At 50.7% G+C, this 71,830-nt stretch overlaps 2 protein-coding genes across 7 annotated transcripts in view; both read right to left on the bottom strand.

Moving 5' to 3' along the window:
• Nucleotides 1–12,317, bottom strand: part of LOC144942923 (carotenoid-cleaving dioxygenase, mitochondrial-like) — a 23,307-nt gene extending 10,990 nt beyond the window's left edge. Inside the window, exons 1-4 of one of the 3 annotated variants that reach the window (XM_078869952.1) lie at nt 12,269–12,317; nt 2,669–2,741; nt 360–517; nt 20–231 (exon numbers count right to left, since the gene is read on the bottom strand). In XM_078869952.1, the coding sequence (XP_078726078.1) occupies nt 20–231; nt 360–517; nt 2,669–2,734 (436 nt within the window). In that variant the 5' untranslated portion in view covers nt 2,735–2,741; nt 12,269–12,317. Of the gene's footprint in view, nt 1–19; nt 232–359; nt 518–2,668; nt 2,742–4,045; nt 4,123–12,228 lie in introns of those variants that run through there. The other 2 variants (XM_078869953.1, XM_078869951.1) reach the window with 2 other exon arrangements.
• A 10,786-nt stretch (nt 12,318–23,103) lies between these two features.
• LOC144942922 (rho guanine nucleotide exchange factor 11-like) lies at nt 23,104–71,429 on the bottom strand. 4 transcript variants are annotated; one of them, XM_078869948.1, is made up of 42 exons: nt 71,127–71,429; nt 69,029–69,111; nt 66,710–66,763; nt 65,346–65,444; nt 64,479–64,528; nt 61,127–61,184; nt 60,675–60,862; nt 58,611–58,688; nt 57,350–57,469; nt 57,163–57,205; nt 55,399–55,463; nt 54,397–54,525; nt 53,561–53,653; nt 52,420–52,527; nt 51,782–51,874; nt 50,457–50,499; nt 49,743–49,839; nt 48,430–48,552; nt 47,327–47,350; nt 45,898–46,039; nt 45,485–45,590; nt 44,887–44,922; nt 43,700–43,885; nt 42,963–43,110; nt 42,085–42,272; nt 41,382–41,522; nt 40,786–40,865; nt 39,045–39,170; nt 38,210–38,327; nt 36,934–37,034; nt 34,841–34,918; nt 34,603–34,678; nt 33,930–34,100; nt 33,266–33,353; nt 32,716–32,832; nt 32,527–32,615; nt 31,392–31,595; nt 29,967–30,332; nt 28,615–28,886; nt 28,107–28,211; nt 27,690–27,762; nt 23,104–27,140 (listed from the first exon to the last, which is right to left on the bottom strand). In XM_078869948.1, the coding sequence occupies exons 1-41, from the start codon at nt 71,180–71,182 to the stop codon at nt 27,730–27,732; spliced, it is 4,575 nt and encodes a 1,524-aa protein (XP_078726074.1). In that variant the 5' UTR covers nt 71,183–71,429; the 3' UTR covers nt 23,104–27,140; nt 27,690–27,729. The 4 variants fall into 4 exon arrangements, with proteins under 4 accessions (XP_078726074.1, XP_078726073.1, XP_078726075.1 ...); XM_078869947.1 differs by having other exon boundaries at nt 23,104–27,762; XM_078869949.1 differs by having other exon boundaries at nt 23,104–27,762; nt 43,700–43,882.
• Nucleotides 71,430–71,830: the final 401 nt, after the last annotated feature.

Here is a 71,830-nt window from a genome sequence, read left to right as displayed (position 1 = left end):
GCCCACGCTCGCCACGCACCTGGGACCCTGAAGCAGGCGAAGAAGCGGTCGAAGAGCGTCTTGCAGGGGTCAGGAAAGGCCACGGTGCCGAACTCGGACACGACGATGCGCTGCCGGGCCTCGTTGAGGAGGTACGAGTCGCTGCGCAGGAAGCGGCTCGAGTAGGAGACGCGGCCGTCGTGCACGCGGAAACGGTGCATCAGCGCCATCCCGTCGAACCAGTGGTTGTAGCTGCGACGGGGAGACGCCGTCCCTCACACGTTAGTCTCCTGGTATTTTACGGTCAAACCACCACACATGACCAAGGGACAACGTATCATCACCCCGCCCACCCCGTTCACCCCACTCACCCCGCTCACCAGTCTGGCCCCACCTCGAAGCGACCAGGCCCGTTGCGGAGGAGGGAGCCGCTAAGCCAAGCAGGGATGCGCCCGGTCACCGTAGCCTCCACGGGGCCCTCCACCTCCTCCACAGAGCGCAGCAGCGGATACAGAGGCAGCAGATCCGCGTCCTCGGCCTAACAACAACAACCTTTCAAGAGCTGCCAATGCACGTGAAGCACGAGATGGTGGTCCTTGATGATGAAGAAAAGACGTCACGAAGCAGCTCTTAAAGAGCCGCTGGTTGCTGGACCCCCGGCCGAGAGGGACACGGCGAGAGGGACACGGCGAGAGGGACACGACGAGACACGCGGCGTAGTCTTCTGCCTCACGGTGGACGTCGAAGATCCCCGTGAGGTACTTCGAAACAAGAGTGGGGGGGGGGGGGGGGGGCGTGTGCCGAGTTCGCGGTTGGCTACGTAGGGTGCGAACGAAGTTCAACGTGCGTACACGCGGTCCGAATTTAACAATTCCATTCAACCACTCCACCCGGTAGGTGCCCCATTGGGAATTGCCACGAGGTCGCCGCTCCTGGCGGACTGACATCCGCATCGTCGAGGTCTACCAATGACAGTTTGTGACGTAGTGTCGTGCGCGTGTGTACGCGTCACAGTCGCACTCTTTCTTTCCTGCCTGTTGATTGACCAAATAGAAAATGTACAATCGGGTATGTTTACACAAAAATAAGTGGTTTTATATTTAAAACATTTTAAAGTTTAATTACGATAAAATCTATTTTAAACTATCTTAAAGTCCAATTACAGTTTAAGAAAAATATTTTCTCCGCTAAAACCCACGGAGAAACCAATATCAACCACAGGGGTGATTGTATTCCATTGTTTAACAATTTTACAAATAAAACTTAACTCTTCCGTTGATTGCAAGTGTAATTTGTTAATCATTGTAGAATAACAGTTGCAGTGATTTTATAATGCTGCGTCTTTTTATGTTTCACAGTCTAAGTTCATGCGAAACTGTTGGTATAGTCCCCCCCCCCCCCCCCCCTTTGGCCAACAGCTACGGTGAGCAATGTGGATCAAAGCGATTTGTGATATTTATACAGATTGCAGAATCATAATATTCATACTGCAGTTGGAATCCGATGAGCTATAAAGCTCTTTTTCACAAATGTCCAGTAGGGGCACGGGGTTAAGAACGTTACAACAACATGAAGTACAACAACACGACAGTAGTGCAAGCACAAGCAAGGTAAACAATCACCCAAACACATCTGCAGGATCGATACAAGTTCGGCCTTGGTGAGATTTGACATTCGGGCAGGCGCGGTTCGTGACCGCCACTGGGGGGCGTTGGGGCACCGCCCCACCAAACAGCTGGAGCTGAGAAATGATTTTAAAAAAATAAACTTCTCTATAAATTGTTTCGTTGTGTTTAACATTTTCATTTAAAATATGATTTCAGCATGAATTGCCTAATGAAGGTAACATTTTAAGTTGTTCGTATTATAAACTACAGTCCGATTTGTGCCATATGTAACCAACCGTGCTAATCGGAGGTGCTGGAGGTGGGGGTTTAGACAATAAACCAAAACACAGAAAGAAGTTCTAAGGAAATTACTTTTCAATCTAGGTTTGAAGTGCGCGCACACACACACTCATAACAAAGCCAATAAAAAAGAAATCGTCTTTGCATGACGGGGATAGCTGCCGCCGGGGGTGCCCCTTGCAGCAAAGCACCTCCGGTTGCAACTTCAGGAGAGGCGCAGTACAAGGAATGAGGGCAGGAGGAATGAGGGCAGGAGGAATGAGGGCAGGAGGAATGAGGGCAGGAGGAATGAGGGCAGGAGGAATGAGGGCAGGAGGAATGAGGGCAGGAGGAATGAGGGCAGGAGGAATGAGGGCAGGAGGAATGAGGGCAGGAGGAATGAGGGCAGGAGGAATGAGGGCGTGAGGAATGAAAGCGGGAGGAATGAGGGCGTGAGGAATGAGGGCGGGAGGAATGAGGGCATGAGGAATGCGGGCGGGAGGAATGAGGGCGTGAGGAATGCGGGCGGGAGGAATGAGGCCGGGAGGAGTGAGGGCGGGAGGAATGAGGGCGGGAGGAATGAGGGCGGGAGGAATGAGGGCGGGAGGAATGAGGGCGGGAGGAATGAGGGCGGGAGGAATGAGGCCGGGAGGAATGAGGCCGGGAGGAATGAGGCCGGGAGGAATGAGGCCGGGAGGAATGAGGCCGGGAGGAATGAGGCCGGGAGGAATGCGGGCGGGAGGAATGCGGGCGGGAGGAATGCGGGCGGGAGGAGGAATGAGGGCAGGTTCACCACGTCCTACCTTTTGGAGGTGTCGTGTTTGCGGCTCCCCGCCATCCCGTTGCTCGCTGATCATCGTCGGCTCCATTGTGTCCCTGGAGAGGGTCGGGTCAAGGTTTACACACAGACAGTGGTGGGGCAAGGTGCGTGTGTGTATGGGTACGTGGGGTGTGTGTCTGCGCGTGTCTGTGTGTGTGTGGAACGGCAGTGCAGCGGAGAGCATTGTGCTGCATGCCAAACCCGATAGCCACAGTTCGATTCCCGCTCACGGCCAACACAAGTGAAGATTATCCGAACCGGTCCTGGGCCTCCCCTAGGTCAACTCGGCTTCAGTGCGTAAATGCTGCATCGCCACCTCAGGAGACAAAGGCGGCCGGGCATGGTGCTGGCCACCCACCCCCTCGTGTGCCGTGCCGGCCTTCATAAGTGCTACTCGCTCGCCGCACTTTCCCCCGACAGCGTGTTTAGGTCTACGAAGGGGGATATTTGACTTTGTTTTGTCTGCAATTATGGGAGCGGTGGCACGCTCACGGGCCAACGTCGGTGGCAAATATTTGTAGCCCGGTCAGAATGCGTAAATACTGCGCCACTGTCCTGTTCAGTCGCTCGCTCTCGTCGAGAGAAAGGAAGAGCGGGCGAGCGAGCGAGCGAGGATGCATCCTCTCGGTAGGGGAGGGGGGAGCGAGGATGCATCCTCTCGGCAGGGGAGGGGAGGGGGGGAGCGAGGATGCATCCTCTCGGCAGGGGAGGGGAGGGGGGAGCGAGGATGCATTCTCTCGGCAGGGGAGGGGAGGGGGGGAGCGAGGATGCATCCTCTCGGCAGGGGAGGGGGGGAGCGAGGATGCATCCTCTCGGCAGGGGAGGGGAGGGGGGAGCGAGGATGCATCCTCTCGGTAGGGGAGGGGGGAGCGAGGATGCATCCTCTCGGTAGGGGAGGGGAGGGGGGAGCGAGGATGCATCCTCTCGGTAGGGGAGGGGAGGGGGGGAGCGAGGATGCATCCTCTCGGTAGGGGAGGGGAGGGGGGAGCGAGGATGCATCCTCTCGGTAGGGGAGGGGAGGGGGGGAGCGAGGATGCATCCTCTCGGCAGGGGAGGGGAGGGGGGAGCGAGGATGCATCCTCTCGGTAGGGGAGGGGGGAGCGAGGATGCATCCTCTCGGTAGGGGAGGGGAGGGGGGGAGCGAGGATGCATCCTCTCGGCAGGGGAGGGGAGGGGGGAGCGAGGATGCATCCTCTCGGCAGGGGAGGGGGGAGCGAGGATGCATCCTCTCGGCAGGGGAGGGGAGGGGGGAGCGAGGATGCATCCTCTCGGCAGGGGAGGGGAGGGGGGGAGCGAGGATGCATCCTCTCGGCAGGGGAGGGGAGGGGGGGGCGATGTTGCAACTCCGCGAGATCCCAACCGAGAAATTTGTCCGCAACCTTCAGCATCGAGGCGTTTCGCCAACAGCAGTTGCGTTGCCATTTCCTCAAAGCGACCAACGCTCTACCTTGTCCTCATCTGACCGCCTCTCATCTCGCCACGGCTCTGTTATTGGTCTACATTCCTAAATAATCTTAGCTCCGGCTACATCTATTAGTCCCTCCAGATCTTGCATCCATCATCACGATGGGATCGTACGATTCGAAAAGGCCGACGGGCTGAGCGTGGCAAATTTAGTTTTTTAATCATTGTCGTGACACAGCCGCACCTGGCGGTGTGCGGCCACAGACACTGTGGGTGCCCGGGGAAAGAGAAAGAAGTAGTGAAGCAAAAGCTTCGGCCCACAATCTGTTAAAGGGGCACCAGATTCTAAACCAATTTTGATTCTGCCCCTACCCCGCCCTACCCCGCCCTAACCCCCCACCCCCCCCCCCCCCCCCCAATTGGGCCGGCACCACCACAGACCACCACCACCACCAGCAGCAGCATCATCATCATCATCAAAAGGCCCTCTGCCCACAGTGGGCAGCCTTGCCAAGATCAGTGACAGAACTCCACGAATGGGGCCAACTCCAAGCAGCAGTGCGGTTTCTCTGCGGGGTGGAATGTCTCCCGTGCATCCCCAAGTCGAACCACTACCCCCCCACCCACCCCACTTGTGCGTCTTTGTTGCTTCGTGGGCTCCACTGCAGTTTCCAGCAAAGCAGCGATGATGACGATGATGGTCACTGGACGAGTCTCCTGTGGTCGCGGTGCATGGCACGTGCAGTCCAGCCCTACTAGCCCCAGTGGCGTAGCGAGGATATTTTGCGCCCGGGGACGAACTATAAAATTGGCGCCCCCCCCCCCCCCGTTTAATCACATTTCCTATTACATCAAATAAGGAATAACAATTTCAAATTGTAATGAAACATTGTATTTAAAGAAGCAAATTTATAGAAATGATATTACATGGCTCACTCAGTCACTGTCGTAGACTGGTTGATAAAGTCTACAATAGATACATTTTTCTTGATTTCACTGTCGCAAACTGGTCAATAACGTAATCAACATCTGTTTTTTCCAATGTTTCTCTTTCAACGCTAAGAAGAGCAAGATCGCTGAGACGATCTTGTCCCATTGAAGCACGCTAATACGACAAAATAAGTTTCAATTTACTGAACGACCGCTCACAGCTTGCAATTGAAACAGCTATTGATAATACAAATTTGCAGTGAAATTCGCAAATTCGGAAATATGTCGTCTCCATAAAACACAATAAAACCAAGAAAATCCAAAGGAGTTTCTGGTAAAACTTCATTCCGGTTACTGAGCAGCAGTTTGCAATCTAGTGGTCTAGCTAACACAGTAACACTCTCACTTAGTGTCCGCCAGCGAGCATGGCTCGGCTCTTAGGTCAGTTCAAATATAAGGTACGAGCGACGTACACGTGTAAGTGAGCCTTGTAGTAAATGCTGCTAAATGAAGGCCACGCTTTGTTGACGTGCGTGGGTTGCTCCGGCTGCTGCAGCCGCCTGGAGCGTGGTGGTCTCACTAATAAGAACTCAAAACAGGCCGTCGTAGTTTCCGCCACCAAGAAACAGGCCAGTGACTAAGGCTGAAAGACTGCCGCCTGTCTATTGTTTGGGACGTTCTTCCATCTAAGTTTTTAATAGGCGCGCGTACCAAAATGTAATTACATGACACGTAGGCTGTGTGTGGCGGGATATATAAACTTTTAGGTTGAGGTGTAGATTTGTGCAGTCATTTCAGGCTGCCGCGCCCGCCGCAATAAGTTATAATGTGACGTTGTAAGCCTCATTTGGGCGCCCCTTTACCTTGGCGCCCGGGGACACGTGTACCCCCCTGCCCCCCCCCTAGCTACGCCTCTGCCTAGCCCACCCACCCAACCCCAAGCGATATTACATAACACATCTAGATAGGAGAGATGTAGCACGCTATATATGTTGTTGTTTTTTTTTTATTTAAAACTTTAGTGACTGCAGGGATTCATATTTTTGGTTCTTTTGGTAAAGTCACGTAGAAGGGAAACAATCAAATAATAAAAATATAAAACAATAAAATTCTCACGACGTTTCGACTGCAACACAAGCAATCATCATCAGGTGTGAAAAAACACGGCAAGAAAATTAGAAAAAAGTGGCGGTTTGTTCTTAACGTCAGCACCACGGAGAGCGATTAGGAAGTTGTTCAGATGCACGAGTCCATCTATCTTCTTGGTTCTTTCGGTAAAGTCACGTAGAAGGGAAATAATAAAATAATAAAAGTAGAACATAATAAAATTTAATTCTCAGCGATGATTTTATTTTATTGCTTTATTTTTATTATTTTTCTCGCTGAGAATTTTATTTTATTATGTTTTGTTTTTATTATTTTAAAAAAATTCTCATTAAGAATTTTATTTTATTATGTTTTATTTGTATTATTTTATTATTTCCCTTCTACGTGACTTTACCGAAAGAACCAATAAGATGGATCCCTGCAGTCACGAAAGCTTTAAATCGAGTCCATCTATGTTGAACTTCCTTAGCACCGTACGTAGACAAAAAATGAGGTGCAGCAGTGCGGGATGAGAGTCGTGATGCGGACAAGTTGGAAACGACAGATTCATTGGATTGACGTCGATTCAAAAAATGATCCCAGGTTTGTTAAAATGTGAATAATTTGAGATATTAGAATGGCTTTTTTTTTTTTTCAAAAAACCCGAGGCCCGTTGAGCTCCTTGGGACGCGAAGCTTTAATTTGTTCTGTGTACGGACAGATACGAAGGTTGTTTATTTGCCGTCTGATGCTATGCCGTGATTTCTATTCTCCACAACCACGTGAATGATTACGTTGTGTTAATCCTACATACAATAGTCAGTAGTAGCGACTATTTACTGATTCTATACATCCCTACATACCCTACATACAGAGTCGGTAGTCTCTACTACACCACTCGACATACAGAGTCAGTAGTATCTACTACACCACTCAACATAGAGTCAAGTAGTATCTACTAGACCACCCTACATACAGAGTCAGTAGTATCTACTACACCACTCAACATAGAGTCAAGTAGTATCTACTAGACCACCCTACATACAGAGTCAGTAGTATCTACTACACCACTGGACATATAACAGAGTAGTCAGTAGTATTTGCACACATGGGGGGGGGGGGGCGGCATCAGTGGGGGTGAGGGGCACCTGACGCCCTCTGCGAGGCATCAACAGTCTGCATTAACCGCACACACGTGGCAAACAAGCTAACAACAAACATGCTTCTGAAAATAGTCGATCATTGATTAAATTATCCGGCGTCCAACATTAACCGTCTAAACCGGCAAAACCCGCGCTCCAAAGGCTGTAACCAGTCCGGAGATCTTCAAACACGCGTGTTGTGTTGACACGCGTGTTTGAAAATCAAGTCGACTCGACTCACAGTAATTTATAACAGTATTTTGTGTCCGTCTCTATGTTTATTTATGCCAATTTCATGTAGGAAACCCATTAAACACACACACAAAACATACACGCACCATTTAAACGGATATCATACAAGAATGCGATGGTGATTATGATGATGAGTGATTATTCGGCGGTTGTGAAAATCCGGGCCCCCTCCCCCGTCAAGCCACTGGATAATTAATGATCGACTGTTCATGCATTTTATTTTGAACGGAGTGGCCTCACCAGACACAGCAGGCCTTCCGCGTGGCCTTATTGTAATGTTTTAACATCTTATCACCCGCTTAATTGCAATAAAGGGTAAAACCCATTCTCACTTGTCATCGTTTCCCTTCCCCCACCCCCACCATACTGGCAACAACAAAAACCTGTCCCCATAGACACACACACACTACCTGTCCCCATAGACAACAACCGACATTCGCCACTTAGTGGCGGTGACGTCACCACGACGCTTGTGCCAGGCTATGTGCACGTTGAGGCCACGTGGAAGTGTCAAACGCCCGCTGGCAGGAGGCCACGGGGCAGACCCAGCAGGTGCCATGGGTCGACTGACTGAGATGACAGAGATGACTGGCTGATGCACCACCTGTGCCCCCCCCTACTGTGCCAACTTGCTGTGCTTTAGCCACCCGGCGCTCCGCTCGTTGTTGTGAGCGTCGCTCCTCTGCCCTCCGTTGTTGTCGGAGGGCGACTGCCTCCAACTGCCCAGCAGCGTCCTTAACGAGCCTCCTCCACAGAGGCCGATCGTGACACCGCTGGTACCAGTCATCGGCAAGTCCACTCAGCTCCACATCCTCCTATACCACATCACTCCATCTCTTCTCCAGCCCGTGCCGCGCCCGTTTAGCCCCCTCGATCTGGCCGAACAAAAGCTGTTTAGGCATGCGATGGCTGGGCATAGACACACACACACACACCGATTAATGTGAAACTTCGCTTCCTAGGAGGTCCGTCGAAGTGCCAACAAAAGTGCTCGCCGCACGCGTTCTGTCTGTACAGAGGGGGGGGGGGGGCTGGGGTCGCGTGGGTCTCGCCAGGTGCTCCGTGATGGGCTGCACGCGAGCAACAACAATTGTCCGATTGTCACAACTCAGGTGGTGGTCCAAGGCACCGACGCAAGGTCGACACGATGGGGTATCTGTTTTGTTTTACAGAATGAACATTAATCGCGATATCAGGGTCCCCCACAAACTCGTCCTATGATAGAGTCTGTTCGAAGTCGCCGTCGTGGTGTTTCGTCCGCTCCGCTGCCTGCATTCGGCACGCGACTCAAGTCGATTCGTTGCCCAGTTTGATCTCCTGCGGTTGTGACTCCACACGCAGCCTGCCGTGAGGTCTCATCCCAAACTATTTACATTTCGATCTTAAATTTGGAGCTTTTGTGACTGCAGGAATTACTCTTTTGTTCTTTCAGTAAAGTCACGTATAAAGATAAAAATAATAAATTAAATTATAGCATACGACGTTTCGATTGCAACACAAGCAATCATCATCAGGTATAAATGAAATGGCAACAAAAATCTAACCAGAAAACTATAGACAGACATATAAGCAGACAGATATCACCAAGATACATAGAGAGAGAGTAACACAGGCACAGAGAGGGAGATCGTCTCTGTGGCGAGGCCTTAAATAGACAGAGGGGGGCGGGGGCGGAGAGAGGGAGGGGTTAGAGAAAAAAATAACATGTCAATGAGTGCGGCGACGCGTGGTCAATTACGCAAGCTTGAACATTAGGAAAGAGGGAGAAAGAACACACTAAATTTTGATCTTTAGACGTGACTTTACCGAAAGAACCAAAGAGTAATTCCTGCAGTCACGAAAGCTCCAAATTTAAGATCGAACCACTTCTACGGGGAAGTTTCAAGTTTATCTTTTTCTCTCTCTGGGTTTTTTGTTTTCTCTCTCTGCCTGTGTATTCAGTGTATTTTTTCTGTCTCCACTCGTTTTTGTCGTTCTTATGTTCTGCTCTGTCTGTGTGTCTCCGTTCCTCTTGTTTCATGTTTTGTCTCTCTTTGGAATTTTCACACTTAAATTCTAACTTAGCAATCTTTTAAATACGTAATCGACCAGGCTATGCGTTAATTGTGTGTTGACCGACTCTCTGTGTTGTATTACATAACATTTCGATATTTTGCTAGGTTATTTAATTTAGTGTGTTCTTTCTCCCTCTTTCCTAATGTTCAAGCTTGCGTAATTGACCACGCGTCGCCGCACTCATTGACGTGTTATTTTTTTCTCTAACCCCTCCCTCTCTCCGCCCCCGCCCCCCTGTCTATTTAAGGCCTCGCCACAGAGACGATCTCCCTCTCTGTGCCTGTGTTACTCTCTCTATGTATATTGGTGATATCTGTCTGCTTATATGTCTGTCTATAGTTTTCTGGTTAGATTTTTGTTGCCATTTCATTTATACCTGATGATGATTGCTTGTGTTGCAATCGAAACGTCGTATGCTATTATTTGATTTATTATTTTTTTCTTTATACGTGACTTTACCGAAAGAACAAAAGAGTATTTACATTTCACCAGATGAAGCCCACCGAGCAAAACAGCGCCTCCTTCAGAAGCAACCTGGCCACCAATGATAATAGCTCAACGTGGCAGCTTGTCATCACGTGGACAGCAGCCAAAACCTCGACACGCGTGTTTATTATTGTGGAGGTGGAAACCCGGAGGACCCGGAGAAAAATCCACGCGACCACAGGGAGAGAGAGAGAGACACCGCAAACTCCAAATATACAGCAGCAGGCGTCAGGGTCGGGATCGAACCCACGACCTCCTGCAGACCAGGCGAGGGAGTTAACATCTCACAGCCACCGCGGGGTCCCCATCCGTCCTCACCTCCGGCTCGCCGAGTTCGATTCCCGCTCACGACCCACCAACAGTGACGATTATAGAACATCGGTCCTGAGCCCACCCTAGGTCGACTCGGCCTCAAATGAGCACGCGGTGTGCAAACATCGCCACTAGGGAGACAAAGGCGGCCGGGCGTGGTGATGGCCACCCAGCCCCTCGTGTGCTGTGCCGACCTTCATAGGTGCTGCTCGCTAACAGCACTTGCCCCAGCAGGCATGAAGTGGGATGTGTGTCGTTGTAGGAGTCCGTCTGGACTCCGTACTCACACGCGCTGTGCTCCGCGAACGATCTTCAAATGCTACGCCGGTGGAATCGTGAAAAATACTCCTCGTGCCAGATGGTTGGCGGTGATGATGGTGGTGGTGGTGCCGCTATGCTGATGAAGCTGGTAATGGCGATGAATATGATGATGCTGCTGCTGCGGTTGACTGTTGTCGTTACCGATGCCGATCGTTCTGCTGACATCGCTGCCGATGTTGGCGATTCTGACGCCGCTCATGATGTCTAGGACGGCGGTGTTGTTAGCGATGCCGATGTTGTGAATAGCGATGCCGATGTTGTGAATGACGATGCCGATGTTGTGAATGATAATGCCGATGTTGTGAATGACGATGCCGATGTTGTGAGTGACGATGCCGATGTTGTGAATGATGATGCCGATGTTGTGAATGACGATGCCGATGTTGTGAATGACGATGCCGATGTTGTGAGTGACGATGCCGATGTTGTGAATGATGATGCCGATGTTGTGAATGACGATGCCGATGTTGTGAATGACGATGCCGATGTTGTGAATGACGATGCCGATGTTGTGAGTGACGATGCCGATGTTGTGAATGATGATGCCGATGTTGTGAATGACGATGCCGATGTTGTGAATGACGATGCCGATGTTGTGAGTGACGATGCCGATGTTGTTAGCGATGCCGATGTTGTGAATGAGGATGCCGATGTTGTGAATGACGATGCCGATGTTGTGAGTGACGATGCCGATGTTGTTAGCGATGCCGATGTTGTGAATGAGGATGCCGATGTTGTGAATGACGATGCCGATGTTGTGAGTGACGATGCCGATGTTGTGAATGATGATGCCGATGTTGTGAATGATGATGCCGATGTTGTGAATGATGATGCCGATGTTGTGAATGATGATGCCGATGTTGTGAGTGACGATGCCGATGTTGTTAGCGATGCCGATGTTGTGAATGACGATGCCGATGTTGTGAATGACGATGCCGATGTTGTGAATGACGATGCCGATGTTGTGAAGTACGATGCCGATGTTGTGAGTGACGATGCCGATGTTGTTAGCGATGCCGATGTTGTGAATGATGATGCCGATGTTGTGAATGATGATGCCGATGTTGTGAGTGACGATGCCGATGTTGTGAATTATGATGCCGATGTTGTGAGTGACGATGCCGATGTTGTGAATGACGATGCCGATGTTGTGAATGAGGATGCCGTTCTTGTGAATGATGATGCCGTTGTTGTGAATGATGGCGATGAATGCGGGCGGGGAAAGACAGCGGAGCCGAGGCTACGGAGTGACCGAGATTGGATTATTGTGGTCGTCACCGCTTACACAAAGAGTTACTTGCATCGTCTCCTCCGACCTTTGAGATTACAGAAGCTTAATTCCCGGCACGGCTGGAAGTCTGTGATTAAAATAAAGAGGCTTCATAGCTCATCGGATTTCTCCGGTATAGATACATATTCTGATTCTGCTCAACGATGTACCAACCAACATGTGTATCCCCATCTACAAACGCTTTATTTGGAAACGGACATGAAATTCGTGCCGATACCAAAACACAGTATCGACAAAACAACACAATAACCATCATGTGCGTACCTGCAAAGATGCTTAAACAACAGCAACCACAACAACCAACCTCTCGTGTCGCTTCGCTCCTCCGGTCTCTCCAACTCGATCCACGCGGTGACCCCACGCCCCCCACTCTCCCCGCTTTATAGATTCTCTGCCCTCCAACCCCGCCTCTCTCCACGACGCGTCGCACGCACAGCTGCGTGTGCACGTACGCAGAAAGTAATCAGCGGACAACAACAACAATAACAACAACAACAACAACACTCATTCTGACTTACACAAACACAAGAGGTGATGGAATAAACTGCGTCCATTTGGTCCCCCCGCACCCTTAGTTATTCTTTCACAATATTAGTTTGACTGTTGACATTCCATATCTTATCAATAGCTTTTTATCTCTGCGTGAAATTACTTTTAAGATTAAGAAGTTTTAGATTAAGACGCTTAAGATTAAGACGTTTAAGGTTAGGACGTTTAAGATTAAGATGTTTAAGATTAATATGTTTGTTTTTTAAACGACTCCCCGTGAAGGCGCCAGCCAAAAAGCCACAGGGGGGGATGCCAACGGGCACCGCCTCTTGTTCAATCAAATTAGTTGTGGTCGGTGACGCCGCTGGCAGTGGGGAACAACCACCAACAACCACCACCACCACCAACCACCACCACCAACAACCACCACCACCAACAACCACCACCAACCACCACCACCAACAACCACCACCACCAACAACCACCACCAACAACCACCACCACCAACAACCACCACCACCAACAACCACCACCACCAACAACCACCACCAACAACAACCACCACCAACAACCACCACCAACAACCACCACCAACCACCACCACCAACCACCACCAACAACCACCACCAACAACCACCACCACCAACAACCACCACCAACAACAACCACCACCACCAACCACCACCACCACCAACAACCACCACCAACAACCACCACTAACAACAACCACCAACAACCACCACCACCAACCACCACCACCACCACCAACAACCACCACCACCAACAACCACCACCAACAACAACCACCAACAACCACCACCACTTCCATCTTCATTTCAAGGGGGGGTACAATCTGGATGTGCCCCTCCAGCCCCTCAATCCGCTCCTACCAAGGACCCCCCCCCCCCACCTTGATACAAGGCAAGAGACGTTCTCTGCGAGCAAGCGGAGCCCCCCTAAGACGGATGGACACTGCGAGAGGGCAGAGCTCATTGGCAGTGGTGGTGGTGAGGAGCGGTGGGGTAGCGGTTAGCGCACTGCACGACGAACCCGGTGGCCCGAGATTGATTCCCGCTAACGGCCAACACCGGTGACGATCATCTGAACCGGTACTGGCCCTCCCCTAGGTCGACTCAGCCTCAAATGAGTACCTGGTGCGGTGTGTAAACATCGCTACCGGCGAGACAAAGGCGGCCGGGTGTAGTTTCGTGATAACTGCGTGCTGTGTCTAGTTTGTTCTCATTCCCCCGTACCTCCGATGAGCGAAGTTCAACACACGTGCAAGACACACGAAGCGCACGACGCCACCCGGATCAAAAGACGTCCGGATCAAAAGACGTCGCCTGTTTCTCCACCTCAAATTGAAAGCAACAGTTGGGAAGGCGACTCGTCACGGACACGACATCGCTGTACGCGTCATCGTGAAGAAGTTGCTCATCAATCTCGTTGCTCAGAACGATCCTCCAGAAGAAATAAGACTTCGATCAGCCTCTCCCGAGTTCAAAACAGCGCACGAGTTCACAGTTTTTTGTTGCTGGGTACTAAGTGGTATTTGTATTTCTTATGCCTAAAAACTATAGAAAATTGATATGATCCCCCACAAACTCTTGTGCGCCTTTTTTTTGGAAAGCATCGACTCCTACCGCGTAAAGCGATGAAACCTGTATATCATACAACAGTATAGATATCATACAACAGTATATTCATAACGTTATGTAACAGAACGATTTGCTGATTGGCTGGAAGGAGCGACTGACGCACCGTGCGCGTTGCTCACTGATTGTGAGTCATGATAACCAACAGCACGAGACGTCGTGGATCAGAAGCACGTGCATGAACTCAGACAATGGGAATTGTAATTAAAAAACTGTCACTTGCGCGGATAACCGTGGAGAGGGGTGCACGCTTGGAATGGCATCGAGGCACAGCAACGGGTGCTCATAGACAACCAACACAGACTGCTGGGATTACATCATCAGCTGCGGCTTGGCGAGATGCGTCACCAGCAGGGATTGAGCGCAGATGGGTAAGAACGCTTCCAACAGGACGTCCACCAAAGACAAAGATCACCCGTATAGACTCAACAGACTGTTGGGGCAAGTGCTGTGAGCGAGCACTTATGAAGGCCGGTACGGTACACGAGAGGCTGGATAGCCAATACCACGACCGACCGCCTTTGTCTCCCCAGTGGCCGTGTTTTCACACACCGCACCAAGTACTCATTTGAGGCCGAGTCGACGTAGTGGAGGCCCATGACCGGTTCAGATAATCGTCACAGGTGTTGATTGTGAGCGGGAATCGGTCGCCGGGTTCGTAGCGCAGCGCGCTAACCGCTGCCACGCAGCTCCGTCAGCATCGCTACAAGCAGCATCAGCAGCAGCATCAGCAGCATCAGCAGCAGCATCAGCAGCATCAGCAGCAGCATCAGCAGCATCAGCAGCAGCATCAGCAGCAGCATCAGCAGCATCAGCAGCAGCATCAGCAGCAGCAGCAGCATCAGCAGCAGCATCAGCAGCAGCAGCATCAGCAGCATCAGCAGCAGCAGCAGCATCAGCATCATCAGCAGCAGCATCAACAGCATCAGCAGCAGCAGCAGCATCAGCATCAGCAGCAGCATCAGCAGCATCAGCAGCAGCATCAGCAGCATCAGCAGCAGCAGCATCAGCAGCATCAGCAGCAGCATCAGCAGCATCAGCAGCAGCATCAGCAGCAGCAGCATCAGCAGCAGCATCAGCAGCATCAGCAGCAGCATCAGCAGCAGCATCAGCAGCATCAGCAGCATCAGCAGCATCAGCATCAGCAGCAGCATCAGCAGCAGCATCAGCAGCATCAGCAGCATCAGCATCAGCAGCAGCATCAGCAGCAGCATCATCAGCAGCAGCAGCATCAGCAGCAGCAGCATCAGCAGCAGCTCCGTGTGCAGGTCCTGCTTGGATCGCAGGACCAGCGGCTCTGGGGAATCCTACATCCAGCGGTGGATTGACCATGGCTCATTGGTGGAAATGGCGGGGGGGGGGGGATAGGCGGGACTAGGTGACATCATTGGCACAATCGGTCACGTCGGGCTTGGCTTGCAGGGGGGTTTCCCACCTTCAGGAGGTTCTGCATATTGGTGCGGCGGTTTATTATGAAAGGTACTCGAGTAATTGGCCACGAAAAAAGTTGACTTAAAATGTCAGCCAATTAATTGACTTGATCGACGTCTTGTCAGCAGCGTGGGATCAGCTGATCCATGGTTTTGTGCCAACCGTGCCAACTTGCGACTAGCACCGTTAGCTACATACAGTGTGAAAGAAGTTCAACACACGGTACATTGTGACCGCCGGGGTCACATTGCGAGCTGTTCTTCACTTTCCCATGGATGAAAGAGTTGCCCGCATCTGCCACGTGCTGTTCCGCATGGGGTTAGAGGTCGAATCCCGGTCGTTGTTGTGTTGGGTCTGTAACGAGCTTGCTTGTTCGTGACGCTGCTGGTGTGCTCCTATCGTTTCTGTGAATCGTTCATTGTCGTAACTTGCTGATCCCGTGCCCCTACTGGACATGTACGAAACGCAGCTTCAGAGCTCATCGGATTCCTCCTGCAGTCTGAATAAAAGATTCTGATTCTGGTGCGGTGCCACGATTCGCGACACGTTTCCTTCCCGGGCGGAGGGTTCTCGCGTCGAGGGCTTCCGCCCCTGTCCCAGAAGGAGGACCGGGACTTGAGGAGCGACTTTGGGTTTAGGGTTCGGGAGCTCTTCGTGGACAAGTGGCTCTGGGTTGTCCACGATCCTCTGGCAACATCCGGCAGGTCGGGGCGTCTCTGCAGATCTAGGGCGCCGCGGTGGCTATGAGATGCAAACTCCCTCGCCTGGCATGCAGGAGGTCGTGGGTTCAATCCCGACCCTGACGCTGCCTGCTTCATATTGGAGGTATAGTCCGTCAAGTGAGACCCAGTTTGTGAGCTATCCACTTGCAGGATCATCCTTGTCGTAGTCCCACTCAGCATGGTGGCAATTGAAATTGCCAACAAATTCAGCTGGGGAGGCGGGGGTTGTGGGAATGATGGTAGGGCAGGGGTAGGCCGATCTGCAAGTTGGTGCTTTGTAAACATTTGTGACGGTAAGACGCCCGATCGTTACCGTGGCCGTTGACGTCCCTGGATGTCTTGGGTTCCTCCAGCACCGTGGCTTCTCGGGTCACGGTCTCATGTCAGTGGCTGAGCCCCACACTGCGGCTCGTTGACAGAAAGGCGGCGGTGGCGGCGGCGGTGGTGGCGGTGGCGGTGGCGGCGGCGGTGGCGGTGGCGGTGGCGGCGGCGGCGGTGGTGGTGGCGGCGGTGGTGGCGGTGGCGGTGGCGGCGGTGGTGGCGGCGGTGGTGGTGGTGGCGGCGGCGGCGGCGGTGGTGGTGGTGGCGGCGGTGGCGGTGGCGGCGGCGGTGGTGGTGGTGGCGGTGGTGGCGGTGGAAGCCACTCGTCGTGAACCGGCTCTCGACGTTATTGTCGATGCGAGTCCCGCATGGGAAGCTTCACTTCGTGCACCACGAGGTCCTCAACGTCCAACTGTCCACACTCGTCTCTAACGACAGCTCCGTGGTTTTGGGTTTGACACTGGAAGTGGCCATTTGCACGGACAGTATAGCCAGGGCCGCCCATAAACTAAATAAATTAACTTTTTTTGTATCAGGTAAGGTCCACTGAGTTATATAGATTTTTTTTCCAGAAATTACCTGGCCACAAATGATAGCTCAATGAAGCGGCGTATCATGTGGAACTGTCTAGCTGCCAAATGCTCTTAACGTGGAAGGGAAACCTCAGAGGACCCGAAGAAAAATCCACGCGATCACGGGGAGAGACGTGAAAACTCCAAATATACAGGAGTCAAGGTCGGGATCGAACCCACGACCTCCTGTATACCAGGCGAGGTAGTTAACATCTCACCACCGTGGCGTCCAAAGTGGAGTGCGGGGCATGTCCCACTGTGTGTCCATCTGACGCCTTCAAGCTAAACCGGAGACATCGCATCTGACACCGTGACGTCCAAGCACGGGGCCTGGGGCGGTCACCCCGGTTCGCCCGTACCCTTCGGGACGGCTTGGCATCTATAGAGTCGCTATTCATGCTAAACATACGGCAGGTCGTAATCCGGTAGTCGATTGACGACTCTCATTGTATTGTGCTAAGTGGAACATCTCGGTAATCGCAAAGAAGGTGGACCGTGGAAGAGGGGTCACAAAAACTGGACTGGAGTTGATCACACTGGTCAACAACAACAACACTGGTCAACAACAATAACACTGGTCAACAACAATAACACGGGTCAACAACAACAACACTGGTCAACAACTATAACACTGGTCAACAACAACAACAACACTGGTCAACAACAATAACACTGGTCAACAACAATAACACTGGTCAACAACAACAACACTGGTCAACAACTATAACACTGGTCAACAACAACAAAAACATTATTTTCTGGCCTGGACTTTTTAAGCTGTTTTAGACTAATTCAGGGTGCTGATTCCAAATCTGATCTCAGATTTGCTCTATCACATCTCATTTTTATGCTATCGGCTTACCCCATTTTCATTGATTTTACCCGAAATTAACTCTGTCACTTATGATTGCAAGTTGTTGCGAGTCAGTGACTGCTTTAGTGTTAAAATATGGTGCTGTATTTTTAGGATAGTGTGTTTATAATATCATTTTATGTAGATATCCACATTTATTTAATATTTTTCTTCTGTAGTTTTTATTGAAAATGCAATATTTGATATCCCAAAAAACTGATGTGATAGACAAAAACTGATGCCAGATTTGGAATCAGCACCCCAAAATTACCTAAAAACCGTTGGAATACCTTGTGCCAGAAAAAGTGTGTTGACCAGTGTTATCACCTCTTGAGAAACGATGCATTGCATAACGCTCATATGAAACTCTCTCCGTGACAACTCAAAGCTGCCACTGAAATTCAGCGATTGCACCCAGACTCGTCTGAGCAGGGTAAGTATGGGATTCGTTATTCGGGACGACAGATTTAATAAACAAATCACCGTGAATTGACATGTGTTAATAGGTTATGCGCTGTGAGCAATGGCATGTCCTGCCAGGTGTGCAAATATGTTGGCTTCAAAACGCAGAGGTGAGGTCAGAAAGGCTCATAAAGGCATGTGTGGGCATTCACGATATTCTGCAAAGCCACATACATCCACGCCTTAATTCATAAGGATTTTCCTTCATTGGGCGCGCAAAAAATTTGGCATTTTCAAAGCACCTCGGCACATCTCATCTCGACCACATCGCCCTGAATAATCACAATCTGTCCTTGAGTTGTCCCGGCATGTGAACCCAAGGGTGTGGGCGGCAACCCTTCATTTGATTTGCCTTGACGGCAACGACGTCGTTATACTGCAGCAGCAGCAGCAGCAGCAGCATTAAATCAATATTTTAGTCGGTGATGTTTATGATGCTGCTTTGGCAGTATAAATTACAGTAACAACAACAAAAAATACTCAACAACATTCATCAATAACACTGCCTTTGGAAGATGGCCCTTCTATTTACTTGGATCGTCGCCTATTATATAAGCATGTCAGTCGTGATAATCGTGGTGAAGGGAGATGGTGGTGGTGGTGGTCGTGGCGGTGGTAGTGGTTTTAATGGTGGTGGCTGTGGTGATGTGACGATAGTCGTGATGGTGGTCTTGGCAGTGTTAGTGATGGTGGCAATGGTATGTATTGTAATGATGGTGATTATAAGTGGTGATGGTAATGAAAAGTAGTGGTTATATGATGGTAGTGGCAATGATTGTATAGTGGTACTGGTAGGAACCTCCTGGTTCCACCAGCCCACAGGGGATTATTGTGTCCGTCCGTCGTGCATCCAAAAATGGGAGGGGTGGGGCTGGGTGAAGAGAGGAGGGTGGAGAGGGGCTGGGTGGGGAGGGGAGGGTGGGGAGGGGCTGGGTGGGGAGGGGAGGGTGGGGAGGGGCTGGGTGGGGAGGGTGGGGCTGGGAGGGGTGGGGCTGGGTGGTGCCCTTATAAAACTCAACGTTTAACCTACTGACGCCGGCTTGTACACCACGCCGCCGTTGACCCTGGCCATTGACCGAGCAACCCAACGTTCCTACCAGCTCCCTCCGCAGGAATGTGTTTTATGTGTCAGCAGAGGTGGGGGTAATATTGACGTGTGGCAGTGGGTGACGTGGCCGGCCCAGCGACGCTGATGTCGAATGACCATGGCCTCAATGCTCGTGGTGTTTGTGTGAGAAAAGACACTGACCCTACTTGAAGGACCTTCCGCAGGCACCTTTGATGGTACTTCTCAAGCGCTTTGAGATGCCTCCTTGATGTTATCCACGTCTCAGCTCCATAAAGTAAGGTAGAGATTACGACTGCTTGATAAACCACGATATTGATTTTGGACCGGATGTCACATTCCTCCTCAAACACCGTTTTCCTCAACCGACCGAAAGCTGCACTTGCACATTTCAGGCGATTTTGGATTTCATTGTCAACGTCAGCATTCTATGAAGGAAGACTTCCGAGGTTTTGTAAATGTTCAACATTTTCCACAGCCTCGCCGTGGATGTAAATTGTCGGAGCTGGGGACTGCTCATTGAGTACTGGTTGATGGGCGGGGACCTTAGTCTTTAAAATATTAAGCGTCAGCCCCATTTTCTAGTAAAAGTGTTTACGATTGCCTGAAGATCCGCTTCTAAGTGGGCACACAAGACAGCATCATCAGCATACTGGAGCTCAACAACTGCTGTCAGGATGGTCTTAGTTTTCAAAAGAAGTCGGTTGATGTTGAACAGCTTACCATCCATTCGGCAGTTTAACTCCGCTCCTGCTCGAAGCTTGCCAGTAGTTAGCTGTAGCATCGCGGCGAGGAATATTGAGAAAAGTATTGGGGCGATGACGCAGCCTTGTTTGACTTCAATCTTAACTTCAGTGGTCTGAGATGGGTCCATTACTAAGAATCACTGCTCGCATATTGCCATGCAGCAGGCGAAGAATTGCGACACATTTCGGTGGACATCCATTCTCTTGAAGGAACCTCCACAATGCTTCTCGGTTGACAGAATCAAAGACTTTCGTGAGGTAAAAGAAGGCCATGGAGAGCGGTCTGGTCTGTGTTGTTCCTGACATTGTTCCTGCAGTTGACGGACAGTGAATATCATGTCCAGTTGTGCCTCTCGATGGCCCGAACCCACGTTGGGATTCTAACGGAGAGTTCTTGCGATGATCTTTCCTGCAGTGGACAGCAAGGCGATCCCCCTGTAATTTCAACAATCGGATATACCTCCTTTATTAAAAGATGTCACATTCATGGCATCCCTGAGATCGTTTGGGATTTCCTCCGATATATCTAAATAGTCAAGGTGAGTGCTTGGAACCGTGACGTGAACTCCTTTCCCCCTTGTTTGAAGATTTCAATCGGGATTCAATGAGCTCCAGACGCATAATTGTTCTCCATCTGCTCGATGGCGTTCCACGCTTCATCAAGGGTGGGGGGGATTCCAGGCTCGTTTCTGATTGGGCGCTGTGGGATGGAGCGTAAGACGCTGTCATCAGCGGAAGAGTCAGAATTGAGATCTTTAAAATGTTCTTTCCAGCCACCACGTCGTCCGTATAGCCAACCCCAGGCTCCCGAAGCAAGTCTATTACTCCCAGCTTAGTCAGGGTGTGCGATCAGGAGGAGGGCAGAGACAGCGCTTCAAGGGTGTCACGACCAACACGAAGTGCACCATCGATGCCAACTCATGGGAGACTCTCGCATGGAGACACAGACTCTTTCAAGGATCCAAACAGTTGCACCCACCCACCCTGTGGACACGCGTGCACGCGCTTGACCGAGCTGCGGCAGAATCCGTCAATCCCAGATCGGTCTCTGCAGCCATCTTCGGACCCACAGATAATTCAACTTTTCTATGGCAATCATCGTCGAGGGATTGCCAAGGATGATGGTGGTGGTAGTTGTTGGTGGTGGTGACGATGGCTGCGACGATGGCAACATTGGTGGTGCTGACCATAGCAACCGTGCTGAAAGCGTCGATTGTAACGGTAGCGTTGGTGGTAGTAATAGTTGCGGTTAAAGGCTTACAAGACAACACCCACAGCCTTACCTCTCCCCGCTGAGGGAGCTCAAGGTTCTGCAGTTCTCACGACTTACCCACGCGCTGATGACGTCTCACCTGTCCTCTGCGTTACTGCAGAGCCCTTGGCAGCTGGAGCAGCAGCAGCTTCCCTCGATATCGATCTGTACACCAAACTGCTCCACTCTGCAGCTATCTGGCGTTGAACGCGTGTACCTAAATACCGTGGTGATTGCTCGGCTCGCCGTGATATTTACCCCCCGATACGATACCAAATTTAATTTCATGACGATTGTTGCGATATCAGTTTCCGCTAACTTTGTAGTGGCATTTCACGTTTGTGATATATTTTGCGATTGTGCTTTGCAGAAGTAATTTTAACATAAGCCCGTTTTAAGTACTGTCATTCTAATCATTGCAAAATGAATGTTTATAATGTACATGCTGTCAGTTACACAAAAATAACTTAAGTTCTATGAAATATTAAAATGATCGCCTACAATCGCCATCCCATAAATTACTCCAGAAAACATTCTGCAGAGCACTATGAATGTATTGAAGTTATCTGTGGTGATGCTGCTGCTTTGGCAGTGGTGCACCAAAGCATATTTAAACAAACGCACTCACCACGCTTGTCGGCAACTTGTGTGTGGCCTCAAAGGAAAAATATACAATGGACGTCTTGGGAAATGGCCCTTCTTCATAGCACATCATTCACGTGCTCGAAACATCACCTGGTCTATTTGTTTCCCTTTTGTGACGAGTGTTATTTTCCTCCATTAACTTACAACTTCATCAACGTGGTCCTGCGCCGTTCCCCTTCTGCTGCAATGTGCACCGACGCCGGCTTTAACGAGCGCGATATTGGCCACGTATAATAAAGATTGTTTGTTCATCTCAAAATATATCGTCGGGAAACGAAATATTTGACAAAATATGAAAACGAGCAACGATGAATCGGGATGCGACAACGCAGAATTACTTCGCAAAAAGAAAAAACGTCCGATGCGTCACGGTGGATGATGACATGATAGATCGCATCGCGTGCGGGAGCCCCAATGGCCCGATGGAAATCGCGTCCGTGGTGGGACAGAGTCACGGGGGGACGAGGGCACGGCGGCGTGACACTCCCAGCCTTGAAGCCCGGGCCGCGTTTGTGACAAGTCCCAAATTTTATAGGTAAAAAAATTAACCTGTAAAAACTAAGTTTTTCACTATAAATCCTTTATATGCGTGGCATCGGTTTTATTTTATTATTCATTTCTGTTTTTCTTGAGTAAGAGTTTCATTTTTATCACATTGGTATTTTAAATTAAAAATGAAATTTATTTTTTCCTAAAAAGTGGAAAATTTTGGTAAATTTTTTCACGAAAATAAATTGTCACGCACAACGAGTCTGTGTGCAAAATGTCAGCTCGATTGGATCACGGGAAGTTGGTTAAAAAAACGACCGAAAGATTTGCACGGTCGTAAGCGCGCAAGCAAGCAAGCAAGTGAACTTAATATAAAGGATTTAAAAAAGATGCCGCTACGGAGAGAAGGTTTCTGAAGGCACACGAAAATCAACACGAGTTTGTTTGTTTTATTTGTTTTTTTACTATGCATAGAATGTTTTCATAAAAATAAGTACACGATCTGTAGATGCAATTTCATTTCAATAGACTTAATAAAAATAACAAAAATAAAGGAAATGTATATGGGCGATATCACGGCAACGGGATTACAAGACCAATGCAAGTGCGATACGCCGCGAGGTAAATGAAGACATTTTACGCGGCGCACCAACACTTTTGAGCTCGTCAAAGTCCAAACGTTACATTTTGTGACGAGTGAAGCCTCATTATAACGTTTCCGCTTCGTGCGGTTTCCGTGTCCAATCTCCCATTTGTAAAATCTCCCAAAAGTATCCCCCCCATTGGCCCAACGGCTGCGGTCGAACATTCCCCCATTGAATGTTTCCCCACAAACAGCATTTCAATTGTATGGTCCCCGTGGTTTATCACTGTATTATATTGAGGTTTCACTGTAGCTGGTTCTCTGTTGCACGCTATAATTCTGTTACACGTGGAATCGACCATATGGTATTTTGTACATTTTCAGTTTTCAACCAGTTAAAACAAATAAAGCCAATTCAAGGTAAAACGTTTCGGCTTTATGTGAATTTTGTTGGCGGAGTTTGTAAAAAAAGAAAAATTGGATCAGATTCCAATTTAGCGTCTTCATTTTCCAAACACGTTCATGTACATAACTCCGTTCTCCATGGTTTTGGAAGGGTGCACCTGCGTTGAGTGAGAAACCGATAGTGGAACTCCATCCCGTACCACGAACTCGTGCACACCAAAACTACGGTAATTAGTGCTTTGGAAAGGTTCTCCAAATAAGATTTAAAATTTTCATAAAAATCAGCACGTTCTCTCAACAATAATAGTCACATGTGACAAATCTCCGACGCCCTCCACTGAAAACCAATCCATTCAGTCATTTCGTATCCATCAAACCAACTTAGTCCGACCAAAGACGACCGTTTGTGGGGGGGGGGGGGGCACAGGCAATCCCCCACCAGCCACCCCGCACGGTCTGTAACGGCGCTTGAATGATCATCAGAGGTTGCGCACGGCTCCTCTTAACAGACGACGACACGGGAGCGGATGAGCAAAGTCATCGTCTGCTCTTTGCCGATTCAAACGATTTTACACTTCCGTGACAATACCTGGGGCAAATCACGTGCGAGTTCCATACCACAAAGGTAAAGATGGCACTCTGTTTACAACAAGGGTTTGTTTATTGTCAATGCATAACACGAGCTTCCGCCGTTAACGTCCGCCGGGTGCCCTCTGAACGTACACACGTGTCCGCGTGCCTTGCGGACAAGTCACAGGCGCCTCTATACGTCTATAATTACAACTCGCCCCGCAATAATTAGGGCCTCATTTATATTACATGCCCAGCCATCACCCACAAACTGTATATTATGGCATTTTTGCATTAGTGTTAAAATTAAATAGCACACAGGGCCCAAATGTACATCATTCTCCTGTTACTTATGCCATTGGTATCTAAGAGACAAGGGAAACACACAAGAAGTCGCCAGTTTCCGGCAGTCCAGTCAGTAATCTGTGTAATGTCATAACTATAATAACAATAATAATATGAATCTAAGTCCAGTAAAAGAAAGTGCATGGAATGCATGTGGTCAAAAGAAAGCCCTCCATAATTGACACCAAGGAAGAACGATCAGGAGCCAATCTAGCACAAATTAAAGCATTTTAACCATGCAGCCTTAAATGATTACAAAAAAAGACAGTTTCGACTAAACCCATTGTTCACGGCATCTACTATAAAACCCAAACATCTTCCGGTAAAAAAAAAGCAGCTCGGAATCGGTGTCGGACAAAAACGACCGCTCTTCAATGGGGCAACGCGGCGACAAGTCACGTCGTTTTACCGGCAGCCAGAACCAATGTGTCCGTGGGTCGAGATGATCCCCACACTACATCGAGGGGGCGGCAGTGGCGGTGGGCAGCTCAGACCAGCAGCCCCTGCTGCTACTGCCGCTGCCGCCGCTGTAATTGCTCAGTACCAGAGGGAAATTTGCTTTGAACTAGAATTAGCACTTACGGCCAAGCCACGGACGAATGTTTCGCCATCGGTTGCTTTAAAGAACACACACGGCTTAGGGTCTAGTGGCTGACGGCCGTTCGGTTGTTTGCTTGACGAGGAAATTAGTGTTTTAATGCCATTTGTGCATTTTTTGTTTGTTTAATCGTCTACCTGAGCCATAAAACTGCCAAACAATTCACTGGTACTCTTACGTACGTGCTTGGGTGCGTAGTATGCTACACTGTTGTCATTGCTGATGATGGGATACCAGCACAGCGATATGCACATTGCTCAAGAAACGTAGCCCTCCGCCCCCTCCCTGATCCCCAAATAAAATCGCCAAACTATTGGTGGTGGTGGGCGGGGGGGCGAGAATACATCCAAGATGTGCTTCATGAACAGGGGGTTTCATCAGCTGCCCGGTCCCATCCATCCGATTTCCAGCATCATTCCCCTCTCTTCCCGTAGAAACCAACCACAGTACAAATTGTCGCATATCCGACCCGTCACGTGTCTGCCCCCGTCAGGATTAACCGCCCTCGCCCCGGTGCAGTGTTTGTGCAGTGTCTGTGCACTGTTCGACTAAACTTTTTTTGTAGACGTTCACAAACTCGACCGTTGTCACGCACGATCGCGTGGTCCTACTCTAGGAAACATTCGCTCGCTCACGAAAGCGCACCTTCCCTCCAAAGCAGCTTTGAGCTTTGTGTCCGCTGACCTATTATTTGTGCACAACGGTGTGACGGTCACTCTCGGCACGTTCACACATTCGCCTTGACCTCCGTCCCCCTGGCGAGTCAGATACGCGCTGTTGTACTGCACCGACGACCTGTGTTCCTCCTGCCTGGCTAAACCCGGGACCACGGGGTTACCAACGCGAGCCCACGCAAGCGTCCCTCGGTGTTCCGACGCCATCGTCACAAAGCAACGTTTTGTCAAGGCTGAGCACACGGGTCCCAGAGATCGCACGACTACCAAGGAGAGATGGCCACCCCAACGCGGGATGGCCATGTAGTGACGACCGGGAGGGGCGACCACAAAATAAGCAGCTCATTAATGCGGTTAGTCGGCTCCTAAAAATCAGCACGCGTATGATTACATTCTTAACGTTTAAAAATATATGTATAATTACTCTTACAGCATGTCTGCATGTACACCACCACCATCATCATCACCACCACCATCAATCATCATGAACATTATTCTTACATGTATCATTAATATTACGGGCCCTCCCAAAACTTGCACAATTTAAAAACTCTGATTGCTGTCCTCTGTGGATGTATAGAGAATCGAAACGCTTGTGAATAATTAATGTTCTGTTTGTACAAGTGTGCGTTTTCTTCCAATGCATAAATCAAACCACCCAAAACCGTACTGAGGTCATTGCTAAATCTTTAAGAGCAGATAAATACGTGAGGCTTTCCCCTACTACTCAAAAGTGACACACGCCTACAAAAACAAGAAGACAGCACCCCTTTGAAACCCTGTCACATTTACATCGTTTTGGTTATATCTCCCAAGAATAGTAGGGGGGGGAGGTGGGGGGGAAGGGGCTCCCACCATATTGCATTCTCAGCATCTGATGTGGAATCAAAAAAATGTAGCACACACAGTTACCCAGTCCTCCCCCCCCGGCTCGCCGCGTACTCGAGCCGGCCTGCTTGCCACACCGCGCAGCGTCGCGGACGGACACGGTCGGAGGTGCACAACAACCCCAGTGCGTCGGCACGGTAGCGCCGTCGGTAAAGTGTGTGCGCACGTACAACCCGTTATTGTCGATCCACCGCTGGATGAGGGCCTTGCAGGCCCGCGAGAGATGTTTGACCGTGCTTCACCGCGCGGGTCGGTGCAGGTTGCGAAGGTGGGTGGAGGTTGGTGGAATGCAGAACAACCAACGGAATTGGCTTCATTGACCTCAAATGCCCGCAAAGCCTCTTACACCTTTGGTGGGTCAAAGGCAGGTAGGTGTAATGCTGGAACACTTGGCTTTTGACTTCAGAGATCTGAAAAGATCGAGCGAGTCTTGAGTACTCTGGCAAGTGCTGGTAAACTTACTTGCCTGTGCAAGCTCTTTAGAAAAAAAGAACCAGCTCGTCAAGAAGCCAATTGAGCAGCCCCTGCTTTCTCCCAAGGTTCCATTGCAAACGATGATTACTTGTAATTGTGCATTTTGTTTTCCCTAAATTACCCCCCCCCCCACCGTCCAATCCCACAAAGGACTAAGGACGACCTCAAACTGAAAGTTTTTTGTTTACGAAAGCGAGGCTACCTTTGTGCAACTTAGCCTTGGGATTGAAATGAATTGAAGACGCCCAAGCGCCGAGTTAAAAAAAGCATTGCCTCGTCAACTCCATCCAGTGTCTTTTACATCTGGGTTTTTATACAGCAGTTAAAAAAAAGGAGAAAAAATGGCAACGGTCTTAAACGTCACATTACCGTACTCGAAGTGAGTGTGAATGTGCCAGACAGAGCCATGGATGGGGGCTCATAGCTTCACGCGGATTTAGCGACGGTCCGCGGTTGCGGGGGGGGGCGTGCACATCGCTGCTTGCCAGAGTGGGGGTCCCTGGAAGTGGGCCGCGCCTGATCTTGTCACTCGTTCATATTAAACTTCTCCTCGATGGCCTGCGCACAACAACAATAACAGCGTCGGCGCACACTCGCGTCAAGGGCCACGACGCGGCCAAACAACGGCTCGCTGCACTGACACACCGGCCAGCCGCACCAACAGAGAACCTCCGATTAGCACGTTTGACTCCGTACGGTAAAAAGGAAGTTCAACAAATATACATACGTGGCTAGCCACGATTTCAATTAAAGTTACGTAAAAAAAAACTAGCTGTACACATGCGTATCTTTATTGCAAATGCAGTACGTGCGTAGTTATATAGGACGTGTGTGCGTGTAGTGTACGTGCGTGTTAGCACTGATGGTGTGCTCTACTGTACAGTGCCGGCAGACGTAATTACCTGCAGCAGTTTGAGTTTCTGAGTGAGGCTTTCCAGTGTATTAAAGACATCGTCCACGGGCAGTGGGGAGAATACCACACGTGGTGACGGGGGCTCCAGTTCATCCTGCAAACAAAGACAAAGATCCCCCGTAGAGCCTTAACAGACTTTTGGGGCAAGGGCAGCCTGCGTAATTCACTTCCACTGGACGCTCACTCTGCTGACTCCCCCCCCCCCCGCCCCCCCTCGGTTCATTCAACTCGCGCCCGAAAACGCAACTCATTTTTAAAGGGCTTTTTCTATTATCCAAATGTTTTAGGGTTGGATCGGATTGGTGTGAGCCTGCACGTGTGTGGGTGTGTGCGTGTTTTGTACAGCGCCTTGTGGTCTCCAGGTTCAAGCCGCTTAAGAAGTGTAAATTGTTATTATATTTTGTGACTATTTTCGGCAAAATTGTGCTGCAAAAAGCGTGCCTACCAATGGACATGAACACAAAGGCACAGATGAACGAGGCGCGGGCAACGCTCACCTGGTACAGCGAGGCCGGCACTGCGGTGTGGTCGTGGTAGCGGCTGAAATGATCGCTCCCGCTGCTGCTGCTCGGGAAAGTTTGCAGCCGCTCAGACACCTCCTCGCTCCGGTAGAGCGACGCCGACGCCGCCGCCGCCGCCGCCTCCCCTGCGCCCTCCTCGTCGCTCTCGGCAAGCGTCTCGTGCTTCTCCACGCCGCCCCCCCCCGCCACGTCGTCGTCTGTGCTGCTCTCCTGGGGTCCGCTCGGCCTCGCCAAAAAGAAATAGTTTCCTGCAAGAGAAAGCGACGCCGGAGGCGCTCGAGAGCCTTCGAGCGAATCACCCGGAACAGGTCCGAGCGCTTTCGCCATCGTAAGTCAAGCAGGGTGTCAGCTCGGGACATTGGATTGGGGAGATGTTAACTCCCTCCCCTGGTATACAGGAGGTCGTGGGTTCAATCCCGACCCTGTCACCTGTATATTTGGAGTTTGCGTGTCTCTCTCCCTGTGGTCGCGTTGATTTTTCTCCGGCTCCTCCGGTTTTTCCCTCCACATTTAGAAACATGTGTTTAGAGTATTTACCTGCTATACATTTCCACATGATAAGCCACTTCATTGAGCTACATTTGTGGCCAGGTCGCTTCTGAAAAAGAGCTATATAGCTCTGTGGGCATTACATGGTAAAATATTTTGCTTTAGTTTTGATGACCGCCATGCATAACTACTGGCTGCTGCGGTGCTATGCTGTGGCCAACTCATTGCTTTACAACTCATGTCTTTACAACTCGTGTCTTTACAACTGATCTAGTTTGTTGTCCTTTCTCCGCACCTCCAATTAGCACGGTTGGCTATGTCCAGTGCGAAAGAAATTCAACATACGTAGGTACATAACAAGAGGGCTGTGTTGTGCTGTGCTTCTATGCTCTCAGGTCGACACTCCCTGCCGGCACCAACCCCCCCCCCCCCCCAGAGGTGAGCATGTTGAAACATCAGTAATATTTTTGTGACTTGCGTCAAAGGTCGTTGGTCTTATATAAATGGTACATAGCACATCGTCAACGCCGTGGAGCCCCAGGTTGACACCTGTCACTAAGAGCCCTCGGCTCGACTCTGCACGACGATCATTATTACGCGATTTAGACGACCGACTGGCTGCCCTCCCCATTTTCTTCCACCTGCCCGGCCCGGCCCGGTGAAGTACGGTCAGGCATCTCTCATGGCCCGCGTAGGCGTGATCGGAAGGGCCTCATCCAGCATTGGATTGGCAAAAAGGGAGGCTCAACATCAACACGGGCATGCACACGAGCACGAAGGCTGTTGGTGGTGAAACCCGAAAGGGTGAAGGGGGAGGATGCGGCGGGTCGGCCCCATACCTTCACGGCGGATGATCGGCACCGTCCCCCCTTCCGCGCTCCCCGTGCCGTTCTGCTCCAGTCTCTGCTCCTCGTCGCTAAAGTGCACGGCGTCGCCAGCGCCCCGTCCCGCGTCCCCCTTCCAGCCGTCGTGAGGACCGGATAACCCCCCCGCCACCGCCGTATCCGCATCCTTCTCGTCGGCCTCTCCGCGCCTGCCGTCGACCGCCTCCTCCCCATGTGCGGAGTGGTGGGGGGACCGAGCGGGGTGTGGGCTGTACGACAGCTGGGACTGCAGGAGGCTGAGGCCGCGTTCCAAGTCGCCGTCGTCGCGGGGCCCGGCCACGACGCGCAGGTGGCGCACCAGCATCCTACGCAGAAGCCCCACTGCACACACGGACGCGCGCACACCGCACGTGTACACGGATGCATGGAGCCAACCACGCTAATCGGAGGTGCGGGGTGTACGACAACAAACCAAACGCAAAAAGCGGTCAGTATTAAACCTATACTCTTACATAATTGGCCACGATCTATTCACTTCCAGAGGAAGGCCTCCCCCCACGCCGCCACCGCCGCCACCATCTCTCACGGCCCTGCATTGCAACAACCCCACACGGCCCCTGCCACACGGAGAGAGCCGACTGCGCCGCTCCCACCGTGCGGTGCCCTGCCTCTCGGGCGTGCTCCGTCCTTTGGCTGCACGTCCTCGTCATCCATTCCGGCGACGCGTCCTGCCTCAGCCCACGTCACTTTTCTTACCGGTCACTCTGACGACTCCGATTCGCGTACGTTTCCGATCCACGCGTCCCTCTGTCTCGCGAGTGCGATTTAAAGAATGCAGCTCTCCTGCTTTTTGTGCGCCCTCGTCAGCTTTCCTTATACTTTTTTTGCCAACGTCCGTGTTTCTGATCCGCACGCACATCCCGCACGGCAGTTTATTGGAAGAGTTGAGATGAGATGCGATGGATTGCGATGCTAGTTGCTAAAGGCATTGAAGCAAATGCCCTGTAAATGCAAGTCATTTAACCCTTATTTGTGAAATATCTTCTTCTTTAAAAAAATATATATTTTACCAGCTAAGGCCCACTAAGCTATGTAGCTCTTATTCAGAACGCGACCTGGCCACAAACGATAGCTCAAAAGAGTGGCTTATCACGTGGACATTTATAGCAGCCGAATACTCTGAAGGCACGTTGATTCTAAATGTGGAGGCGAAAACCGAAGGACCTCGAGAAAAATCCACGTGACCACGGGGAGAGACACACGCAAACTCCAAATATACAGCAGGCGCCTGGGTTGGGATCGAACCCACGACCTCCTGTATACCGGGCGAGGTAGTTAACATCTCCTAGCTACAACCGGATATCCCAACTCTAATTTGACTTGACGCGCGAGTTTGCCGGACGGGCCGGTGGGTACACACGCGAACGTAACGGCACTGACCGTCGCGCAGGGCGGCCTGGGCCAGCTCCTTCTCCGCGCCCGGCTCCTCCTCGAGCTGCGCCGCAACGCTCCGCCTGCTGCTCATCGTCTCCGGCACCCTCGTCATGAGCGGCGTCTCCTCCGGCTCGCTGTAGGCGTCCAGGCCGCTGCTCGCCGCGACGTCGCCGCTCTCCTCCTTTCCAGCCGTCACATCCAGAATGTCGTCTGCAAATGCAATGCCGTCGTTTGCACCTCGAGTTGCTGCGAAGGGCCAGCTGCCACCGGGGTCCCCCCCCCCCCCTTAGGCCACAATGTAGCGGGGGAATCGGAATGATTGAGATGAGACGCAATGCCCAGGCCCTGCTAATGCGAGCACCCGATACATGTAAATCCTTTTCACTGACAAGGATCTGTTTGTCGTTATTGGCAAGCGGCTGGATCACACAGGAATGATAAGCAGAGGTTGCAAATATCACACACAGTCAACCTGCAATTATTGAGGGTAATGGGGGGGGGATGGCCCAGACATAACGCAAAAGATATATGTAAATAAGCTAATTAAAACGTACCTTTTACTTAACTACTTGTTATAAAATCGAGGTGAAGACATAGGATGTGGAGGCTGCACATGTCACCATGTTACTATGCCAGATAGGAAAGCAGAGCCATAGCAAAGCGAGGTACACGTGACAAGAGACTGGCAGTCACCGACCATTGTGCCAAACGTGTGACCTCTTGTAACAGCATTTGCATCAACTGCTCTTGCTGCCATACACCGGTGTCTCAAGCAATGTGTTTAGTCCACATATCGCAGGGAAGGGGGGGTGGTCAATTTGCCGGAGTTTACGCATCCAAAAAGTGAGAGCCGTCTCCCTCGAACTAAGCTCTCACTCGCTAGGAAACCGATCGCAGACGCAACGGTAACATTTCTGACGATCGCCGAATCATCGGATGCCAAGAAGGCGTCTTTGGCGTCGCATGTGGAAGGACCGCAGCAAATCCGAATCAGCTTGAAGCAATTTCCAGGCCTCCGCACCAGACAGCAAAACTGACAAAAACCCAAACACAACTGGAGCAGGCGGTGGAGAGAGAGAGACAAACCAGGGGCGGCACTGGCAACGTTCCGGTCCGCGGCCGGGGCCAGTGGAGATCGTACCGGACAGGGACGTGAAGGAGGACGGCCGGACGTCGTCGCCACCTTGCTTGCCGACGACCGTCGCAACGGAATCTTTGTGCTCGTGTGACCTGCGCCGGGAGAAATAAAGGCGCACGTGATCGTAAGCGTCGAAACCGTTGGAAAGGCCGGAGCGGCCGTGACGTGCGGTGCTGTGCGAGTGAGACGTACGTGCTTGCGCGTGGCTTCTTGTACCCCTGCGGCCCGAGCAGGATGAAGGAGGTCATGTTCTGAGTGCCTTCCTGTTGCTTCTCTTTCTCCACCGCATGTTCCAACTGTGTCTGCCAACTGACGAACAACAACCACCTTAGCAACAATATCTACCTCCCCCCTCTCTCTCTCCACGACCGTTACCCCCTCTTTTCAACATAAGTATGTTACCAGGGTTCTACGTGGTGAGCAGTGCGAGGGCATTTCAACAAAATCAATTGTTGCATTATACTGCTCGTCTCCCGCACCTATACCTCCCCGTCTGCAAGAACCAACCCCCGTAACAATAGCATGGCGAAACATTTCGGTGGCAATTTTTTTGACCGATGTTAAAGCTCATCGGCCATTCATAGCTCGTACATAGCTCGTCATCAACATCGCAGGCAGCTCCCTGATGACTTTCTGTCCTAATGATGCCCTTACTCTGCACGACGGACATCACTTGAGCGAGTGGTGGCTCACAGACGGAAGCAGTTTTCTTATCACTAAGATGTCACGAACACGCACTTACATGAGCATCTCTTTGCTCGTGACAGCCACCAGCTCATAGATCTGTGGGCCCAACTGTGACGTCGTGATCAAGAAAAAGGCTCGTTTATCTGAAAGAAAAAAAAACAAATGATTGCAAAAAACCTTTGGATTATGTAACATTATTTCCATTGTGATGTAACAACATTCGCAATTGTTCTAACATGAATCTTGATTCAAAGCTTGCGTGACTGCAGGAATTCATACTCTTTGGGTCTTTCGGTAAAGTCACGTAGATAGAAAAATAATAGATCACGACGTTTCGATCGCAACACAGGCAATCGTCTTCTCTCTCTAACATGCACTGCGCATTCACTCATGGTGCAGTTAAAACATCTAATTGAAACAAATATCGATTATCTACACTCATAATACAGGTGTACCGCGAAATAAGTTAATTCGATTTAGGACGATTCGTTATTTCGTTCCTCATTAATTTCAACTTTAATTTTGGTTTACGTCTCCGGAGAAAAATCCAGGCGACCATGGGGGGAACACGCAAACTCCAAATACACAGCAGCAGGCGTCAGGGTCGGGATCGAACCCACAACCTCCTGCACACCAGGCGAGGCAGTTAACATCTGGCCGCCGCGCAAAATAATCGAGAATCGTTTGCGGTGGCGCGTGTGCGGTGCCAGCCGCTTTACCGGTGGCCACGGGCCGAACGAGCACCGTGCCCAGCTTGATGACGGGGCTGAAGGTCTGCTTGGCGTCCGTCGCCGTCCCGGCAGACGTCTTGCTGTAGCAGCGCAGCACCAGCCGCTCGTCCTGCTTCTGCAGCAGCACGAGCAGGTCCTCCAACAGCAGCACGTGCAGGTCTGGAGGGGGGCGGCACGCACCGCGGGGACACCGGGGGGAGGGGGGGAGAGTCACCATCCAAGCGTTGAACCGCCCGCGTGGGCGTGTCTGTGCGCAACGTGGAGCGCGAGCACGGCGGTGGAACCCGCAAAGCGCTCGTGGTTAGAATGCCGGCAGGCCGCCACCCCAGTAAAGCCTGTCCCGTGTATCAACCGTAAGATACCGCGCACCGTTTGCCTCACGGTAGACGTTAAAAAGATCCCGTGACGTCATTCGAAAAATAGTCGGCCATAACGCATTATGGTCCATGTTTGCTAAATAATTTAAAATGTTCTGTAAATCAATCGATTTAGATGACACAGAGCAACATCGCCCCCACTGTGAAACTATTGCAGACCGCTGTGAAACACAGCGCCTTCGTGACAGCCTTGCGCTAACGGAATGATGACGTGAAGACAAAATGTCCTGAAAGCCTACGTGTTAAACTGATCATAACCGAATCAGGCCTTTAACAAGACTCACCGATGCTCTTTTCCTTGTTGACTCTCCACGTGAGAGGACCTTCGTACAGCATCTTCTTGTGTGTGAGATCCAGGTTCTGGAGCGAAAAACACGAGACCAAACGTGTTCCATCAACCACACAAAACAAGCAAACAATCCTTTCCAGCGTCACTAACGAACCATAGAAACACCGCCAGACGCACGACCAGAAATGTGCTCTGCGACAACCGTGGGATGGTGGCATCTGGGAGTCGCACACCTTAAAGTCGGTGACGAGCGGGTTGTAGGATCGCTCCAGCGAAGAGAGATCCAACCGTCGCTGGTAATCTTCCAGCCTCTGCGGATGAGCACACAACGCACACGCAACGCACACGCAACGCACACGCAACGCACACGCAACGCACACGCAACGTTCAGAACAAACACACAGATGCGGCACGCAGGCGCCCGTTTCACCGTCGCACTTAACCTCCATTGGATGGCACTTGCTGTAATCCACCGCTGGATGGGGAGGTCGTGGGCACTGTTTTGTCTGTGATCTGACCATATCGGGTGCATCGCGGATGATTTGGTCCAAGAGTAAATTTGACTGGGAATGCTGGCACCACTTAGCGGTGAGCATACCGGACTTGCAAGCCAGAGGCCGCCAATTCGATCTCCTGGCATGGCAGGTGAACCAATGGGGGCCAGTTTCCCCTCCTCCGTCCACCCAGAGGTATGATGAGTGGGTTACAATCAGTTAGACGAGCGACCGGTCGCGTGTGTTGGCTACACACTCCCACCGCTTTCAATCCATCTGGTCAGTGTGCAAGAATAGGCCAAAACATCCATCGTAGAGGGGCTTTCTAGAGCTCCCTCTCGCCATGGAAGCCCCTTCTGCGAGCAGCAGCATGGGCAACCAGTTGCAGGGCGGCACCTTTTACCTCTTTTTTCTACGTTCTACTCACATTCTGTCAAAATCGGGGGGCATATTACCCACCACGCCCAATTCTTCAAATGTCCCCGGAGCACCGTGCGCACAACAACGATCTTGACACCGCTGGTACCAGTCATCGGCAAGTCCACTCAGCTCCACGTCCTCCTGTACCACGTCACTCCATCTCTTCTCTAGCCCGTGCCGCGCCCGTTTAGCCCCCTCGATCCGGCCGAACAAAAGCTGTTTAGGCATGCGGTGGCTGGGCATGCGGGCTACATGACCCAGCCAACGCAGCCTTGCCTGCCGGATATGGGCCCGCATCCGCTGTTCCATTACTATGTAGTCCTGCAGATGTTCTTGCTTGGACCCGGCATGCATCCATGATGTTGTGTGTATGCGCCGATGCCGGAACAGCGTGTTGGTAATTACAAGCCCATGGGCTGCACAAAAATCTAGCAGCCTCATACCGTTGTTATTGAGCTGATCTGGCACATGTCTTCCAATCACTCCAGACCAGGTGCGAGTATCATGACCAACTCGGGCATTAAAGTCACCCAACAAGATGACTCTATCCCGAGGGGCCACTTTAGCCAGCACCTGTGACAGGAGGTCATAGAAGGCATCTGACTCATCAGCCTTGCCTGCATCCCTCCATGGATGTTCGTCGTCGGTGGGGGCATAAGTAACCACGACCACCACTCCTTGCCTCTGGTTGATGGGAAGGCGAGCCCAAAGTAGCCTGTGGCTTACAGCTTCCCACACCTCACCGCCACGCTCCCACGCCCCCTTCATTCTGTTGTTCAGAAGAACAGCCACTCACTGTTGTTTGGCACTCTCCTGCCCCGAGTAGAGGACTGTCCACCCCTCATGGTGGACCTCCTGAATAGCAGAGATCCAGGCGGTACCGATCCAGCTCCCGACAAGAGTGGCAGCCTCTCCTCCGCAGTGAGCGTTCGAACATTCCACGGGGCCATCCCTAGTGGCTTTTTGTTCTTTCTGGAGGAGCCCCGAGGAAAAGGATTCAGTCTCCTGGCTCCGCCAAATGGGGTTTGGCCAGGAGACATCATAGACGCCTGTCCCCCCGGGGCCTCCGGCACAAGCTTCATCAATTTTTTAACTCGTAGTTTAGTGGTAGTTAATTTAAGGTGGAAGGGTCACCAGCCCCTCGCACCCGTCCAGAGCCCCCCATTTGGCCGCTGTGGTGGTTACAAACGCCATGAAGGGATGGTCCAATCTAAATTGGCCCTCCCCCCATGGCACTGCCCACCACAGTGTTGCCGTCCGGCACCACGGACGGCAACACACACACACACACGCGTGTTGTTGCAATGTCCCCGGAGCGCCGCGCACACGCACACGCGATTTCTTGGCGGGCGAGCGTCGTTGGCATACAAACGTGTGCGCACTCACACACGCGCACGCAGCTGGCACCGTACCTGCGCGTTCTCGGTCTCCCGCACGGTCTCGTTGACGTCATTGAGGATGCGCCGGCAGCACTCCCCTGCCTTGTGCAGCTTCTTGTGGTCCGGGTGCTCGACTGTTTGCACCGCACAAAGATCCCCCCCGTACAACCTTCAACAGGCTCCTGGGGCAAGTGCCGCTAGCGAGAACCTACATGAAGGCTGGCAACGGCACATGAATGCGGTGTTGTGGCAAGGACCACGCCCGGCCGCCTTTGTCTCCCCAATGCTGATGTTTACACACCACACCTGGTGCTCATTTTACGCTGAGTCGACCTCTGAGAGGCCCAGAACCGGTTCGGAAATTCGTTACTGACGTTGGCTGTGAGCGGGAATCGAACTCGGATCGCTAGGTCCGTAGGACAATGCGCTAAACACGCCACTACAGCTCGCTACGAAGACATGCACACATTCACACATACAAACACACACATGTACGAACACATACACACATATGCCATCTTCCTCTCGACTAAATTCAATATCATACTTCAGCATCCCATTACTGTTAACATTCATTTGTTTATCGGGCTGGCGCAGTGGTAACGCTAGTGCCTCACAGCAAGAATGGCCTGGGTTCGATTCCTGAATTGGGTGCCTTTCTACGTGGCGTTTGTATATTTTCCTCAGTAATGACATTGCTTTCCTTCGGATTCTCCAGATTCCCCCATTGTAAAAAAGATACGTAAACATAATACACAATTTAACAAGATTGGCCAAACATCCCAATGCTGAAAAAGTACCAGCAAATTACTCAATTGGGATTACACAGCAGCAGCAGCAAGTGGAAAGGAAATAGGAGCATCAGAAGAACCCACGCTCTAAGGGTGATCCAAGATGATCCCTGGAACCCCTTACCAGCCTCAGCAAGATCTGCCGATGCGGTGTCCAGTCACAAAAGACAAATCCAAAGATCCCCTGTATAGCCTGAACAGACTATTGGGGCAAGTGCTGTTAGCGAGCACCTATGAAGGCCGTCACAGCACACGAGGGGTGGGTGGCCAACACCACGCCCGGCCACCTTTGTCTCCCCAGTGGTGATGTTTGCACACAACACCAGGTACTCATTTGAGGCTGAGTCGACCTAGGGGCGGCCCATGACCGGTTCGGATAATCGTCATTGGTGTTGGCAGTGAGCGGGAATCGAACCCGGGTTGCCTGGTTCGTAGCGCAGCGTACTAACCGTGACACTAACGCTCCCCACACACTGACACACACGCACATCTGTAAAGGTGCGTGCTTGACCACTCACCCTGCGTGTACTTGAGAATGTTCTGCAGGAGCAGCGGGTACTTGGTAAGGCGCTGCATCTCGGTCAGCATGAAGTCTTTGAGCTGCAGTCTCCTGCACTTTGGCTTGCTCTCCGCTTCCTGCGAGCAGCCGCAACAAAGACTCCAGTGCGTCATGACGACTCGACTACTGCAACGCGCTTTACTGTTGAAGTATTTGTCAAGGTATTATCCGGGCTACATCGTCATCATCAGCAATCCACTGAAGGCCTCCCCAAATCGTCACGACCTCCTGCGATCCTGTGATCCAATAATCCACCAGCACCCTAGAAACGAGCCAATTTCATCGCACCACTCCTACGTTGGGACGTCCTCAAGACGCGTCACATTCATTGGCTGCCGCTCCATCATTATTCTTAACAGAAGGCCATCGAATGTAGCTATAGGCAATCAGCATTGCCTGCTCCCCATATCTGTCGCTCCATGTAAAAATAAAACATTCTACACATGCCACTAGGCACATCCTTGCATCAGCGGCTTTTAGCTGGTCATGGAACAAAGATGCTCACTGCATCGCGCGGCGTTTTCAGATTTGCTTCTCCGGCCGTCTGGAACGCTCTTCTTTCCGATATTATGAAGCCACCGGAGCTACGCACTTTTAAAATCTACATTGAAAACTCATCTCTGTAGAGCTGTTTTTTGTAGATTAGTTTGTTGTCCTTCCCCCGCAACCTCCCATTAGCACGTTTGGCTACGTACCATACGTACGTGCACACACATTGTGCGCGACACACTGTGCACGACCCATTGTGCGCGACACACAGTGCACGACCCATTGTGCGCGTCGTGCTCCCCCACCATCATCAGCTGCTGGAAGCGTGGGTCCTTCTTCTGTTTGCTGCGCACGATGTCGAGCGCCTGCGACTGCAGGCTGCAGAACTTGGCCGTGGCCGCCTTCAGCACCTCGCCAGCCTCGCCGTCAAACTGCCAAACGCAACGGAGGCAGCGAGGTCGTCATCGTCGTTGTTATTATTATTATTCACGACTACTACTACTACGCGCGTTATTGCTGCTAAATGTGTCTAACCAGGAAAGCGTCACTTTGCCACGCTGGTCACTGCGGGAAGTTAAAGGGAGCAGAAAGGGCAACACGGGCTCTGGTATTGCCGCTGATGTTAGCTGTGGCCAAGAGTCAAACTCGGGTCGCCAGGTGCATAGCGCAGCCTTGCTAGCGACTTTACATGCGCTCCACCACATTTAATGTATTTACTTGAAATAATGTACGTATAAATGTACCGTGCAAAATCTATATTTATATTTGGCATTTGTATTTCGATTTTTTTGTATTTTATGCCAGAAAAAAGCAGGCAAGATATATACCAGGCATCTAAAGTCCTTGTATTGCAATAACCTCATGAAGATTTATTTATTATTTAACTCCAGTAAAGCCTCACCGAGACTCAACACTCTTTTTCAGGAGGGTCCTGCCATGTTTTGTACCTATGTGTGTACGTTGAACTTCTTTCGCACCGTACGTAGCCAACTGTGTTAATCATAGGTGCGGGGGAAGACATCGGGGCTGATGTTGCTTTGTTTAATCTCAATTGTGGAATTTGCAGGAAAGTATTCAGTACAGCACTGGGATGTATGGCCAATACCAGTTACATTGTATGTTTAATTTAGCTATGTGAGAAAATCAGAGAACCCAGAAGAAGCCCATACAAACTTAACACACACTCACGCGCTCACTCACGCACTCATTCTCTTCTCTGCAGAATCGGGGGGGGGGGGGGTGGAAACATACACTCACAACAACAGCTGCCATTCGTCACAAAGTGGTGGTGACATCACCACAGCGCTTATGCCAAGGCTCGCTGGCAGGTCATGGGACAGACCCCGGTGCCATGGGTTGACTGCATGAAGTGACTCGCACACACACGATTTGGGAATCAAACCCAGGCAGTTGTTGCTGTGAGACACGAGTGTTACAACTTTGCCACCCCTTCCAATCACAAGATGCACACAAGCTCCACACAACATGCCCCGCTGTAACTGACAACAAATTAAAATATTGAGATTCAAATGTTTCCCTCTTCAAAAATCCAATTTATGCACTTGGTAATTGTGAACTTGAAAAGTGTAATTACTAGCCCTGCAACGATTAATTTGCATGCGTACATGTACAGCCCTTGTGTCAATCCACTTCTGGAACAGGGCCTCGCTACGCGAGTCGTGAGGCTTGTTTGACCATACTTCACCACGCTGGTCCGTGTGTGGGTTGGTGAAGGCGGAAAGAGCATCGACTTTTTTTTTGCAGGGGCAATTGAAGTCGGGCATCCAGGCCGACCGTGCCACAGACATCAGAGAGCTTGAGGAGGAAATGCAAGCGGAGCGTGCTGCTAGAATCAGCGTGGACATTTTGAGGAATGTTCAAGAACCCCATGGGTTAAGGGACTCCGATGCCATGTAAGAGCTAATCGTGCACAGACGGAGCATCTGCTAGGATTGCTGTACAGACGAACGGTTCATAACATTTCCAGCACCCTGTTTAAGTGTCTAATAACGTATTAAACTTGTCAACCAAGTGCAATATCCTTACCCGGGCCAGCATCAGATCTCCAATCTCGGCCACCACCTGGCTCTTCTCTCTTATCTTCCGCATGGCTTCGTTCAGACTCTCTGCACACAGCCCAAGGGTCAATAACGGACGTTCACATCTGGAGGAACAACGTTCGCATCGTAACACTGCAGTGAATAGCGCACTGCACAACCAACACAGCAAACCGAGTTCGATTCCCGGCCAGTGCTAAAATCAGGAATGGTTTACCTGAACTGGTCCTGGGCTTTCTCCAAGTAGATCCAACCATAAATCGAGTAATTGGTGTCATGTGCAAATATCAGTACTGGGGAGACAAAGGCAGGTGGGTGTGGTGCTAGCCACACAACCCCATGTTGTGCCATGTAATGCCTTAAAGAGGTGTTCGCAAACAGGACCTGCCCAAAAAGTCTGTTATGTATGTATGTGACTACATTGAACTTGTTTTGCGCCGTACGTAGCCAACCGTGCTAATCGGAGGTGCGTTAGCAGTTGGCTCAATGCTACACAGGGGATCTTTATCTTTGTGATGTCCAGCAGGCACAGACTGCTACGGCAGTACAGGTGGCGACAGGTGTGGGGCGTTTGGTGGATTGTACCGTGGATGGGCAGGATCTCGTCGAGGTTGATGAAGATTTGATACGTCTCGTTGTTGGTGAGGACGGGCGCCAGCCGCGAGTAGAACACCTCGTACAGCACCTTCAGGTTCTGCACGTGCTTCTTCTCCGTGTGGAAGAGCTCTGCGCCGCGGCACAATGAGAGAGCGCCGCCGCTGTCAGCCTCGGCAGCGACAAAACGTCGAGGCGGTGCCGTGGGCTCAGGGGTCACGGCGCTGGGCCGGCACCGTTGAGATCCGGGGTTCAAGTCCAGGCAGTTGCCTGTAATTCAGCCGCTCTCTATCCCGCAGCTACTGCACAGTAGAAACTGTACTTCAAACAACAGGGTGGTAAGGTAGCATGATCCTGGGTAATCTATCGATTGCCCGAGAGGGTGTGTGACCTGCTTTTGCACGCTGGGCAGATATCCTGGAGGTGGGAATCGCACCACACGTGGCCTACCGATTGACTGTGGTATACCCATTTATATCGCTGTGGGAAGCGGGGAGGGAGGAGGGTGGGAGTGGGGAGGAGGAATCGAACCAGCTGGATCTAACAGAACTGAAATGCAAGGCCAGCGTGCCGAGCATTACGCCATGGTGGCATCACTTGCGGGATTTGTACCGCACGATACCGCGCAGTACGGCCACAAAGCAGCAACCCAATCACAGCGTGGCGGGTTTGAGCGACACCGGTGACGGCCTACCGTTGATGACCTCCTGCCTCTTGACCTCAATGACGGGAAGGTCTTTAAGCACTTCGGGGTCGACCGAATGCTGCCAGTTGGGCGTCTCCAGTTCCTCGGGCTCGCGTGACTGGTCGTCTTCCGAGGGCACGGACACCATAGACTGACGGCTCACGTTCTCCGACTCCGACACCGTCTGGCTGGTTATACTGCACGGCAGGGGTGGGGGGGGGGTGGAGGGGGGGAAGGGAGCACCGCTATGAGAATCCCATAAGGACCGAGTTCATTTGAGTCTGATAGCCAGTGACGCAAGTGAAAACAAGCCATAGAATCGAATATTACATACAGAGCTCACTCTGAGACCCCTGCAAGTGAAATGACATCTGGTGCCAACATTAAGGGGCAGCACTTTCCCACGACAGTGTCCGCTGCATGATGGTATGCTTAACGCCCAGCGCTGGTGTAATGTATTCCGAGTGGAGAACCAAATTTAATACGATGGGGTTTTCTTCGTGCAGTCATTAGTTACGGGGGTTGAGATCATCAACTCACTACACTAGAGAACCTGGATTGATCACTAGCACGTAATTATTTTAGAATTGTACAGCTGTGTCATCAAACAACAAGGCCATTAAATGTGTTATAAGCTAAATCACTTTAGAGTTTGTTTTAATACACTGTGGTTTTGCGTATATCGTTGAGGTCGTACTGCGAATGTAGCATTGCCCTTCTCACTTAGAGTGGATGCCTGGAACCGATTCCAACCCAAGAACTCGGCATTGCCAGCAAAGCGCTCCGAGTTGCCCGGCCACCTGACTGCTGGCTTGGCTGTGCGTGTGTGTGCAGGCTCGGTGTCGTGACGAGCGGGGTGATGTCGCAGAGGCGGCGATGAGGGGTACCTGTCCGAGTCCCCTCCATCCTCATCCCCCATGGGGATCGGCGAGGGCTCCACTGGGGGTTCCAAGGACACGCGGTGCTTGGGCGTGCGCCCGTCCGTGGCACCCAGCTGCTCGGAGGAACGGCGACCCATCGAAGGGTTAACGCCACCTGGTCACGCGCGCACGCACAAAATATCCCCCATCTAGTCTTCCACAGGCTGTTGGCGCAAGTGCTGTTAGCTGGCATCTATGAAGGCCGGCACTATGAAGATGAACCGAGACAAAGATCCCCCGTATAGCCATACAGATTTTTAGGAAAAGTGGTTTTAGTGAGCACTGATTAAGGCCGGCACGGTGCAACAGCGCGGGGTACTCACTTAAGGCTTAGTCGACCTAGCGGAGGCCTGGGATGTGCTCAGATATTACTCGCCACCGACATTATCCATGGCTGGGAATCAAGCTAAGAAAGCTGTTTTTGCTGCCCAGTTAAGGGACTCATGCTGACATGATGACGCTGAAAATGACGATGCAGACGATGATTCTGATACTACTGCTGATGATGTTGATGATGTTGATGATACTGATGATTATCATCCTCACGGTTATGCTTCGGCTGATGATTCTGATACTACTGCTGATGCCAATGATACTCATGACGACCATGCTCATGCTTCTGCTGATGATGACACCGATGATGATGGTACTGATGACGATGCTGATGACGGCACAGCAGCCCGAGAGAACGAGTCGTCGCGCACCGTTCTCCATGTCCGATTCGTCCACAGTTGGGTATCGTGGGAGGAGACGCGGCGAGGAACTGTTGCTGGGCGTGATGCTGGGATATGCCCCCGTTCCAGGCGAGGAGGACTCGGACGAGAGATCGTAAACGTCGAGCGAGGGGCCCGCCAGCCTGGGCAGCTTGGGCAGAGAGCTTGAGCGGCCTGCTGCCCACACGCGCACACAAACAACGTCCCCCGCACGCTGGTGAGGCACGCCAGGGGGACACGTGCCGCCGCTCCCAAACGCGAGTGAAATATGATTCACGATTCTACTCTCGAGCTTCCGACAGGCACCAGACACGCGGGCATCGGCAACTCCTCCCAGATGCCCACGGTGGTACGCGGAGGAAAGCTTGGGAGCAAATATTGCTCGATGCGCGGGCTAACCCAGAGGAAAACCGCCCCTGGATTTCAACCAGTGGCTTGCAATCTGAGCGCGCGTTAACCGTGAACCACCCTCGTCGTTTAAAAAGCTCTACTGTGTCTTAATGTGTGGGGAGCGCAATGGGAAAGGCATTAAAGCAAAAGGTTGAAGTGGCCTTAACTTGTGTTATGAACTGAGTGTCAGTGTTTCACTCCACGTTCTAAGTCGTCGGTATCACTGGGTATTGCTACAGAAGAGGGGACGTTTCCGTTATAAAAACGATCGTCGGTTTACCATCCCCTCACCAACCTGCACTGACCAGCGTGAAGGCCCTGGGTGCAGGAGCCCCGGCCGCATATTTCACTCTTCGGGACCAGCCAAGGTGGCATAACTTTAGCTGTTCCAATTTATTTCTGTGTCCAACAAAAGCAAGTGATGTGATAACCATTGAGAATGAGTGGAGGTGATCAAAAAATTCACCCTTAGTGGCAGTATATGAACGAATAGTTGTGACTAACTGTTTGCTACCTTAAGTGGTACCAGTTCCTGCCCTGACCCATGGACAAATTGATCTAAGTGTCCAAACACGTTGCAAAGCGCCATACGACTGGAGCATTCGCGCGGGACAACTCGGCTGCATCGTTCACGACGACCAAGCAGGATTTTGATCATCGACTTCACGACGCTTGGCATCGATAACCAATTGCCGATTGATTTATAGACAACGACGATCGATTAACGGCCCGACTACAGAATGCACGTTTCATCGGCCGCGGATGATGAGGAGTGTGGGCAGAATTACCATCGGATGGATTGGCCACAGGCATCGCAGGGAAATCTGGGGATCACAAAACACAAGAAGTTACTCTCACACCGTGGACGAGGAGAGGAGAATGCGGGCTGCTATTGGTTATTATATTTATTCTTCGGCTCACGATACACGAGTCACATCGTGCGTGTGATCATTTACATTTAGTGATACGTATATGTCAGGGGTCAGGAACCAAAGTAAACAAGGAGTAATTTTTTTTGAGAATTCGGTAAAAAAACTCAAAATTTCAAGAGCCGGAATCCACGTGAATACGAGACGGTGATCCTTACAATAAATAGCGTCACGAAGCAGCCCTTAAAGAGCCACATGCGGCTCCGCAGCCGCAGGTTATCGACCCCTGGTTACGTTGTGTGTTGTCACAGGGCCGCAAGGCAACCACGTCCACGTGTCCCGTCTCCGCAAAACGTGCATGGACAAGCGCGCCAAAGCATCATCAACTAAACCCTGCCGGACCCCGCATGGCTTGGGCAGATCCTCATCTAGCAGTGGAATTAACGAGGAGCTACGCACGCACGCACATATTGAAACGTGTGACCGTAAGTCATGCGCACGCGCGCACGGTACTCACAGAATTGACTGCCTTTATCTCGATCCCGTTTCCATTTGTCTTGAAACAACGAGAATCTTTTCTTGTCGTTCTCCTTTATCAGATCCTTTTCCTTCTTGGGGACAGGCTGCCCAACGGAGACCACGCGGAGAGCACACACACACACATCAGTCAACGCAGCCGTTCGACTCAACGTAGCCGGCGCGAGAGTGCTTGTCAGGCTTTGTTGGCGAGCAGCTTGCTTCTGACCGCTCGGCCATCACGACGGGCGGCTAATGACAGAACCGGCGTGCGCAAAGTTATCCGATTTGTTTGCGCAAGCACAGAAAATCCACAACGCGGAAAATCAGCCCGCGAATAACCGAGAGTGCACTGCACTTTCAACATCCCGGAACGGCCGTACGGCGTCAATTCACTTCCAGCTCCTCCCTGACCTTCTTCTTGTTGGGCAGGATGTTGAAGAGCCGCTTGTCGGTGCTGGAAGGGGGCCGTTCCAGGGAGGGGACCGGACGAGCCCACTTCATCTTCACCCCGACGCCGTGCATGTACGTGGTGATCACCTGCACCATGGCGTTCCTAGAGGTAGCAGCAGGAGCCACGCACACATGCACGCACCAACGCAAGCGGAACTCAGGACACACTTGGAAGCAGTTGCTACCTGTGGTGTATACCGACCCACAGCCCAAGGCCACGTGAGGCCTATCACTGAGAAACGATCCAACAACAGGTTTCATCTGTCACTACAAGCATGCTAGCGGCACTAATCGGGTACTCTTATTCTACTTCTTCTCACCAACAGTTCCATTATTGTGCGAGGTCGGGTGCTCAGATTTTCTCTCGCCATGAGATTCTATTCTGTGCCTCCTCTTGTCACATCCACTGCCGTCGTATCTGGCTCCACCGTATCCTCCCCTGCACCGGTGGCATCTCCATAGCCCGTGTCACCTCAGGGTCTATATACGATCTGTGAGTCTCTGTGTCAGTCTATGGATTTTCTTTGTGAGTTCATGGGACTCTATGAATCTCGAATATCCGTAGTCCACAAGCCTAAACTATTAAAGTCGTGGCCTTATTGCGAATATGGGTAATCCCTGCTCACACTGAAATGTATTAATTATGTCTCCTTTCTCTTTAAGAAATATAACCCAGCATCCATCTCAGCATTTACATCTCTGTCCTTTCAAGCACACTCTTTCTTACTTCTTCCGTAGGGCACATATCTTCCAAATACCTGGAGGGCAATATTTTCAACCTGGCAATAGCACCGAGTTTCTGCGATTGCAGTGAAGTGGGCGAGGAGAGCGTGTGTGTGAATGTGCGGTTGCCCACAAAAGGTGTTTGTAAGTCCTAGAGGTAGCCCCACCCCTGAGATGGACAGATGAGCGGTGCATGAGCAGCCAAGAATTCATTGAAACCAGGAGCCTCTTTTTCAAGGGCACTTAATTCAATGGCAAAGCTGCAGCCCTGCAATTGCTGGCTCACACCACTGTGGGTAGAAGAAGGCCCTCTGTGGGAGAGGGCTCCAGCGGGTATTCAGTCTGCTCTTACGCGCTGAGCAGATGTGTTTGGAAGAGGTGAGAGCACCCACACTTTACCCCAACACACGCAACATGCCGACTGACTGTGGTGGTGCACCAATTAATATTGCTGGGTGGACAGTGGCGGCAGTGGCGGCAGTGGGGATTCTATGGAAGGCACCCATCATGATTTCAACTGCCACGCCGGGAGATGGAATCGACCGTGCCACCTCTGGATTGCAAGTCAAGTATGCGAACCATTGCGCCGCTGTGGTGGCTCCCCCATCGTTTAATGTCGCAGCTATAATTTTTTGTGTTACAATAATACTGCTAAGATATATCTTACCTTCTGTCCTCCTCCATTTTCCCACTGGAAAGACAAACAAAACACAAGAAAATATCATAATTTTGTAAGTAAGGACAATTCAAAACAATATTAGGATACACATCACTTCCCTGTGATTACCAAGTCAAACTCCGCCGTTAATTCATTCACTTACCATTCTCATCATGGCAATCCACTGCTGGATGAGGGCTTCCCAAATGCTGTCAGTCTTCGGGTGTTTGACTGAACATACTTCCCCACGCCGGTCAGTGCGGGTTGCTGAAGGGCAGTGCCCAGGACGAGTTTAAGATATCACTCTGAACCACTGATGCTAGCCGCGAGCATGCGCTAGGTTCATCGCGCAGCGTGCTAACCAATGCGCCACTACTAACCCCGAAGGTAAGTTACCTCATCATGATTTCCATAATGTTTGCTACGATTGTAAATGTTGTAATTATCACAATCACAGCTGTTGCTGCTGCCAACATCCCACCCCATTATTAATTTCATCTATTACAAGCCACCGTTGCATTCGTTACAACAGGTGACGTGCAGCTGTTACTCACCGATATTATTTGCATCACGACGCTCACCGCACACTCACCATCTAACAGGCATGTAACCATTCACTCTCGCCAGGACTCTACGAACTGTCACGATTGAGAGTCACGGTTCTATTCAGGCACCGGATATTCTTGTCTTGCTCTTAAAGTCTTGCCCAGTGTTCATCGTTTTGTTATTTGTGGTGTAATTTTAACTACATTGGCCTAGATGTTACACTTGAATATCAAAGAAAGGAGTGCGTCCGAGAGGACGTCCAATGGAGCAATGAAATCAGGTGCTGGGCAGATTGTTGTATCGAGGGATTGCGAGGGACGGCAGCCGTGGCGTTGGCAGGAGGGCCCTTCATCCAGCAGTGGATTGGCCATGGTTGATGATGATGATGGAATCTGAACTAATAAATTCTCACACGTGTGATGGGACGCGTAATGAACTGCGAGTGCCATGATCTATTTTAACAGACAAACTGGTGCGTAAATTTCACGCTGACCCGCGCCAGTTTAGCGTTTAACAACCGTTACAGCATGCAGGCGTACGGACACACAGCAGCGGTTCCCACTCACATGATGTCCATGAGCTTGGCGCAGAGCTGCTCAGCCGCCATGCGCTCCTCCATCTGATCCCCGCTCAAGCTCATTAACTCGTTCTCCCCGTAGAAGCTTCCGAGACCCATCTCACTCTTGCTCCTAGAAACCACAGCAGGGCATCTCTGAATGCTGTAGGAGACAGCTGGGCATCTCACTGGTGTACCAAACAGCAGCACGTGCGTCAGTGATGCGGCAGACAGTCGTGTTGTCCTCTTCCATGGTGATTTACTATTTACTTATCTTCTCTGTATCTAACAGAGCTGGTGCTTGCCTATAAACATTGGGAATTTTGCCAGCATTGGTGCAAGCAAGCCTGACTGCTGATGAGGCACTGAATGTTGGAATTGGTCCAGTTTTTCTTGTACTAATTGAATGCTAATAAAACCACTCCCAGAAGGCCATGTGAGGAGGGGAATTGTCTGTTTAATTAATTTGTTACTCATTCTCCTCAATGACGCAAATAATTATTTTGTACCTAAGTTTGGAAAATATGCCTAAAGGTTATAGCTTGCTTCATACATTGTAGATCACCAACTAAAATATTACTGGTGGAAGTACTGCAGTGGATAGGACATCTCTAATCGATACAAATCAAAGTGATTTACTGCTCAGATGAACACTGGGGCGAAGCTTACAGCCAGTAGTGGAAATTACACTTTCCTATGTCGGTGGTGAGTCTGATCATAGGACAACCACTGTCAACTTCTCCACAAAATTATATTAATTTTATCGACCCCGGAGGAATGATGATGGGTCTAGTCGACCCCCAACTAAGATTTCAAACTCCTTGCCAACCGCTAGCTGCTCACTCTCCCCCTGGGCCACCGGGCCGGATCACATGGTTGGCGTGAGCTGAACCAGGCCTCGAGAAGGCCGAGGCCTGCGTGGGTATCGCGCGAGGGAGAGAGCCGCGTGGGTGAGAGGGCGTCACGGTGGCTAGATGATGTTAACCATCTCGCCGGGTATACAGGAGGTCGTGGGTTAGATCCCGACCCTGACACCTGAATATTTGGAGTTTGCGTGTCTATCTCTCCCCGTGGTCACGTGGCTTTTTGTCCAGGTTCTCTTGTTCCCTCCACATTGAAAATCAACGCGCGTTTAGAGCATATGGCTCCTATACATTTTCGCAAGATAATCTACTTTGTTGAGCTATCATTTGTGGCCAGGTCGCTTCTGAACAATATCTATATAGCTCAGTGTGTCTTACCTGGTTAAATAAACATAGAGTTGAGAAGAAGGTTTTAGTTGTTTAGTTTTAGTTTAGTGGTTGCTGGTCGGTGCGACCGTGCCTGTAGTCCTGGAGTTGCTCCTCGATGACCCTGAGCACGCTCTCCCGAGCTTCTCCCAGCGTTGCCTCCGGGACATCCTCCCGGTTTTTGGCTTCATCTGCGAAGAAATGTGACACTCGGTCAAATATGCAGCGAAGGTTTCGAGGATAGTAAATGCTATTGTTTCTTCTTCGTACGGCTGATGTTGATGGTCGAGCAAGAGCTATACATTTAGATTGAGGTGGTTAATGTGCCAGACGGTTGCGCCAGGAGTAGTGATGTGGTGGATCGCTGCGATGATGCCTCCTTCATATTTGTGAAAACACTTGTGGCTCTAAAATAAGCAAAAAAACCACGCTTCCCAAATCGGTCTAAGCAGCACGTGGGCAACCCAGGCGTAGCAGCTCTCAGACCTCCAGCACCGACCGCGAGGGTCCCTCCTCACCAAGTCCCCAACGAGCCCCCTTCCTGCTACGTAACAATCCATCTGACAGCTGCTACACGAGCCAATTTCATCGCTCCATCTCCTCGGTGGACATTCTGTCTAGCCGTGACGTGTCATGCCCAAGCCCACGTACTTTTCTTAAAGGTCGATACGTCATACTTAGCCCTGCATAAGCTCTCTAATCCACGTGTTCATTTTTCCGTCTTGGCGTAAATCCAAGCGTGCCGCTCGCGACAAAAAACTTGCAGTTAAAGGACACGGCGGTGGATGTGTGCGGTGAGAAAACCTACCAAACTCGCTCTGGATGGAATCTGCCAGTGTCACCTTCAAGGGCTGTAAAAAACAAACACGGTAACAGGTACAGCAACCGACGCCGTGAGTGAGCACAAGACGCGCTGCCAACACCACAACCTCGCACTTCAGCACCAAAGGCATCAAAACTACGCCGTGGCACGGTCAGAAGACAAAACACCGTGGCACCCCATTCCCCATTCGCCAGTCAACCGCTGGACCAAGGCCTCCCCATGCCGTGCGGGTCCATGGGGGTTATTTGGGGAACACTTGTGCGTAGGTTTTCGCCGTGACACTGCATGGCTTTTCAACAAAAAGGTCATATCGCGCGTCGTTTGGCACAACGTCCGACTATTTAGTTCCTGAAGAAGTTCCCAGCAAGCGGAGAGAAGCGTCGGATATCAAATGCCCATCAACACGCGTTATGTCCTGATAACACACCAGACCGCTATGTTTGACCCCATTATTTCGTCTTTGCTGGTAAATGCGGGTTGACCAAGGCGGGCAGTGCAGTTCTGGAGGCATGCATGGACAGCACAACAATGGATTTTATAGCATTGCCCCCCGCTGCCCACCACGTAGTAGAGTCGTGCACGGCAGTCCATCACAGCCTGGCGTGCATGATGGCTGTCCATCAAAGCACTATCCGGGCTCTGTATGTCTAGCTTCCAAGATCTGATGATATTGGGCACATTCTGGGTGATTTGGCCACAGTGCACTGTATAAAACAACACCGCGTCACATGCAGAAACACACATGACACTGAATTTGTATCTAATTGATTTTGCTTCATCGGATTCTGGAACGTCTCCTGTACATGTGTGGGAGGTTGGCAAAGGCGACGATGCACGTGTTTGCGTGTACAAATTGATCAAATTTACACACAGGGGCACAAACGACAGAATTCCACCTTCTGAAGTGGTGTCATCTGGTGTTGCATAAACAGCCAGTGGTACAGTGTTTTGTGTGTGGGTGCAGACCTGCCAGTCTCAGTCAGTTAACCCACAACACTTGAGTCTTTCCCGTGACCTCCTGCAGGCAAGATTTCAGCACTTCATGTGGCCTCAAAGTGCACCTAGCCTGGCACAAGCGCCGTGGCGACACCACCGCCACTTAGTGGCGAGTGGCTGCCAGTCGACTAAGTTAATCCATAACCGCCTGCTAGGGAGCCTTTGACGCTTCACACGTGGCCTCAACGTGCACGCAGCTTGCTTAACCCAAGCGCCGCGCTGACATTCCTACAACCACTTAGCGGCGAACAGCGGTTGCTATTGTGGCGGCTGCAGATGTACGTCATGTATGCGTGCGTGCCTGGGTGACTGACCGCGTGTCGATCGAGAAAGAGCATGTAAAGGGAAGTAAACATCTTGCGAGGCTCCTTCGAATGTAGAACTGCGTCTGCCATCAGATTCAGCATCTGCACAACAGCCAACATACACGTTCAATGCATTAGCATCATCATGGCCAGGCATGGTCACACCACTGCTGGATCGAGGCCTCCCCCAATCTGCCGCCATCTCTAGTGATCCTGCGATGCGACAATCCACCTAGTACCCGCACACGAGCCGCTTCATTGCTCAACCGCATCAACGGACGTCCTGACGATCCCTAACAAGGGTGAAACCGGGACACATTTGTCTCATTGTCCTGCTGTTGGCTAAAATAACGCGGCTACGATTAACTATTTTTTTCAGTTGCTGGTCTAAATAAAAGGTTGCGTTCATTAAACGCGCAGTACGCTGCTGTCACGTGACACGCAAGGCATTATGGGAGGACCGATCCAGTGGTTACAGACGTGCCTCTTGCCGTCTTAAAAACAACCTTGTGCGTGTAGCATCGCTCATATTCATTTCCAGCCGGTACGGACGTTGCTCCTCATTCACAGCAAGCGCTACCATCAGTCCGCCCACACAGGACACGGCGCCTGCCCACCCATCGGCCGGTTCAGCAAACAGGTCTCACCAGCGGTGCAGGGTCGTGCTGGGACACCACGTACTGCAGGAACACCGCCATGTGTGCCGGCCGCTCCTTGACCCTCTCCAGGCGCGCAAACACCGCTTGGTTATCGGCCTGCAGCCACGCGCACACACAAAGATCTCCCTGTAGCCCGAGCAGACTGCTGATACAAGGATCGGCCAAACGCACGCGCGCACACGCGCTGCTCACGAACCGGACACCTGAAGAGGATTTACCCGTGCAATGTTTATTAGTATCAATTTCGACTTGACTGAGGTAGGGAAATCATCCCAGATCGCACTCACCGTCTTCAAGAATCCTCCACAGACGCGCCCCTACCTACCTCTCCCCTTTGATCTCACTCTACTCCCCTCCACGCCATCTCTTACCCCTTTCCTCTAACTTCAAGACCTTCCTTAAAGGTTTTCCCAATGACTATCTCTCTCTAGACAATAATAACACCCAAATGCTTCTGTGCAGCGTCCCGACATGCAGTCCTGTTTAGATGTGAAATAAATCCAAATTGTTAAGTGGATGGAGTTAATGCATAAACACTTCAACCTTAACTTAAAAGGTAGGTTTTCATAGCCAATATAATTAATCGAAACTTGTTTTTGGGTTAGACCATGTGGTGGTAATTTTATGCCAATAAACTAGTCATTAACCCTCCACTACTAATAGGCCAAAGTCTGCGATCCTCAACATATTAAGAAGTTATCTGGCAATTAATGCGTGTTCATACATGTTGGAGGAAACCGGAGCTCCCGGAGGAAACCCACGCATGCGAGGGGGCAACACTCCACCCCACACAGATGGATCAGGTGGAGTCCACAATTTCTGCTGCACAGACTTCTCCCGGCGAGCCAGGGTAGTACGGCAGCTTGACGCCCACGGGGAGTTTCACGACGTTTAGCGATCCGCCGAATCCTCGCCTCCACAGTGCTGGGTTACAAACTACTTTCAGCTTGGAATTCAAGTGCATTCAACCTTAATTGTAAAGCAGAGGTTGAGAGCACCTCCGATTAGCACGGTTGGCTACGTACGTTGCGAAATAAGTTCAACACACAGACGTACAAAGCACTGACAATTGCAAAGGGAGCTGGAGAAAAGTGTGCGCTCCATGCAGCTGAACCCACCCCTGCCTTACCTGCTCGCTGTCTGAAGGAAAGTCCTCATCCTCAGGGCCGATGATGGAGTGCTGGGGGAAGATGGTTGTTGGTGGCGCACTGCACGGTGGGATCTGCCGCACAACACACAGTTCCTTGACGTCACCATCATCGGCCCTGGTCTAAACTACAGCCCTGTGGGTTATTTCAACTATACTTTACCACGCCCGTCAGTGTGGGCCGGGAAAGTTGGGGTGCATGCACAGGAGCACAGAAGTACGGTACAATTGACTTTGCTGCGCTAATGTCCAGCACACTGCCACGCAATGACCTACAACACCCATCATACACGGTGGTCGCCCATCCAAGCACTATTCGAGGTGAACCTTGCTTAGCTTTTGGGATCTGATGAGAGAAGAGAAAGAATGGGAAAAGGATGGGTAAGTGACAGAGAAATGGAAGCAAAGGGTCAGGAGAGATGAGGAGAGGGAGGAGGGAGAGGCTACATTAGGGCCTCGATGCTGCTGCTACACGGAGGAGTAGCAGCGTCTGTCTTCACAGTGGGTGGTGGGGAGAGGGGAGGGGTTCGGAGTGGGGCTGGGCACACAGGAGTCACGTGATTCATGGGATGTTTAAGCTGATTGAAATAGATTTGTCAAGTCAGAATATTTGAGAAATATGAAACAACCGATAATCACCTAATAACGATATTCTGAAACAGACGGTATGATTATCGTGGATCTCGTCATCATCATTATCAGCCGCGGTCAATCCACTACTGGATGAAGCCCCCCCCCATAAGCTGCCACCATCTCTCACGGCCCTGCGATGCAACAAGTAAATCTAATACTGTACGGTAGATCGTGGGCAATAATACCATGTGGTTCACAGGGATGTCGGAGTGAGTGGAGTGAATGTCATGTGACATGGCACGTCGGGCTGCCCCCTTGCCACTCGCCAGGCTTGAGTTTTCCTCCAGGTCCTGCAGCTTCTTGCCCATAAAGTTCTGTTGAACGGAAAATAATATTCAATAATATTTTGAAATGTTCATATCATGCCATTCATTACATTTGCATCTCAAAAAGCTGCACAATTTGTAACGTGCACAGTTTACGCACAGGCGCGCGGGAATCAACAGGCAGGTGTGGGAAGGCAGCCAGAACCAGTGACAAGAATTTCCCAAGCTCTGTGTTCCTATATTGAGATGGCTCAGCCAACTCCGCTAATGCGAGTTAGAGACACGTGAGAAGAAACGGGGGAGGGACCCGGAGAAAACCCATACGTGCCAGGGGGTTACACGGAATCCCTGTACAGATCGCAATTAACCCAACTGCTGTACTGCCATCATACCCTCGCCTCCATGAGTTTGGTTAAGTCGGTGTTCTTCATTGCAAGGCCCGTGGGCCACTGGCGGCCCCTGACGTGCGGTCCCCAGACAATAAACAAATGTGAAACCCCCCCCATCATCTTCGTGTTGCTGTCAAACCCAATGGTTTCAAATGTGTGGCGGCCCTCACACTGGTGATGTTTTATCGGTGAATGTGGCCCTCCTTCTTAAAATTAGTAAACAACACTAGGTTAATTAAAGTCAATGTTGTGGGTTTACTCTCCCACACACCGGTGTGCTGAAGTCATAAACAATTGGCAGGTTTTGTTTACATGACAAACTTTACCAATCGGCTGTGTCGGTGGTGCCGAGTTTAATGACACATTTATATTTCCGCGATTTAAAACAAATTTTAAAAACTTTATTATGGATAACACTGCGTTAAGTCAACGCGACGAGTTGAACTAAACCTCGACTGCTGCCATTCTCGTGTTTTGTCGAATACAGTGGCGGTGGCGTGGGGGCGGTGGCAATACGGGCCGCCACGGTTACCTCTGGCAATGAGGAGAGAAGGTCGGGCTGGCCGGCGGCATTTTCCTCACCATGCTGCCTTACCGCTGCACACGCACAACAACAACAACAGCATGAGACTCTATCCTGCTCTCGAGAGTTCTCTTGCTGGTTAAAACAAAATAAAATAAACTGCCAACATCACCATACACTGCACAGTAGAGCAACGATAACTCTTCATTGCACAATACATGACTGCCGTTCAAAGCACGCTTCGTTAACAACCACGACCTTCCCAGAGTGGCCCTGGTACAGATCTCCGGTGCCAGGTGCGGTGCATTCAAGCGTGTATGTGGGACCGTGGGCGCATGCATGGTAACCAAAAACATGAGCGTGACATTTTCGAGGACTTCCAGTCTCAATAAAGGTCACCGATGTCAAATTATAAAACGCACTTGCTGTGAATATACGTAAACATAACAGCGCATACAACTATGGCTCATACACAACAACATTCTCCGTCCTTCTCCTGATGCGTAGACACGGTAAAGTTCTCGAGCCATTCTAGAGTTAGCTAGAAGTCACATGAAGAGAGAAGGCCGCCCCAACTAAATACATTTAAAAATAAAACTATCACCGGAACACTCTTCCTGCGCCTATTGAACTACGCACGGTAAGATGTGATGCGCATGTGCGCTGCCAATTCTCAAGCTATATACTTATTTGTTGCATCCAATCAGTGAATCCGCTCCCTTGGATGCCCCGTGCCCCACTGAGGTACCGTCTCGTCTTTGTGACATTTGTGTTTACATTCATTTCACAAATAAAATGAATTGATGCCCGCCAGAATATCTCTGCAGTCTTACATGTCCCGAGAAACGGAGCCTTTCAAGCACTTCGCAGTGATGGGAAGTTATAGAATTGTACATTCGGTAAACCGAAAGGGGAGCGGAGATGTGTCATAAGCAGCTTCACACTGTGTCCTTGCCAGCATGTGAGCTCACTCATCGGGTGACCCGGGAGTTGAGTGCTCGGCTCGCAGTCGCAAGCTTTGCGAGTTTGATTCCCCAATCAGGAGTATCGACTTGGCCCATCACCGTTCCGAGGACAGTAAAATTGAGTACCACTTAGTGGAGGAAGTCAACAGCAGTCGCTGCCTTAAAAAAATTCCTCATCTCCATCATAGGAATGTGGAATTACCACCACTGGCTCAGTGGAGCATCAAGCTTAATTGGGTGGGAAACCCCTCATATGTGCACTGTGTTTTGAAATAGTTCCAAACAAATTTCGGCAAATTCCAAACAACAAAATTTTGCTCAAGATCTCCGCAACGCGATCAATTGCACCACACAAGTATTGCGACAGATCATACGCCAGTAGACAAAATATAAAAATAACGTTTCTGCTGCAGCTTACCGCACTCCAGGGACGAATATGAATTGTGGAGGTGCGAGTTATCCTCGCTTTATGCGGGTTTAGTTTGTGCAATTTCCGGTCTATGCGGCTGACCTATTTCTACCCAAAATTTACTCTGTGCGGTTTTAATTCACTCACCTGCGGCTATGAACTGCCAAGGCAGGCAGCTGTCTCGGTGGTGCATTGTGGGTTGAGTGACTGTGCGGCCCAATGATAAATTATTAATGTTGTGAAAGTCGATTTCAGTTATCGTGCCACGCAAAATAAACTGTTACACCACGAGAACTGCTGATTGTTGTTGCTCTGCTCAAATTTACACTCTGGTCGACATTTATTTAAGTATTTTTCAAAACACATATGACAAAGACCTCATCAGTGTTTAATACTCACACTTAGCACCACTCTTGTTTTCTTGAAAACCATCAACAAAGTCCTGGAACAACAAAAGCCACGGGTCATGTTAATGGCCAGTCGATACTTCTCAGTCAGTTTGTTAGGTTATAGACGGGGATGGTGGTTTGGTCGGCGTTAGGAGGGTGGGGATAAGCTTAGTCTTAGTGCAGCGTTAGTCACGAACCTGCGTCCCATCACCGGCCCTGCGGAGCCGCTGCTCCAGCTGTTGGATGCGAGCTTCGATGCTGCGGATCTCGTTGATCAGATGCGGAACTTCCGCGCTCCGCGGATCCTCCAACAAACGCTGCAGCACGCACGCACCCAGGGCATCGGCAGCGACAGCAGGAGAATTTAAATATTACATAGAGCAGCAGCAGCAACACTTGTACTAGTTCCACCCACACTCAACTGAAGAACTCACGTTAGAACCATCTACACACAACAGCAGCAGTACTCTCACGAGTACGACACAGAGACACTCGCACAAGGACCATTTAAACGCAACAGCCGTACTTACACAACTAATTTGTACGTAAAATTCTGGGCCTATTGAAAGCGATTTTATTTCTGAGTGCTGGGCAGCAGTTCATATTGAATGTTAAATACAAACGGTACGTAATACAAGATAAAAAGTGGAGCAGCACTGTACTATACTGTGGTCACTGTACACGACAGTAGTATTAAACAGGGACTGCCAAGTGCACGCTACTTTACTGCGCAGGGTGGAGACACCAGCGATCAACATTTACTGGTCACCCAATAAACCTGACATAACGTGGGGACACGATATATCCGCTGAAGTCGTTTCAAGGACAAACTTCCCTGTACTATTTTAAACCGACATTATTGAGGTCGAAACAATAAAAATGCGAATGCACATCATTGTTTTTTAAGATCGTTTGGCTTTTATATTTTATAACTTGTTTATTAACTCTTGCTGCCGTGTCTGTCTGCCGGCCGAATCACGCTCGAAAAGGAGCTGTATAGCTCAATGGGTAATTTGCTCGGAAAAAAAATTCCTAATTCTGAAGTGTCGCCCATACACACACACTAGAAGCACCGACACCACAGCCACGACCTACAGAAAACTACGGGAAAGTCACCGAATACCAGCACCCACATAAGAGTCACCTGCAAACCCTACCCCTCCAACCCATCCTCCCCACCCCACCGTGCACCGACAACAAACGTGCCAAGCGCACGCAATTATCCACGGTGTCACACGCACCGACTCGAACCGTCAGCCATCACCACAATACGAGAGTCACAGCTCGCTGGAGGAACAAGGGCGAGACTGGAGATTGGCGACGAGTTGAAAGTGACAGCAACATACACCGTAACAAGTTACATCTATGGCTTTCGAAAACACCTGTTCAGGCTATCGATACACCCCGCACAGAAAGCCCGAACAGAAAGTTGGGACAAGCGCCGTTAGCGTGGCGTACCTCCCGCTCTTCCTTGGCTTGCTCGAGCATTCGCTGAAGGCCTGGCCTCCCGTCACGCAGCACGCCCCGGTGCTCATCCTGTGCAAAGGAGGCAGAGCGCACGTAAAGACAACGATCCCCCGAGTAGCACACGCAGACCGCAGGGATCACGCGCTGTGAACAGATAAAGGAGCTGTTGGTTAGAGATGGAACGAGTCGTCGATTTGTCGAAAATAAATTGTAATCAACCACTTTTGTGGTCCATTACTTTGGAGACTTGAATAATGGTGCCCCCGCTGACATCCTGCCGTCTGAAGGCGGGAAACCGCCTGCCAAACCACGTCTAGCGTGATGCGCCTGATGATGCCAATGTCAGCAAATCCTGCCCAAACACCTCCCCCGTTCAGCGGCACACGCAGCAAAAGGATGATCCTTTTTCCCCCCATACTATTTTCACGTTATGCGATTGGTTGAGCAACAGAACCGATCATTGGTTGAGTCATCAATTAGTAGGATAAAATTAACTAATTATACCCCCCATCCCTGCTAAGTCTGCATGTCGGGGCAAAGTTAAAGAGACAAATATCCCCGACATAGCCGATACACACTTTTGGGGACAGTGCTGTTAGCGAGCACGTGTTAAGGCTGGCACGGCGCACGAGCGGGCTGGAGTGGTGTGGCGGCCATCACCACGGCCCAGCCACCTTTGTCTCCCCAGTGCTGATGACCAGATAATGGCCGAGCAACTCGAGGAGATGTCAGGGATCAGTCTAGAGCATAGAGTGCACAGTACAACAATAGATTCTCACTGCCCTGCCCTCAGCTACTGCAGCCTGTGGCAACTTGGGGTGCATGATGGTCACCACCCATCAAAAGCGCTGCACAGGCTTAAGCCTGCTTGGCTTCCGAGATCAGGTGAGATTGGACGTATTCCAAGTGATTTGGTCACAGGCTAGGTACATGTTAACACCACGCCCTGATATTACATATACCACACACAAGGCACATGCACAGCAAGCCACAACATAGCGGCTCCATCACATCCCTCCCCTCTGTATGAAAGATTCCTATTTTAAGTCGCTGAAAGGTTGCAATCCTACAAAGGACTCTATTCATAAGTCTGATATGCACAGCCAAGCTGAACATACAAAGTGACTACAGTTAGGTTCAGTGCAGGCCACAGGATATGTTAGAGAACATACACATCTGTTCTTTTATACCCGTCAGCAGAAAGCCATTGCTGTACTGTGCTTCTATGCTCATAAGTTTTACTCCCTGACTTCACCAACGCGTACTCACCATCATGGTGAAGTACGTTAATGGAACAACCCCTACGGCCCGCACGGCACGAGGTGACCCTCATCCAGCAGCAGACTGCTGTCCGTGTACACTGGAGCTGGGATATCCGATTATCAAAGTAATCGACTGCTCTATCGATAATTATCGATTCGATTACTCGACTGACCGGATAATGCGAGAATTTTTGTGAGAAAAAAAAAAGTCCGGTTTCCATTCCCACCACGTCTTGCCGCTGGACGGGAGGTGACGGGCAGTGCTTGGTGACACCACCGGCTTCACCATCGGCCGTGTGTCACGCATGCCGGGCGTGGCTACCTTCATGAAGCAGGATGTGGAGGCAGCCATGTTTTTTTAAAAGGAGTCCCCGAGTAATCGACAACACAAGCAGTCCAGTGTAAGTTCTTGTCGATTAATCGACTTGACCAACCCGTCGTCCCGGCTCTAATTTACACGCCCCGACAGACAGACGTGTCGTCCTCTCCCTGCTAATGCCTCATACGGCAAAGCGCATTGATGACAAACGAACTCGGGACAGCCAAAGGAACGTTCGCACAATGCACCGTGCCATGTACTTTACCAGGGTGGCACTCTGGACTCGAATCGCAAACCTCTTCCGCAACAAACTAATTTCTTTAGAACTGCTTCTCGTGTTCAGTTCATTGTCCTTCCCCCGCACCTCCGATCAGCACGGTTGGCTACGTACGGTGCAAAAGAAGTTCGACACACGTACATACATATGGAAAAAAACTGCGCCACCGCCTGGGGGCGACGGCGGATTCCGCTTACGTTTGTTCCGGGGGACGAGCTGCTGCTGTCCCTGGAGCCGGCGAGCTGGGAGGAGTTGTGGTCGGGCGAGAGGCCCGGCGAGCCCACCAGAGACAGCAGGCTGTCGTGGCGCGCGTCGGCGAGCGATGGCGGGGGCTCGGGGCAGCCGGGGGGCCGGCCCAGTAACGTCAGCGCCACGTACGAACCCGCTGAGGACACGAGGAAGGCGGCAGTTTTGGACGTGGTCTCCGACGTACGATTTCCACGGTCGAGGTGATAAAGGGCCTGGCAATGTATTGCTTGTGCAATGAGCAGCAGGAGGGCCTCCGCTAGAGGCTCTAGGTAAGCCCCTCTAGGGGGTATCTTGGCCTACTCTTTCACGTTGGAAGAGGTGGGAGTACCTCACACAGCGTTTACGTCGATGCGAACCGAAAACATTTTGACGCCCGCATAGCAATAAATATTGTACTTACACTTGATGAGCTTGACAACTTCAAGGTGATTCGACTGGGTAACCAGTGTCCCATTGACCTACAGAAGATAATCTTGGCGTTAACACGGTTACGAGTGCGACTTTAATCGACATTGTGGGCCCAGCTCCAGCAACAGAGCTGTACGCACACACGCACAGCCACAGCAAATGGCGACACCTGCTAGTGCTGAGCAATTCTCACGATTCCGAGTCAGGAAGCTTGACGTGACTCTTGAAGCCGAATCGAAGTCTTAATAGTATCGCATCACCGACAGTCAGAAGTGCTGATGTTTCCTACGCAGATGCTTCCAATTATTGCCAGCAGGAACCCCATTCCATTTGATTTGAAATGCAAGAATTGGCCTTGTTACATAGATTCTGTGCACAATGGAGAAATTGAAATGTCTCTTACATCTTACTGTATTCCCCTGTAATTTGCAGCAAAAAGTTAAGGATGCATCTTGTCGTCCACTACGTGTGTGTGTGTGACCATATTTGTCTAAGCCTTTTGACATTGCACAAAACTTTTGGGTGTGTCTTACCTTCCGAAATGTCTTAAAATAATCTTGAGAATATGGTGAGAGTACTGCCAATATAAGGAAATGCCCAAAAAATATAAGTTCATTTGAACTGAGAATTTTTGCATCTCCATTAAAATTAATGGAATCCCATTAGCAATCCTAAAGATCGCCACCAAATGCCAAGCTTTGGAAATTCTCCAATATAAAAATATATATTTCCAACTCCAAAAATGGCATTACTGCCATTGGGAATCGATAAAAGAATCCCATTCAAATGAATGAAGATTTTAAGGTAAAATTCAACAAAATAAATCATCAGGATTTCTGCCGGCAATACCTCCTACTTCTTGACTTAAAGCTTTAGTGACTGCAGGAATTCATATTCTTTGGGTCTTTCAGTCAAGTCACGTAGATAGGTTAAAATTTATAAAAATAAAATAAACAAAAAACTACGACGTTTCGATCACAACACAAGCAATCGTCATCATCTTTTTTTCCTCCCGATGACGATCGCTTGTGTTGTGATCGAAACGTCGGAGTTTTTTGTTTATTTTATTTTTAATTAATTTGAACCTATCTACGTGACTGTACCGAAAGACACAAAGAATAATACCTCCTACTGCTTACCGCACTCCAGTCTTTGCGAACGACCATGGCGCACCTTCCCATGTTTACCAATCTTCTCCGTTTTAACACCAATTAGGTTGTTACACGCCACGCATGCCTGATGCTTGCTGAACACAGTTCACGTAACGTAGCTAGCATTGACTCAAGTGAAGATTGGGAAATTATTTGTGGGATGTATGAAAGCGTGTCCCACGTGGCATAGAGGACACGGATTCAAATTAAGCTAGCGATGTTGAATGTGTAAGAGTGCACGCTTGTCCCACAATGCGGAACTTATTCAAAATTAAGATAAAGACCTTATGTGTGGATGTATGAGCGCGTGTGCCTGTCCCAAGTGACGTAGATAGTGCTTATCAATTAACAAAGAGATCTTGTGTCTGCGTGTCCCCACTTGATGATAGGTGCTCGCTAATAGCAATTGCCCCGACAGTCGATGTAGGCTTTGCAGGGATCGAGGGCTTATTCACGTAAATAATATTCTGATTCTGTTTGTAAATGTGTGTGTACCTGTGGGTCATAGGAGTGGGGCGGGAAGCATGCTGCACTACGAAGCCAGAGAGCTGAGTTCGATTCCCCGCTCATGGTCAACACCTGTGACAATTATCTCAACAAGAAGTGGGCCTCTCCAAGGTCCACTCAGCCTCAAATGAGTACCAAGTGCGATGTGTAAACATCACCACTTGGGAGACAAAGGTGGCCAGGCGTGATGCTGGCCATCCACCCTTTTGTGTGCCGTGCTGGCCTTCATAGGTGGTCGCTAACAGCACTTGCCAAAAAAGTTTATTAAGGCTATATGGGGGTTCCTTGTCTTTGTGTACCTCATGTGTCTCACCTAACATAGATAGCGCTGATTCATATTAAGATAGTGATCATAGGTGTAAGAGTGTACACGCTTATGTCCTAACCGGGCCGCAGAGAATGCCGATTAAACTTAAGTTAAAGATCTCCTGTGTGTGTGCGCGCGCATGTCCTACGTGACGCAGACGAAAATAGCTTACCTAAGCACTATTCACGTCACCTTGAAGAGAGCTGACTATTGTTATAACTACTGTAAGGCACCAGCATCACCATGCTTGGATGATGCCAAGAAATGCATTCTCTTCAAGCCAACCACTCTCACGCTAGGGGCTACAACACCCTCGTTTGTTTAACTGTCAGTGCCCGTGCCTCCCTCTCCCGTAGCGTTCCCTCCAACTTTGGATACACGCTACTGTCTTATCGTCAGAATCCTTTATCTCGTCGTCACATCTTGGCCTGCCTTCTCGTTCCTTCGGCCAATGGCAGCAGCTCTCTAGCCACTGTCGGCAACTCCCACACTGGTGGCAGCTCCTCCTCCCTTTATATCTGTCATGCAAATTCCATCTCAAAACGAATTCATAACGTGGCGCAGTTTTCGTGCGGAGGCATGGGGGGTAAACCACAGAGAAGTGGAAAGGCAGCCAGAACCGGCGGCACCAACAATTGCTCGAGCTCTATGGGATGTATGGCCAACTCCTTTGCTCTGGGGAGTGTTAATATCATTGACGATATTAGTGACGGCAGTATTCGTCATCCAATGATGACTCTCAATAGAATAAAATCATCAACCCTGACGACTAATAGTAATAATTTCAACTTGTAACGCACTGCACGGTATTCGCTTACTCTCGAAGAGAGACAACTAAGGAGGTGCGAGGGACCACAGACAAGCAGGAAAGGCAGCAGCCAGGTGGCAGTCTTCTATAGATTAAGTTGTAATCGGCCGAATAATAAGTGTTTACATGTGGATTGAAACCGGAGTACAGGGAGGTAACCCACACCAGGGGGAAACACTCTATCCCACCAAAGACTAAACCATGATTCCAGGCTCAAGTACCAAGTCCGCATAATGACCCAGACTACGATAATTTCTTAACGTCATGAGACTGCATGGCACAGAGGAAACCCCAAGAATAGAGATTGGCTACGTGTGTAATCGTATATATAATTCTCACGGAGTTACTGTATTCTACATTTGGCAGACCCAAGAGATGTCCCATGGTCTGTGTTTTACCACAGTCACATGTGTGCCAGGGCCGTTGGAGAGCAGCCCCACATCCGCACGTTCGCATTTAACCTGCCAAGTCCCATCCAAAAGGGAGGGGGCATCTCCACGCATAAGCCGGCTGAATTAACACCGGCCCTGACCCAACAAACTGCTCATGCCAAGCTCCTCCGTCGAGGCACCTTAATGATGCGGTCTCCCTGCTGTACTCCAGCACGCATGGCCGCGCCATCTGCAAGAGAAATCGCACAAGTGACTACGCTGCCCGAAGAGTAATTCATCACAAAGGGAAACACACACACACACCACACATCACAACATCGCAAATACAACCATCACAAATACACCCTGATCAATAAACTGCCCAGACCCAGTGCCGTATGTGTGCACAGTGGTGTGAACGGTCGTATTTTTATAGACGTTCACAAATCCGACCACTTTCACGAACAGTCAGGCGTTCTTAATCTCGCGTAAACTTGCGTGCAAAGAACAATAACACCTTCTCCCTACAGCCAAAGCAGTCGGCGTTTTATTTGTGGCCAGTGACCTTCTTTGTCCGTGGTGGTGTAACCATCATTTTCGAAAAGGTTGTCACACATCTAACATTTTCACAAATCCCCCCTCGGTCCCCAGCGAGTTGAGATATGCGACGTACAGTACGATAACTCTTGTCGCCACTTACTGCAGGTCACATTTAATCTTTTTAAGACATTAAGCATGCATAATCAGCAAACATGTAAGATAAAACCATCACGCACACATGCGGGATTATTTACCGCTTTCCAACATGCGTGCGTATTCACAAGCATTTAATTCACGGTACAGAGGGGACAGAAAGCCGTTAGTGCCAAATGCGTTTGCAGATTTGATAACACGTCCTATTTGCTGATTTGTGTTTCCCAGGTTTCAATGTGTTAATAAAACCGACTATTAAATAAACATCTACACAATTTACCCAGTTCCTACATCAAATTCTGCACCGATTGGCTCTGCTGCACAGGGCACACAAAGGCTCTCGTCTCATATTTAACATACGCTGCACAAGTTACCTTTCCGGACAGACTGCACAAACACGGGGTTGTCTCCGCTGACCGTCAACCCAAAGCCAAACTCGTCTTTTTGGACAATCACGCATCTCTGGACCATTCCTGTATACACACACAAAGACAAGAGATGCCCCCAGCCCACGTATAGCTCTTTAGCAGGATGCTGAGGCACGTGCTGTTAGCGAGCACCTATACGAAGACAGCCACGGTGTGGCTAGCACCAAGCCAGGCCGCGTTTCTGACTCCCCCAGTGCCGATATTTACACAGTGCAACCAGGTACTCGCTCAAGGCCGGGTTCAACTCAGGACTGGTTCGTATATCCAGAACCGACGCTAGCCGCGGACGGGAATCCAACTGGGGTCGTTGGAGTTCGTTGTGCAGTGTGCCAACCCACTGCGCTTCTGTTCCCCACACGCGCGCATGCACAACATCTCCATTAAGACAAGCCGATGACTGCAGTTGGTGCTTGAACCTTAGAGAAGAGTTAAAATAAATCGTACCTTTAGATTAAACGCCCTGTGGTTTAAGTCTTAGGTTACATCTCACCTGCTATGAAGATTTCAGAGTAATTTCTATGCCATGTATACAGAGCCCTATTTGTCAATCCAAAACTGAATGACAGCCTCCCCAAAACAATACGGCTCGCAGGGGTTATCTGGCCATACCTCTTGTCAAGGTGGATTGGATGAGGCATGATGCATAAACGTTGGGTGCATAGTACAGCACAACAATGCATTTCACTGCAAGTCTTCCTGTAAACAAAGTAGCCCCAACATTTTTCTTGTGTACCGTGATCGCTCATGCAAAAAATTTATCAGGCTCAAGTCGGCTTAGCTTCCGAAGACCGGTGAGATTTGGCGCATTCAGTTCTCGGAAGCCAAGCAGGGTGTTCCCCAAATAAATAAGGTGGTAAAGGTGCAGCCCTGCAATTGCTTGCTCAAACTACTGCTGGTAGAATGTCCTCCGTGAGAGGGAGCTCTGGAAAACCCCCTGTATAGAGGGCATTTAGCAAATCTACTTCACACTGACCAGACATCTTGAAAGAGGTGCGATTCCCCCACACTTTACCCCACCACATGCAACCCGCCGGTCAACTAACTGCGGTGACCCCATTTATGCTGCCGTTTGGTGGACAGAGGTGGTGGCAGAGCATTTTCTGAAACATGTCCCACCATTTCAACTGCCCACGTCGGGAGATTAAATTGTACCGGCGACCTGAATCGCAAGTCCCGTGTGCTAACTATTACACCACTGCGGCAGCACCCCGAATGAATTCAACGTGAAAAAAAATCTAAACTTCATCTGCAAAATAACAGTTCATTACTCGCTGAACGACGGCAAAACAGAATAACGTGACAATTCTTACCATAGCTCTGCACATGTGGAGCTGTCATGACAATGGAAAGCCTTCCCATGGTGTCTATGCGGCATCAGCAGCAGCGACGACGACAGCAGAGGCAAGAAAGAAGGATGTAATAGAGTGCGGAGTGCAAACACAGTGTTCAACACAGAGCTGAAGAAAAGACGGACTGTTCCCCACAAACAGACACAAGTGTGGGCAGGCCCAGAAAATGAAACAGCGGCCAGGGCACTCGAGCTTTCTACAAGGCTTGGTTATGTTGTCGTTGCAGTGTTGCAAGGCATATGTACATCCCTTTGTCAATCCGCTCCTGGATAATGGCTTCCTCCTCCTCCTCCCCTCCCCGATCCCATGCCGTGCGACACGTGGGGGGTTATTTGACTGTACTTCACCAGGCTGGTCAATGTGGGTTGTTGAAGGTGGTAGGAAATACTGGTGCAGGAGCATAGAACCGCAGAACACTAGACTCAACACATCCGTCAATAATGCCGTTAAAAGGAAAAATATAGGACGATGTGGGGTGGGGGGAATAAGGAAAACGTGCAATGAAGAAATGCCAGAGTTTACGAATGTGTTGAGTTTTTTGTTATTTGCGCTTGTGCACCACTGCCAAGGCATCATCACCAACTAATTGGTTTAATTTTACAGAATAATGGATTTTTCTGCATTGCCCTTTGCCGACCACCACGTAGCAGTGCCCCACAGCCACCTGTGGCAAACTGGCGTGCATAGTGGTCACCCATTCAAGCGCTATCCAGGCTCAAACCTTGCTTAGCTTCCGAGATCGGGCACTTTCCAGGTGATTTTGTCATAGGCTAACTACAATGTGTAGAACTTCTAGTAACTAATTAAACTAAAGCTTCGTTTGACGTGTAACTGCGGGGAGCACATATGCTCGAACTATACGTGACACTGGGGGAGCAGTAATTTCCCACTCCAACAACGCAATACATCGTCACGATTAAGAGTGGCCAAGTAGATGAAAAAAATGATTTTTTTTATATTATATTGTGGTGACGAGTGACCTCTTAGTGGCTGCAGTTGTCCTGTGAATCAATTACGTACGTATCAAAAAACTATTTGATTCTTACATCGGCGATTCCACGCGTGGATCTTGAGCATGATAACATACATTCATCGAAGCCACAAAAAAACTGAACATTTTATCGCGCTAAGAATGGGCATATTATTTTACATACCAAATAATAATCATTACACACGTACATAGAACACGGCAATTAGAATTGCATTCAGGACTATGACGTGGGGAGGCACTAGATGGAAGTGCAGCACAAGTCATCGTTGTACCGTGCATTTCTATGCTCCCCGCCTTCACCAACCAGCACTGACTCAGCGTGAAACCCGGTAAAATAAATCCCCATCACCTGTGCAGAGCGGGGAGGCTTTCATCCAGCAGTGGATTGACAAAAAGGAGTCTGCACATGTGCAATCTGCAAGTGCCTTTACTGTATTCCCAGCTCCCCTCTCGCCAACATTCATTCTACACACGACTGCACCATCTTTTAAAACCAACCCTCATTGCATACACGGCCTGCATGCGTATTAAATTACAGCAGATATTATAGTTACCGTTCATTGCAAGCAATGTAAAATGTTTTAAATTATTATTTCTTAGCAAGTTGCGAGTTGTGTTACGCTTAAAAAAAATAATCATACCAATTATTTACTCAGGTGAAACTAATCGTTTGACATGCGGAACGCACCTCTCACATGTCAGGTTACCCAGTGTGTGTCTGGAGTTGACCAGCCACACAGTTATCCCATTCAGACTCAAGACTTTATATCAGCCCACTGAGCTAAACAGCTCTGTCATAGAGACAACCACAGGCCAAGACCATCAGCAGTGGCGGCAGTTACAAGACATCGCAGGGTGTGAGGCACTCAGGTTTTTCAAGCACATATTTGAATATACACATTATATGATAATTATTTAAATAGGAAATCGTTATTGATTTTCTATTCGAGTCACGTGTGTGGCCAATTCCATTGATGTTTGTTTGGCATTGCGGGAAGAAACTGGAGTGCCCAAAGAAAATAGCTGCATAGGAGGAAATATCACTCCAATTTGAGCACAGTTAAGATTCAATAACACAGATGAGACTCAATCCAGTGAGTTGACCAAATATATCAGTGGACCGCACTCATTGCTGTACTATCATCTATTGTCACCTCAGAGCCCTCAAGTGCCAACACAGTCATTACAGACATTATCAGAAGAAATGTTCTCTTTGCATGAACACACACACACACGCCAACAACATACGGCTAATTAAAGTCTGGTGAATGGCTCGCGATTGCACAAACCTGTGGCGTCCACATCGAAAGAGTAGGACCTCTCCACGCTGACACAGGCCCCTGATCTCCCTTCCACCGGAGGGCCTTCTGGCCTGCAGGCAAAACAACGACGACGCAGGTTCATGGGGTCAGCGCCGGCGGCAGAAGAACGACGACCACGCGTCTCGTCCTAACCACGACGAAAAACTCCAATCGAGATGTCCGGGTCGAAGCATTCAGCCGGCACCGCCAAGACCCCGGGATTCAAATCTGGCCAAGCAGCCGTGAATACGCCGGGTTATCAAGTCTGGCGTGCCGATTGGCCTCAGCGTGGTCGCCAATGACTGAACGCCAAAATCATCACGTTAAGTTTGGTTCTTCACCTTCATTTGGCGGGGTCCCAGCTCTGAGACTTCAACACTTTGGGGTCCATCGCCATGCAATGAGCACTCAGTTAGAGGGCTCCCCTATACCGCCTATAGAGGCCTTGTGGAGTGTGCGGGGTGAGGCGTGTGTGGGGTGAGGCATGTGTGGGGTGAGGCTTGTGTGGGGTGAGGCGTGTGTGGGGTGAGCGGCGTGTGGGAGTGTGGGGTGTTGGGTGTGTGGGGTGAGGCGTGTGTGGGGTGAGGAGGTGAGGGAGTGTGGGGTGTGTGGGGTGAGGGGGGTGGGGAGTGTGGGGTGAGGGGGGTGGGATGTGTGGGGTGAGGGTGTGTGGGGTGAAGGGGTGTGTGGGGTGATGGGTGTGTGGGGTGAGGGGTGTGTGGGGTGAGGGGTGTGTGGGGTGAGGGGTGTGTGGGGTGAGGGGTGTGTGGGGTGAGGGGTGTGTGGGGTGAGGGGTGTGTCGTGTGGGGTGAGAGGGTGTGGGTGGTGTGTGGGGTTAGGGGGTGTGGGGTGAGGGGTGTGTAGTGTGGGGTGAGGGTGTGTGGGGTGAGGCGTGTGTGGGGTGAGGCGTGCGTGGGGTGAGGGGGTGTGGGTGGTGTGTGGGATTAGGGGGTGAGGGGTGCGTGGGGTGAGGGTGTGTGTGGGGTGTGTGGGGTGAGGGGTGTGTAGTGTGGGGTGAGGGGGTGAGGGGTGTGTGGGGTGAGGGGGAGTGGGTGGTGTGTGGGGTTAGGGGGTGAGGGGTGTGTGGGGTGAGGGGTGTGTAGTGTGGGGTGAGGGGGTGAGGGGTGTGTGGGGTGAGGGGTGTGTGGGGTGAGGGGTGTGTGGGGTGAGGGGTGTGTGGGGTGAGGGGTGTGTGGGGTGAGGGGTGTGTGGGGTGAGGGGTGTGTGGGGTGAGGGGTGTGTGGGGTGAGGGATGTGTGGGGTGAGGGGTGTGTGGGGTGAGGGGTGTGTGGGGTGAGGGGTGTGTGGGGTGAGGGGTGTGTGGGGTGAGGGGTGTGTGGGGTGAGGGGTGTGTGGGGTGTGGAGTGAGGGGTGTGTGGGGTGTGGAGTGAGGGGTGTGTGGGGTGAGGGTGTGTGGGTGCGGGGTGTGTGGTGAGGTGTATGGTTGAGATTTAGTGTACTTCACGAGCTGTATCTATGTAGTTCAACGTGTCCATGTTTCTCACGATATCCACCACTGTTTATCTTTCCGTACAAATGTCCCTGTTTATTCATCGCTTTGTGTCTGTCTCACTGTGTTTCTATTCATCTCTGTGTCTCTCTCCACTTGTCTAACTATAGCTCAATGGCTCTGTGTGTCTCTCTGTTGCTGTATCTGTCCCTTGTTTGTCTCTGTCCTCGTCCGACTGCCTCTGTTTATCCCTCCAGCTCACGGTCTCGCTCTCCGCGCGTCCCTGCATCCCACTACATTTCTATGCTTCTCTGCTAATCTCTCCTGATCTCTTAAGTTTATCTCTACGCCAGTTTATTATATTAATCTCTTGTGTTTCTGTTGTTGAGATTTCGCCCCTCACTCAGGCGAGGCCTCCGCTAGGCCCGCTCCGTCTCCACGTCTCCTCTTCGAACTCCCACCAAGACTCTCTTCCTCCTTCGCTCTCGCTAGCTCTCTCGTATTCAGAGCAGACGAACAACGCCGAGACGGAACAAGCGAACAAACATGCCAGGAGTTGAGAAGGCAGAGAGGAAACAAGAGATGGACGGACGTACAGACGGGGCAGAGTTTGTAGGCCCAACCCCCCACCCTTACCTGGCGCCGCCCGGGTCCGAGGCGAGGCTCATGGGCGGCCGCGTCGCCTCACTCATGCGACCTCGGGGCTCATGGATATCCTGACGATCTCCTTCACGGTCTCCTGGTGTGCGCGTGTGTGCGAGCGTCTCTCCTCCTGCCCCTCCGTCTTCTTCTGCACCTCGTCACGCCTCCTCGTCGCGCCTCCTCATCTCCCGTGACGGAGGAAGCGGCCGTGAGCGGCGGCGGCGGGGGAGGACGCAGCGAGCGAGCGATGGAGCGAGCGGGACCCGTCTCGAGCGGTCCGCCTCGGCGCCTCGCGGGAGGTGCAGCGCCCCCCCTAGCGGTGCACGACTCGGACGGACAGAAGCTACCCGGTGTCCACCATCTAACTCTCTGCTGTCCACCTCCCGGTGTCCACCACCTCCCGGTGTCCACGGCGTCTCTCTGCTGTCCGCCTCCCGGTGTCCACCGTCTCTCTGCTGTCCACCTCCCGGTGTCCACCTCCCGGTGTCCACCGTCTCTCTGCTGTCCACCTCCCGGTGTCCACCTCCCGGTGTCCACCGTCTCTCTGCTGTCCACCTCCCGGTGTCCACCTCCTGGTGTCCACCTCCCGGTGTCCACCGTCTCTCTACTGTCCACCTCCTGGTGTCCACCGTCTCTCTGCTGTCCACCTCCCGGTGTCCACCTCCCGATGTCCACCGTCTCTCTGCTGTCCACCTTCA

Source organism: Lampetra fluviatilis, chromosome 29 (assembly GCF_964198595.1).
Source record: "Lampetra fluviatilis chromosome 29, kcLamFluv1.1, whole genome shotgun sequence".
Classification (NCBI taxonomy): domain Eukaryota; kingdom Metazoa; phylum Chordata; class Hyperoartia; order Petromyzontiformes; family Petromyzontidae; genus Lampetra; species Lampetra fluviatilis.
The sequence above is the reverse complement of the archived record's forward strand: the minus strand, read 5'-3'. Positions and strand labels throughout refer to the sequence as shown.

Coding starts and splice junctions, on each gene's coding strand:
- LOC144942922 (XM_078869947.1), bottom strand. CDS start 71,182: ATGAGTGAGGCGACGCGGCCGCCCATGAGCCTCGCCTCGGACCCGGGC. Junction 43,886..44,886: donor TGTGGCCAATCCATCCGATG/GTAATTCTGCCC, acceptor GCGTGTGGGCAG/CAGGCCGCTCAAGCTCTCTG. Junction 43,111..43,699: donor CGAATCGGACATGGAGAACG/GTGCGCGACGAC, acceptor GCGCGTGACCAG/GTGGCGTTAACCCTTCGATG.